This window comes from Myotis lucifugus, unplaced genomic scaffold (assembly GCF_000147115.1).
Source record: "Myotis lucifugus unplaced genomic scaffold, Myoluc2.0 scaffold_1, whole genome shotgun sequence".
NCBI lineage: Eukaryota > Metazoa > Chordata > Mammalia > Chiroptera > Vespertilionidae > Myotis > Myotis lucifugus.
Genome location: NW_005871049.1, coordinates 21,910,833 through 21,982,506, shown reverse-complemented (window position 1 = coordinate 21,982,506; position 71,674 = coordinate 21,910,833). Strand labels below are relative to the sequence as shown.

The 71,674-nt window shown below is 41.4% G+C and overlaps 3 protein-coding genes and 2 non-coding genes across 5 annotated transcripts in view; 4 read left to right on the top strand and 1 right to left on the bottom strand.

Annotated features, from left to right (window-relative positions):
- Window positions 1-3,518: 3,518 nt before the first annotated feature.
- FGB (fibrinogen beta chain) lies at window positions 3,519-11,240 on the bottom strand. Its single transcript, XM_006081810.3, has 9 exons — window positions 11,145-11,240; window positions 10,892-10,915; window positions 7,751-7,942; window positions 7,049-7,232; window positions 6,176-6,403; window positions 5,550-5,663; window positions 5,018-5,143; window positions 4,523-4,808; window positions 3,519-3,918 (listed from the first exon to the last, which is right to left on the bottom strand). Exons 1-9 carry the CDS (start codon window positions 11,205-11,207, stop codon window positions 3,690-3,692), a joined length of 1,446 nt encoding a protein of 481 aa, XP_006081872.1. The 5' UTR covers window positions 11,208-11,240; the 3' UTR covers window positions 3,519-3,689.
- A 9,596-nt stretch (window positions 11,241-20,836) lies between these two features.
- On the top strand, window positions 20,837-37,242 carry PLRG1 (pleiotropic regulator 1). The gene is made up of 15 exons (XM_006081809.3): window positions 20,837-20,966; window positions 22,687-22,793; window positions 24,203-24,345; window positions 25,044-25,097; window positions 26,164-26,257; window positions 26,466-26,532; window positions 28,776-28,877; window positions 29,818-29,910; window positions 32,310-32,459; window positions 32,936-33,037; window positions 33,559-33,661; window positions 34,592-34,700; window positions 35,650-35,789; window positions 36,278-36,471; window positions 37,030-37,242. The coding sequence occupies exons 1-15, from the start codon at window positions 20,958-20,960 to the stop codon at window positions 37,087-37,089; spliced, it is 1,527 nt and encodes a 508-aa protein (XP_006081871.1). The 5' UTR covers window positions 20,837-20,957; the 3' UTR covers window positions 37,090-37,242.
- On the top strand, window positions 32,520-32,599 carry LOC111826625. Its single transcript, XR_002829980.1, has one exon. It is a non-coding gene; the product is annotated as a small nucleolar RNA U2-19 (small nucleolar RNA).
- LOC111826624 lies at window positions 32,770-32,839 on the top strand. Its single transcript, XR_002829979.1, has one exon. It is a non-coding gene; the product is annotated as a small nucleolar RNA U2-30 (small nucleolar RNA).
- Window positions 37,243-65,296: 28,054 nt separating the features above from the next.
- DCHS2 (dachsous cadherin-related 2) overlaps window positions 65,297-71,674 on the top strand; it is a 178,489-nt gene continuing 172,111 nt past the window's right edge. The window contains exon 1 of the mRNA XM_014456108.2: window positions 65,297-67,309. Within this exon, the coding sequence (XP_014311594.1) occupies window positions 65,297-67,309 (2,013 nt within the window). The remainder of the gene's footprint in view (window positions 67,310-71,674) is intronic.

Genomic DNA, 71,674 nt, shown 5'->3' with positions numbered 1-71,674 from the left:
TTTGCCCTAGATGGTTTGGTTCAGTGGATAAAACATTGGCCTATGGACTGAAGGGTCCCGGTGCAATTCCAGTCAAGGGCAGATGCCTGGATTGCGGGCTTGATCCCCAGTAGGGGGCATGCAGGAGGCAGCAGATCAATGATTCTCATCATTGATGTTTTTAACTCTCTCTCCCCCTCCCTTCCTCTCTGAAATCAATAAAAATATATTTTTAGAATTTTTATGGCTTTACTTTAAGTTCTAGGAATTCTTTAAATCCTCTGCGAGTGTGTACAGGGGCTGAGGGACACTACCCTTTTATTGGGCTCTTGCCAACTGCCATCCAGGATTCAGTAGGCTTTTGCTACAGTTAGCCCTCATACAACAGGTCTACTTTCAATATTTTTCATATTGAATTTCTGTCTGAGCCTTTATTGGAAAACTAGAGGCCTAGTGCACAAAATTCGTGCACTGGGGGGTGTGGTTCCCTCAGCCCAGCCTGCCCCTCTCACAGTCCGGGAGCCCTCAGTGGATGTCCTACTGATGGCCACAGTCTGGCAGCAGAGGATTGGAGCAGGCTGGAGGACAACTTAAGCTCCCAGCCTCTCCTTTTTTCTTTTTTTTATTCTGGGATTTATTTACCTTCTATAGCTGTCACTGGAGCTGAGAGCCGGCTCTAGCTCTCGTGTGTGTGTGTGTGTGTGTGTGTGTGTGTTTGTGTGTGTGTGTGTGTGTGTGTGTGTTCCTACTGGGGGTCTTCCCCCAGCCACATTGGAGGCTCAGAGCAGGCACTGTGTGTGTGTGTGTGTGTGTGTGTGTGTGTGTGTGTGTCTGTTGGGGGCCTGCCCCCAGCCACACCATGGAGGCTTGGAGCAGGAGCCCCTCTGTGTTGATCTCTCAGGCTCCTGGCCTCCACTGCATGTTGTACTCTCCCTTGAGCTATGGCCAGGATGGGGGTGCTGCTTGCAAGCTGGGCTTTCCTGCTCCCGGATCGCCATGGCAACTGGGGAGCAGTCAAAGTTTGGGGCTGCCCGCAGGCCAGGCTTGCTTTCCTGCTCCTGGATCCTCATGGTGACCGGGGAGAAGGCACAGCTGGGCTTGCTTTCCTGCTCCCAGATCAGGCCCAGCTGGGGGCTGCCCTCAGACCAAGCTTGCTTTCCTGCTCCTGGATCAGGCACAACTGGGGGCTGCCTACAGGCCACACTTTTCTACTTACTGATGGCCAGATCACCACAGTGACCCAGGGCCCAGCGGCACTTTTCAGCTCTCCAATAGTCATAGGGTCCCAGCTGGGGGCTGGGCTTAGCAGTGTGGGGTTTAGGTGGCACAGGGGTCAGGGCTCGGGGCTCAGGTGGCACACAGGGGTCCTGGCTAGGGGCGGGGCTTATGCCCCGCTGCCCAGGGCTGCACATGGGGCCCGGATGGCAGCTCACGCTGTCCTGCCCTGCCTGTAGTATAGGATAGAGGCCTGGTACATGGGTAGGGGCCGGCTGGTTTGCCCTGAAAGTATCCCGGATCAGGGTGGGGGTCCTGCTTGGGTGCCTGGCCAGCCTGGATGACGGGCTGAAGGCTGTTTGCAGCTGGTCACACCCCCTTCAGGGTGGGGTTCCCCACTGGGGTGCCTGGCCAGTCTGGGAGAGGGCCTGAGAGCCGTTTTCAGGCTGGAGGGCAACTTAAGCTCCCAGCCTCTCCTTTTTTTCTCTTTTTTTATTCTGGGATTTATTTACCTTCTATAGCTGTCACTGGAGCTGAGAGCTGGCTCTAGCTCTGAGGGCTGAAAGCAGGTTTCTGGGTCTGTTTGGCTTCTATAATTGAAATTCTGTTGCCAACACAGCAGCTCTAAGCTCTGAGGCGGAAGCTGGCTGAAAGCAGGTCTCTGGAGCTTGTTTAGCTTCTATAATTGCAACATAGTTGCTTAGAGTGCAGCTCAGAGGCTGGCAGCTGCAGGCCGGGAACATTGGTTTCCTCCGTCACTGGAGCAAGCAAGCCTCCTGTTTGCTTCAGCTGCGTGGCTGCCGGCCGCCATCTTGGTTGGCAGTTAATTTGCATATCCTGCTGATTAGCCAACGGGAAGGGTATCGGGGTTATGGTCAAATTGCATGTTTCTCTTTTATTAGATAGGATGGGTTCTGTATATTTTAATAAGGGTTACCTGAGATTGTTTTCAAATCCAAATTTATGAAAATCAGCCTTTCTGAGAGACTGATGATTCTGGAATCACAGATGAGTAAGAGCTCATTACCAGTAGAGGAGGAAGGTATGTGCCACAGATAAATTGCAGTTAAAGTGAGGCTTGAAAACAAAGAGCAATTTGCCAGAGGAATTGGGGGAAAGACACTGTTATCAATGAGGGCATCATGTAAAAGGGCCTGACCTTTCCTGGAATGGTGAAAAATTCACTATGACAAGAATGTAGATGGATAGGGAAGGGGGTGGGGTGGGGGTGGAGGACAGTGCTGGGACTATTTTCACTCCCAGTTATGGAATTTGGACTTAAAATTTAGATAATAAGGAAATAACATTAAGCAGGAAAGTAACTTGGTCAGAATTTTTTGTTATTAAGACAATATATGTGGTAACTGAGTAATAGACAATTATAGCTAGGAGTAGAACAGAACTATGGCAGGGACGCCAGGTTAAAAGTTGAAGTTGGATTTGGTGAGGAATTAAGAGTGTGACAACATTTCCATGATTTAACAACCTTTGCTGAGATGTAACGGTCAAGAGGATGAACTTCAGGACCATAGGTTTCCATGAGAATCAATGGCAGTTATGCTAAGCTAAGGAAAAGAGGGCCTACGGTCATAGGGTTGCCAAGGACAGTTGGAGTAAAGTGATGGGAGAATTGAAGGGGAAAAAAAAGTTGAGTTCATACATTCATTTCTTATGGAGACATAGAAAAACCAAAAATCCACTTCTACTTTCGTTCTGGTGTAGCTATGTAAAAAACCAAAACCAAATTGAGGCCAGTAAGCCTAATTTCCCCTAATTAGGGACAATAATCAACTACTGCTTTCTACCTTACTATTTTCCCCCCAAAAGAAGCCAAATGGTGAAGGCTTGATCCTAATTGTCCTCTTGGGAACTCTGATCCCAAAGTCCAGTTAGCTGACAGAGTAGTGGTTTTCCATGGGACAGTGAGATTTTGAATCTTCAAATGTCCAGTGCCAGTTTATGAGCTATTTGAAATTGTGAATGCTTCTCTTCTCCTAAAAGTTCAAAGCCTAAGTCATTGACCATGTGGATTACAAAATAAGAAAACAGTACTTTATTGCAACAGGACTAGCTTAGTTAATAATTTTTTTTGAAAGTTTTCTGTGGCAGACCTTACATAAATAAACAGAGTTTTCCAAATGGACTTTTAAACATAAGCTTTTAGGTTGCCTCATAGTTTTTCTACAACAAGGATAGAAAATTCCTCTTCCTAACTTGAAACTTTTCATGATCAACTGGAACTGAAATTCTGAGCACCCACTATCCACAACTGTCCTTTTAGTTGCTTCTTGGTGAGCAATATAAATGAAGAGCACAAAAGAAAATGGTGTCCTAATTTTAATGCCACTTATCCCAAATACTTTTTTCCAAAAAGTCACACTCACAGCCTTTTGACAGTTTTAAAGGGATATAATGTATGAAATAACATTTCAATGACATAGTATACAAAAATGTTGTTACACACGGAAGAATAAAAATCTATGTTTTGGGGACTATTACTGTGGGAAAAAGGGCCTGATCTTCATAGACATCTTCTTCATTGAATACCAGGATCCCTTCCAGTTCATCCAGACTACTCCATCATCTGTGCCGTGTTTTGCCATGTCCCAACTGTACTGTCCACCCCAGTAGTATCTGCCATTTGGATTGGCTGCATGACATCTATTATACCACCATCCACCACCATCCTCTTTAGAGCACTGTTTCGCCGGATCTGCATTTACCCTGGAAAGAAATGTGTTTGGGGTTATTACAACTACAGAGTCGTCCAGTTAATTCCATCCAAAACACCCACAAAGGATGCTGTGTGCTGTGCCCCTTTCCTTTAGTTCTATAAATAAAGTCACCCCAATACACCAAAGACCTTCTCTGCCCTATGGCAAAAGAGAGAGAGAGAGAGAACTGGGCCTCTGTGACAAATTCATCTGCATTTGTTACTTTATACTGAAATGAGAGATTTCAGATCCCTTAATATTAGAGAACTCCGAAGAACAAAATGAGGGTTTCAATATACACATTCAAATATAGAGACATAAAAATGGGTTTAAATAGTCAGTATTCAGAAGGCACACGTGTTCTAACCCCAGCTCTATCTTTCATAGTTGTGTGACTTGGGATAAGTTACTTAATCTCTCTAAACTTCATTTGTCAAATGAGAATCAAACTGGCAACCGTATCAGGATGGTACAGAAAGAGCTTACTTCAGTGGCTGATACATGTGGTAACCACCCAAGCAATGAGAGTTATGAACATTAGCTATCATTAGTGATCCCAAGTAAAAAATATCAGTGGTAGCTTTTACAGCGGGAGGGAAGAACCCAACACGTACCAGCCATCATTGTCTCTGTCGTACGTGCTGAAGAACATGCTGTTGTGAATGGTCATGGTTTTGTTTTCTCCCACCAGTTGAGAAGCTCCATCCATGAGGGCATTGCCAGCTGTCCCCTTATATTTGTCCACTGAGATCTGATACTTCCTGGCTTCGTTCTGTACAGTGAATCCTCCGTAGCGCGCCTTTACCTTAGCTCCTTTCCAGTCCTCCATTTCAATCAGAAGTTCTGTGGGTCCCATGTTGGTAAGCTGGCTAATTTTATCATTGCCAAGCCAATACTCACCTAAAGGAAAAATAAAACAGAATCTCACCAAAAACACAACCTTTAGGAACTAAAAACTGCCTTTCTTCCCTTATCTTTCACACTCTTTTCATAAATTCTTCTTAACCTCCTAAAATGCCTAAACGCAGATTCCCAACACTGTGTTTTTATAAATGAAAGAAAAACTATTGTAAGTAGAATGATATTATTTTGTACTCTCAGTTTTTTACCTGGTAGGCCACAATATTTTTTCCCTTCGTCATTGGTTGCAATATTACCAAATCCTTCTTTATATGGATTCCATTTCCTGCCAAAGTCAACACTACCATCTTGACGATTCTGAATTACTGTCCACCCTTTGGGGCAAAGAAAGGAAGAAAACACAACACATATTAAACAGTAATAAATAATGCCACCTTGAGGGAAATGTCTGAATACTTTGGCTATTTAATTTATTTTATCCCCACTTATATTTACTGTATATATATATATATATATATATATATATATATATATATATATATATATATAATAAGGAAATAAATATAAGAAGAAAACTCTTAAAATCTTTAAAAACTACAAGTGCTTTATATTACTCCAAATTGTGAATCATAGATTTTTTTTATAACTTTTAAAATGTCAGATTGAATTCCAAATCAAATGGCCTAGTGTTGGTTATGCTAAAGCTAGGTTTTATTTGCTAGTATTTTGTGGTATCAAAATAATTACAGAATAATAGATCAATAACTACCCTATACTTACCTCCATTTTCAGTGCTCATGTCACAGTATACTCGATATGGTTTGATAGAAGTGTGAGGCTGAATGAGATACAGCTCAGATGTTTCACCTCCATTCCTGACAATTTCCTCACATTCTGCAACCATAAAGAAACATCATATTCAGGGAACTACAGCATAGTTACTTGGTCTTTAGTCACTAACTTTATAATTACAGAGGTTCCTGAGAAATATTTTATTTTAGACTTTTGAGAATGTATTATAGAAATTGAATCTTCCTTTTACTGAAAATCAAACTCAGTTTTGAGTTCTATCTTCTAAGGAGATGAAACAGCCCTTCTCTACCTTTTGTGTCCTGGGATATCTGCCAGATATAAACTGCCAGAACACCTGGGAGGAAGAAACTCCTGCATCTATTCACTGTTCTGCCATCTCTTCAAGCAAGGTTCATATACATGTGGAGCTAGTACCATCATGCACTACATCCAGCTCATCAAAAGCTTGCAAATACGTTAGGCTACATCAGACCACAGCATACTAGGGATGTGGATCTGTGGGGAAAATCCACTGGGCTTTTCTCAGTGTCCTTATTTTTAGAGAGTGTGAGTTCTTCTGGAACTCTCCAGAAATATGTTTATTAACCAGTTACCTTTTCCAGACACCACAGGAATATTGCAACTGACAGTGCAGGGGACGCGGCAGTATTCCATCTGAGCTGACACATCAGATTCTAATTTTTGTATTTTGCTTCTCAAGTTTTCCAGGATTGAACGGAGTACACGAAGGTTGGTCGGGATATTACTATTCATGGACTCATCTATAAATACTCGGCGTGTTTCCATCTCTGAGGTGTACTCCTGTATTACATTTTCATTTTCTGGAAAAATGAAATTATGTAGGAATGATTCACATTGTCTCCCGAGAAACTGAAAGTATTCAGGCATACAATTGTGGTTTGAGTTTTCTGAGAATAAATGAATGGACACTGAGTGACCATCAGGCAATGATGATGTGCAGTTGTACTTGGGGAAAATTATTTGGCTCATGGCATATGCAAATTAACAAATATTCTAGCTACTATCGCAGTAACTTAGCTCAGCTGTAAGCTAAAAATATGCTTAAAAATAAATACAATAGGTGGTTTATTTCTTTGGTGAGGAAACAGAGGAGAAAGTAGTATTTAGAACTTCAGACAGCAAATGTTAAATAAATAAATGCTAAATTTTTACTCTGTGAATATTGTTTTCTGAGCCACAAGTTTCTTATGGCTAAAAATGAGGATGCACAGAAAAATTTTTCATAGAAAGTCATCCTTGCTGAATGAAAATTGTGCTTGTCTGACAAGTTGCACATGAAGGTGACTAGGTGAGAACCTCAGGGTAATCAGACCCACACTGAAAGATGGTGTATACTGCTTCAGCTAATCCAGAAATGTTCATCTTCTCACAATCGTGCATTCCCATGGCAATCTAACAGTCCCAAACGTTCAACAGAATCGAACAGAAAACACAAGTATATATACCTTGTACTTGCCTCTGCTTCCTTTCCCATATCTCTCTGAGCACAGTCACAGAGTTAAAGGTGGAAGAAGAGGTGCTGGATATAGACTCCACATTGTTATTTAACTCATTTACTTGGTTTCTCACTGGTCTTTCTTGTCTTACCAAAGTTTCTTGCAACTGACATCCTGTAGGACACAACACTCCCTGCAAACAGTGAAAATATCAGGCATTATATGAAGAATTTGAGTTACAGATACTTGTGAAAATAGCACATAGTGAAAAGTCAATGATATCATTAGCCAATATAAAAACTTGTCATTTGATTTTTCTTAACATAAGACCAGAAATTCAAGAGTTGTCATCCTATTATGATGAAGATTAAAAATAGTCCTTACCACAAAATACATGTAAATATAAATGTAATAAATAACTGAAAATTTTCTCACCCAAACAAATGAAATGGGCAAAATTCAAAGTTAAAGGCAACACCCATGTGTCCTCATTTGTAATCTTGGGCCCAGACAAAAAAAACAAAAACAAAACAACAACAACAACAAAAACCCCTAGAAAGAAATCCTCAACCAAAGGCTCAATTTGTTTATGTTTTATATTTATTTCCAAAATAGACAAAATAACAACAGTGGCGACATGGACCAATGGAACATTAGGAAGCCAACATGAACATGGAGGCTTTTCATGCACAGAGAGCTCAGGGCACTCACCATGTCTGGGTCACCATGAAGACAGCCCCCAGCATCAGGGGGTCTTCTTTCCACTTGCCCTTGTGCGGCAGATGGTTTGGCCGGACGAGCACGATACCCACCTCCACTGATGGGAGGTTGGACAGGTCTCAGGCTGGGAGCCTCTTCTCTCCCGCGATCACGGGGTCGGTGACCACGGGCATCAACATCGCTCTGCAGAGAAACAGGGTGAAATAAAATGTAGAGTGTTATAGAAGATTTGAGATGTAACGATTCCAACATCCTCATTTTATAATTCAGGTTATCACACAACTGATGACTTGCTCAAGGTCCATCCGCTGCATTAGTTGGTAAATCAATAGGTGGCTTAGGTCTCTTCAGTAACAGCAGAAAGAAAAACTGTGCAAAAAGCTGTTGTATCTCAGGTAGTTTTTAAAAAGAGGCTGTAGAATAAAGCTGCATCATATTATGAATAGTAATTATCTTAGATCCATGATATCTATACATGGGAAGACACAAAATATTGAGAAATCAATATTTTCAGGAAGAATAAATGTTCTCAAGCTACTTGGATTACTAAATTCCTGTAATTATCATTAATCATTTCCCCAAGTTTAGTTTTTATGAATTGATGATTAATTTGGATAACCCCTATATAAAAATACCCAAAAGCAATATGGATTTATTCCTTATAAGTCAACCCTTGACTCCAATATGTTTGAAGAGGAAAAAGGCACTCTGAAGCCAGACTGCTTGGCTTGACCCTACTAACTCCTAGCTATAAGATCTTGGGCAAGTTCCTTTATTGGTGCCCATTTTCTTATCTGTAAAATAGGAATAATAGTAGTTAGATCTGTAAGATTTAAATGATTCATTGCATAGGATACCCTCAGAAGAAGACCTGGCATAAAGTAAGTATTCATTATTATTTTTATTGCAATCACACATAATAGGTGTTATAGTTTAAGTGGCTTGTCCACTACTAATCCCAATTTTCTTCCTATCTCCTATCAACAAAAGTATTTGGTAAGCCATTCTAATGAAATTTCTTACATGATTTCTTTATCAAACAACATGCCTTTTTTCATATTTAAAATGATTCTTAAGGTTTGTGCATTGTGATTAAAATTATTTGTTAACTTAAAAAATATTACATTAAAAGATAATGAAGTGGAAAGTATGCATTGCAATATAAAAAGGGTTGACTTGAATTAACTATATTATCATGCACTCTTGGTCAGTTATTGTACCCTTTCAGGCTTAATTACTAATTAGCAAAAGACTTGTAACAGAGACTAAGCTTTTTTGTTAGTTTGTGAGCCTGGAAGTCATTCACTGACTCTATTTGGAATTTTACTGTCATTTACTCATTAAGTTATTAAATTTAACATTTAGTTGGAGAGTGCTAGGCTTTCAATCCAGACAGGTTTCAATCCAGACAGGGGAATCCTGATTCCCCTGCTTAATTTCTGGACTTAAACTATAATATCTGTTATGTGTGATGGCAATAAAAATAATAATGTCGCCGAACCAGTTTGACTCAGTGGATAGAGCCTCGGCCTGCGGACTGAAGGGTCCCAGGTTCGATTCCGGTCAAGGGCATGTATCTTGGTTGTGGGCACATCCCCACTGAGGGGTGTGCAGGAGGCAGCTGATCGATCTCTCTCATCAATGTTTCTAACTGTCTATCCCTCTCCCTTCTTCACTGTAAAAAATCAATAAAATATATTTTTTTTTAAAAAAATAAATAAATAAAAATAATAATGTGTGAAGGTATGGGGAAATATACATATTGCATTTCAAAGATGTGGTCTCTTTGTCAGAGCTGGTCTGTTCTAACAGGAATTTTATAAAATGTAATTCATTTATATATTACAAATCAATTTATAACAGAAGGAAAAATACTTTCTTTTCATTTCATAGTGCTATTAGAGAGGTAGCATTGATGATCTAGCTTTATAGAGAAAAAGAAATAAAAATATTTTTAAAATTTATATGGGTGTTTAGGTTTATGAAGACCACTTATTGAAATAACTAACAGTAGAAAATCCATTTTGAAAACCTAAACTAGCCCTGACTGGTTTGGCTCAGTGGATAGGTCGGCCTGCGGACCAAAGGGTCCCGGATTCGATTCCAGTCAAGGGCATGTACCTTGCTTGCAGGCATATCCCCAGTGGGGGGTGTGCAGGAGGCAGCTGATCAATGTTCCACTCTCATTGATGTTTCTGACTCTCTATCCCTTTCCCTTCCTCGCTGTAAAAAATCAATAAAATATATTTTAAAAAAAATACCAGTATGGTGATGTAAAAAAAAAGAAAAGAAAAGAAAACCTAAACTAGTAACCTGTCTCTGTAGGGATCAGTTTGTGAGCAAGAAAGTCAAAATGCTTAGCCAAGTACTTTACAAATTCTTGACATTTTTCTTACGTAATGCAATTAACCAGACAAGAATATTTTTGTATGTACAGTTTGATAATTAGATCACAGTTTGAATATTATATCACCATGTGTTTATTAATAGACATCAATTCAACAAATGATTCAAAATTAATCATGTCGTTTAAACATCATTGTGTACTTTTCTTTCTAGTGTGACGATGCTGTTATATACGAGAAATTTGATCCATTTTGATATTAAAATTAAAATTCTTTAAGTATTCATTTGCCTAAATGCATTTCTGTATTTTTGATATCTTCAAACCTACAGGAATAAATCAGGGAAGATAGTACTTGAGGAAAACTGTTCTACAAATGAATAAATCGAACAAGGAAGCATGTGCAAATGTATAAATGAATAAATCTGGGCTATATGTTTCATAATCATTAATAATAACAATAAATGCTACCTATTATTTAAATTTTTAATTTGAAAAGAAAAATATTTCATTTTCTATCACTGCAAATGATGTATTATTCCACTTTTAGATTTGGTTTGTAATTTTCATTCACAAATAGCCAGCAATTTCAGGAGTTATATATGACCCTTCTCCACTAAAGAGAACCTACCTACCACAGCTATTTACTTTTAAAATACTGCTCTTTTGTTATTTTATAGTCTGCAAAATCTTCAGATTTTTGTTCTCATAATTTAGTAATGTGTTGCTAGAACTAAACAAAATTCATAGTACTTGAGATAACAACAAGTGAGAAAAACACATCTTACCTTAGTTATGGTGTCATCTTCTTCCTGAGAAAATGAAAGTGATAAACCAGAAAACAAGAAATTATTATTTCGTTTTTATATAAGAAATACTATGTAACATTCTTTAAATAAAATAGGTCCCTGAGATTGATAGTTCCATTTCATAACTAAAATAGACATTAATCTCATTCAAATATATATTCCATATGATTATGATTGTTATTTTACATTAATAATATTAGTAATAATATAATAATAAATTTTAAAAAGTCACCTCAGAGTTATAGTAGGACTGAACTACAAGAGCACATAATAGTAGCAGTAATAGATGTTTCATGATTTAAAATTTTTGGAAGTTCCAAGAAACCGTCCTTTGCTTGTGAACTTAACTGAGAGCTCTTCAATTTATATATACCTGAATCCTCTGTTGGGTATGACTTTAGAAATGGTTACCTTCCTTAGTTAATATTTAATTTTTTTGTACACTTGTTGGCTGAACCATTTTACCACTTAAGCAACATCTTCCCAGCAAGACTTATTTACTCGTCATTCAACTATTCTCTGTTGACCAAATTTAGAAATACCAAAGTTCTTCTTCAATTCATTTAATTGGACAATATGATGGGAAATAAGGACATTCCTAAAGGAGATGTGTATCACATTTCCTGTAAATTAATGTGTGAGGAAAAATATTTTTAATCCAAGCACAAACAACTAGACCTACTCACAAGGCATCCACTACCATTGTGAGCTCACTAAAGGTACAGCATAAATGCTTATGTTTTGAAGAAATCATGTAATTCGGTTTTAAAAGAAGCCATTAAAATCAATAATAATATTATATCACCATGTGTTTATTAATAGACATTAATCAGAACAACAAAATTACAATTCATACATATGCTCTGATAGATAAACATCAAAAAGAAATGTCTTGCCCGGTCAGCATTGCTCAGTCATTGAGCATCGACTTATGAACCAGGAGATCATGGCTCAATTCCGGTCAGGGCACATACCAACATTTCAGCCCAGGTTGGTGTGCAAAAGTGAAGTAACTGATCAATGTTCTGCTCTCTCTCTCATTTCCTCTCTCTCTAAAAAGCAATAAAAACATGTCCTTAGGTTAAGATAAAAAAAAAAAGTCTTGTCTTCTATTTTGCTCTGACCAAATTTCATATTTTGTCCTTTCTTAAGTTAAAATACTCAACAAATTCTAAACATTATTAAAATAATTAGTAGATTACAGATACCCCGGTCAAAATCATTATTACAGTGACTAGGTACATATTTGACATTTTAGTTATATTATATTATACTAGAGGCCTGGTGCCTGAAATTCATGCACTGCAGGGGGGTGGGGGTCCCTCAGCCTAGTCTGCACCCTCTAGCAGCCCAGGAGCCCTGGGGGGATGTCTGAATGACGGCTTAGTGGGCCTAAGCCATCAGTTGGACATCCTTAGCATTGCCACAGAGGTGGGAGAGGCTCCCACCACTGCCGCTGTGCTTGCCAGCATGAGCCCGGCTTCTGGCTGAGTGGTGCTCCCCTTGTGGGAGCACGCTGACCACCAGGGGACAGCTCTTGTATTGAGTGTCTGCCCCCTGGTGGTCAGCGTGCATCATAGTGACTGGTCATTCCACCATTCGGTCATTTGCATATTAGCCTTTTATTATGTAGGATATGCTGTAGATGAGGCCCCCTAGAACCATAGAAATGCCAAAAATTCACTGTTAACTCATTCTTGAATTGCCCCCACTTAAAATCAAATTGCCCCCCCCCCCCCACCGTGGTGCATGTGCTGCACCTTGGGAACCACTGGGCTTGACACTTTTCCTCTCTGAGCTTCATTTCTGAATACATTCGCATCTACCATGGGAATTGTAATCTCTTCTCCGCCTACCTCACTGGGTTGTCATGAGGAGGTTCTGAGCTAATAAACCTAGAAATGTTTCATCAAGTAAGTGATGTCTAAATGGGAAGGGATTGTTATTTTTAAGCCCATGGGTACCCTCGCAGGTAGCAGGTGCTGATTAGGGGAGGAAGGCATGATTGTTTCCTGGAACTGTTGCTATGGAAGCTTTGCAGAGGGTTCCACAGGCCTTGGAGGGGTGGGCTCTGGCCAGCATCCCTGTAGCGGTGGTCATCCCTGGAGGTGCTGGTGGGGGGCAGGGAGCTAGGAGGGGTGCTAGGGGGCCAGCAAGGCTGAAGGGGGAGTAACTGTCAAACCTTCCCGCTTGGCACCATTCTTTAAATTGTATGTGGCTGTTTTTCAGCTGTACCTGCTCAGGGCGGGGCTCCAATCTCCTGGAGCAGGGTGGGAGCCAGGGCCAGGGGCGGAGCCAGGAGGGCTAGGAGGGCAGGTTTAGCAGTGCCCCCTGCGAGGTTCAGCACACTTCTGCTATGGAGACAGCGCTGCTGCACAGGCCTGGCTCCACCCAGATCTGGAGTTGTAAGGAGGAGAGGCGTGCCCAGCCCCAGCGGAGGGTGGCCGGCAGCAGTGGGCCTCGCACCCCGGGTGCCTCAGGGGTGCCGACAGGTGGTTGCTGGTGTGCTATTGTTGTGGGCGCCCCTGGCAGGGATGGCAGCAGAAGAGATCGGGAGTCAGAGGTGTAGGCTGCAGCTACCCCCGAGGCTGACTCTTCTCCCCATCCAGTCAGCCCCCTGTCCCCCTGGGGGTGCAGGGGCTGTCCATCCCCCTGGGGGTGCGGGATTTGGGGTAAGGTGTCCGTGCAGGGGGATTGGAAGAGTTCACCGTGGCTGCTTCCTCTTCCTTCTTTGCAGTCTGGGCTCCTGTCAGGAGCTCTCCTCAGACCCCCTGGAACTTGGCTCCAGCCGCTCGCCACGTGCTGCGTGCGAATCAGTATGCAAATTGGTCGTTACGGGGACACCGTAAGGGCAATTAGCTTATTACCTCTTTATATGTATAGATTATAATAGGGGCCCAGTGCAAGAATTTGTGCACCTTGTGAAAGGAACTGTGGGTTATGAGTCTGTGCTGAGCACAGGGGCAGGTCTCGGCCCATCCTCCATGCCCCTGCTTGGCTCCTCCTGCCACGACCTCTGGTCTCCTCCCTGCCAGCAGCCCTGCTCCCACCACCGCCACTCCCACATGATGATGGTGCTGGCCCTGCTCGCATCCATTGATGGCGTGAAGCCACTGGGGCCAGCGCCAGCAGCAGATGTGAGTGGTGACTGCTGCCCCGATTGCCCCTCAGAAGCAGGGGGAGATGGAGAAGCCCTCAGGGGCAATTGGGGCCGGCAGCTGCCACTTGCACCTGCTGATGGTGCCAATCGATCAGGGCAGGAGCTGGGTGCCAGCAGCAGGTGTGAGTGCCGGGTAGGACCTCGACGCACGGGAGCAAAGAATTTTCAGTAGCCACCAGAGGCTCTCCTTGATGACAGCGACTGGTGCCCCGCCTTGATCTGGCACCCCCACTCACCTGCTCCACCATCCCGCTGTGGCAGATGCCCACCATGTTCCATGCACACCCGCTGGTGGTCAGCGCACATCATAGTGATCAGTTGTTCGGTTATTCTGCCATTCGGTCTATTTGCATATTAGGATATTATATATATATAGATAATGTTTTTTAAATTTTATATTATATTATGTTGTTTACAAAAATGTTAATTTAACACTAGTGAAGCTTTCATGCATCTATTTGAAATAGATGCAGAAACACTAATTGTGGCCCATTTCTTTTCATTATTTCCTACCCGCCCACCGCCGCTGGCTGGTAGCTCTCCGTTGCTCATAGCTCACTGCCCCACCCTCCTGTAGCTCTCCACCACTTGTAGATTGGTCGTGACATTACGGCATAACAGATAATTAGCATATTCCTCTCTTATTATATAGGACTAGAGGCCCAATGCACGATATTCTTGCAAGAGTAGGCCTTCCTTCCCCCGGCTGCCTGCACTGGCTTCCCTCTGGCACCTGGGACCCGGGCTTCCCTCACAGCCCCGGCTTCGTCCGGAAGGTCCTCGGAAGGATGTCTGATCTAATTAGCATATTACTCTTTTATTATTATAGATAAGCCACCAAATCCATCTCTCTCATCTTATTTGTTTGTTGCAATTAGGATTAACAACTCCTGCAAGAATCAATAGGGAAACCAAAATCAATAACACATATCCCAGTGAGTACACTGCTTTGTAGCATTTTCTGTAGGATGTTTTTGTACAGAACGTGAAACAGTCTTACTAAAATCTTTAAGTGATTTTATTAAAAAGATAGCAGGTTTGGACCGGGAGAGTATGTTTTAAACAATGCTTTGAAGTGGACTCTTGATAATGGTATGAGACCCACTAAATTTCTTTCTTCTCTTGGTAGCATAGGTTGCTTTCCCAAATTCCTTTGACTTGGATTTATAGAAACAAAGTATTATGTTTAAATTAAGTAAAATAATTTATTGGATTTTTTTATGTTTGTGTCCCATTTGTTATTTGTACTTTAACATTAGTTTAGTTTTAACTTTTCTTAGAAGAATATCCAATCTGACTAAAAAAGCAAATGTGTGTATTAATTAAAATTAGATGCAAGAATACTTTCTTTCAAAATGTAACTGAGGAAAAGTTTATGTTAATAATCTAGGCAGGGTTTTATTTTAATAACAGATTCTTGCTGATTTAAAAAAGACTATTACATATCAATTGTACCTCAATACAAATAAATAAAATAAAAAGACTCTGTAAAGAAGACTAAAACATACTTTTTCTTTTGAGGTGACATTATCCTATTATTACTTTATTTTCATGTATTTACATTTCATCAACTATCAATAAAACCATTATTTAATTTCCAGAAGTTTAGGTTTCTTCTAGCATCTTACAAAATCTTGTACAACATTAAAATGTAAACTCCTTTGCATTCCCACTTTTTTCTACTCTGACTGGTCTTCTTGCCATGACCAGTAGGAAGGTGGGAAGGAAGGGGATACATTGGTGAGCCAGACATTCAATAAAAAAATTGCAGAATGGGTGAGTGCACTAGGCTTCATTGAAACATGCCTCAGAGACCAAGTGCTGATCATCACTTATCTGATTTAATTCTTGGAACCACTACGGTTCATACAGATGATGAAATTGAGGTTAGGAGAAGTTAAGTAAACTACCCAAGGCAAACAGGTAGTAAGTACTAGAACCAGGACTTGACCCAGGTCTGTCTGTCCCTCCAGTCCATGCTCTGTGCCCATTACACCATATTGCCCAACAAATACAAACATTGTAAAGAATTTCCTGGTATCTTTTTGCTTTGGTGGTTGTTGTTGCTTTGGCTAGCTAGCCCATTGTCTTGGGACTACAGTGTCTCATACTGGCACACACATTCTTAGCCTTTATTTCCACTTACATTTTCACTTTTCCTATAAGGGTGTGGGTGTGGATATTCCTGTCTGTATGAGAGGCATGCCTGATGCAGTGATAATAACTATGAGTTTCTTTCATTCTAGTCCTTGTTAGATATTGTTTTCCTGTAGAGTTATTGACTGCTACACTAACAGACTAAACTGCCTAATATTATAAAGTACGTTACCATGTTTTCAAGGATAAGGAATATATTTGCAGAGAGTTTGCTTAACTAAAATACTTCATTTCTTTCAAATGTTGATGCCATTGGTGGAGGAGCAAGGGAGTACTATTTGTTCAGTTATGATTTCAGGTCAAGAGTGCAGTGTTCTTCATATTCGCTGATACTATTACATAAGTCAAGGGCAGTAAATCAGTGACAGAAAACATCTTTCATCCTGCCCAGCAGCCCTCTGGCGCAAAGGGCAGATTTGTGGGCACTGATTGTCAATGCACTTGCTCTTGATAGTTTTACAATTCATGTCAGGCCAAGTTTACAGAGCACAAGGCAATTTGTGTTCATCATATACAGCGCCAACTTTGTGGCCAGGTAGTGTGCTAGGGGCCAAGGATACTTTGATGACCAGGAGAGATTTGCGACCTATTTTCATGAAGTTTTATGTCTACATGGAGAAGGGCACCAAAGTTTTGGCACCCTACATCTGCATTTTGGGGTAGTGATTCTAAGCTGGTTATTAAAGAAAAAGAGACTAAAAAAACCCCCCAAAACCCACACCTTTAACCCTCCCCCTTTTCTTCCCAACAGATTCAGATGGAAAGGCCTGCTCCATGAAGGAAATCTTAGCTTTTTCACCTTTGCCTAAGTTGAATTAAATATGGTAGATAGAAAGGCACCAAGCAGAGACTGGTAGCTAGATCACCCTTGTCCCCCTGAAGCAAAAACTTGCCTGTCACGTGTGTCCTACTCTTCCTCAGTTATGTGTACATTGTCCATCTTCATTTTTGAAACCTAAAATCCCATTTTCCTTTTTCTCTCCTTTGTCCAAAATGACATATACACCCAATTTTGCCTCACTGTCCTTAGGAATTTTCATGCTTATGTATTAAAATTTATTTCTCCCTGGTAATCTGTCTCTGTTAATTGATTAGCCCAGCTAAAAGCATTTAGAAGGTGGGAGGAAAAGTATTCTTTTTTAGACCCCCACAAGGGGAAGACAGAAAATGAAAACTACTTATAAGATGCACAGCGCCTCAGATGGACAGATGAGGCTTTGAGAACAGTAACTTAGGGACATAACCTCCTTCAGAAGGAAAAGAGATATAAATGGAAAAGGCTTTAGGACTTGAAACATGTGGTTTGAATGACTGTATGGTTTATATCATACACCTGACACATGGAAGATATTTGATAAATATCTGTTGAACAAGATCTGAGTGTATGAATAAGTGAGGGAATAAAATAAAATGCTGTTTCTTTCTAAATAGGCATAGCTTTTGAGTAACTATACTAAATCACTGTTAGACTCTGTGTATTTTTCTTGTTGTATCCTGAGCTACAGTTTGGAAACCACTATTCAAGGGAAAATTAATACGAAAGAGTTGGAGGCCTGTTTGCACCAGAGCTTTGATGGGCAAGCCTGAGGCCAGTGTGGTGGTGACCATTGTAATTGGTTAGCCATCCACAATGGGAAAGCCGGGAAGGTGAGATGGGGTTAGCTAGTTCTGGCTCTTGTGGAAAGTCTCCCTCTATTGCCTTGGAAGATGCCACTTTGTCTTTCGTAAGGGAACCAATTGCTACAGAGCATGGCAATATGGGAAAAATGGGATATTTTCTTCTTCAACTCAATGCCAATCACAAGAACTAGAGAAAATGCAGAGATGCTCTCTTGCTTCTGTCACTTTGGGACTCAAGACCACAAAGGTGTAATGAGCACCTGTTGGAGTTCTGCCCCCTTCTCTTGGAATGACCCCTAAAATGCAGGCGTGGGGCTCCAGTGGTCCTGTTAATATTGTGATCCCTGACCTCTTACCCAATCATATTCACGGCAGCATTCTAGAGAGAAAGTCTACCAGCCCCAGCAGCAGAAATAACCCAAACTTCTAACCTTGATCATTTCATTCTTCTGTGAGACACCTGATGTCCTTCTAATAGTACCCATGCCCTGTTAGTTAGGTTGAGATGGCTTCTAAGGTTTGCTAAACTAATCCAAAGGGAAAATTAAGATCAAATTTTTAGGAATCAGATTGATTATTTTTTATAGTATAAATTGCACATTAGGAAAATAAGCTGTATTTTTCAAACAATAAATCATTAAAAGTTTTTATACTTTAGTATACAGTACCAGCAGTGAAACTGTAGAAAATAAAAACGTTTATTTTATTTTAGAGTGTTTTATTGATATTCATTAAAAAATTTTTCACTAATAATTATTTCTTGAATTAAATTAACAATATTTTCTGTAAAATGCTCTCAGGATTAGATTAATGGCATAATAGACATTTATTATTTTGAATCTTCCTATCCAATAATAAAGTATGCAATTTCATTAATTCAAATATTTTTAATGTCCCTTAAGTTTTTAAAATCTGCCTTGCACATTTTTCATTTAATGTTGTTATAAAATGGTTTTCCCCATTATATTTTTAACTACATATATGAAAGCTTGTGATTTCTGAATATTATTTTTGTACTCAGATACCTTAGTGAATTTTCTTATTGTTTCCAACAGTTTCTCCAGTTGATTCCCCCCTTTGTTTTCCCCCGGCATAAAATTATACCATTTGCAAAGACAAATAGCTTTGCATCATTATTTCCTGTTTTATACCACTTATTTCATCTTTCACCCAATTGCATGATTAGTACTTTCAGAAAAAAAGTAAGTGTGGATAATAATGGTGATAGTGGAAATTCTAGTTTTGTGGTTGGCTGATGAGAATGTTAATATTCATCTATAACTGGAAAAAAATTTCTTAAAATTTACTATGATTAGAAAGACAGATTGTCCAAGTATTCTTTTTCTGTTTCTGACCTGAGAAATTCCAAAAGAAATGAAAACTTGCATCATTCCTTCCTTTTGAATTAGTGAGGAATTATAAATCTAAAAAAATGTGAAGAAAGACATTGAACCAAACAACTCTAAGAATACTGTGCATAATTAGAGTAGTGTTTGATAAAGATTTTTTCATTGATTTTTAGAGAGAGAGAGACATCAATGTGAGAGCAAAACATCCATTGGCTGCCTCTGGCATGCCCCCTCCCTCAGAATCCAGCCCACAGTAGATGCCAGGGCAGAACCAACTTTTTGACACCTGACCTACTGAGCCACACCAACCAGGGTGGTTAAGATTTGTGATCAAGAAAGAAGAAATAATATTTATCATTTTTATGAGTATAAAAATGAGAAAAAGCTTCCTACAAAAAAACCCCAATAAAATCCCGTATAAAATTGGCAATGAAATCTACTCTTATGATTTCCTATCATTATTCAAAGACAAAGACCACACATATTTGGAAGAGAATAAAGAGATCTCAGTATTGGGTGAGTTTTTTTAAAAAGTAGCTTACCCAAGAAAGGAGGCCTTCCTTTAAAATTTGTATTATTGGTTTCACAGAAACAGACTTAATGTTTACATTTAAGTTACTATTCCGATCAGATTTAGGGAAAAATCCTCCTCCCCCTAGGAAGAGCAGCAGCGACCCCTACTGCTCAAATAAGACATCCTGGTGTCGGCGAGGACAGGGATTCTCAATCTGGTCCCAGATCCTTTAAAGAATCCAAAGAAACCTATAGATCCCCCCACCAGAAAAAAATTTAGGTTCTTATTAACACAAAATTTACATACAACAGAGGTAATTCATGGATCTCTGAGCTAGATAACAGGGTCACTGAGCTCTAAAACTTTCAAGTGTATAATTCTGTGAATTCAAGAGCTTTTCAAAATTTGGAGCACAGTAAGTCCAAATGACCAAAATCATTACAATGTTTTCATGAGTCTGGATTTATACATTTTTTTGAGGGGGGGGGGGGGGGGGAAGGGGGTTAACAAGCTAATAGACCTAATAGACTATTGTATTTCCAGATATATTAGAATCTGGCTTACATTTCTATAACTTTATTGCCATTTAAAATCATGTTCTATTGTGTAGCTATTACTGCCTTTATAATTATATGAAATCTAGCACAGTATGTATTTTAGAATTACGGCATTTCCTTGCAAGCCCTACCATCAGTGACCACTGTCAGAAAAAAGTGAGTTCTCGGCAAAACTCACACTCACATTCAGAGTGATTGCATTTTTCAAGTAGGACCTTAATGGGTTTAATGAATTAAAAACTAATGAATTTCTAAATGAGATCATCAGTTCACATTGCTATACTTTTGATAGATTTTGTCCTCCCTCTCAAAGTAGACGCCGTACGCCCTGGGGACAAGTTCAGTGGAGCCGATTAGGTTGAGCAAAAGGCAAGGCCAGTGAAACGTTCGTCCATTCAAGTTTGCAGGCGCGCAATCCCACCCGGTTTTTCTTCATTCCTGGAAACGCACGTGTTGCAGGAGCCCAGGCTGCGGAGACGCGGGACTCCGCCCCAGAGGAGGCCGGGAGGAGAAAGGCCCGCCCCCCGAGCCCGGCCGCCGGCGGCGGACCAGCGCGCGCGGTGCGGAGCTACGTCACATCCGGCGTCGGGGCCCCAGGTTCCGGAAGAGGCTGCACCGTGGTGGCGGCTGTGTCTGCCTTGATGTTTGGTGTCTTTGCTGCCGGAGCCACGGAATACACGGCAGCATCATGGTCGAGGTAGAGTGACCCTTGGGGGCTGCAGTGTTGGCTCTGGGGCTGCTTTTCGTTGGCGGCGGGCGCGGGGGATCGGGTGTGTTGCGACTCTAGGCGGGGTGGAGGCTGCGAGGGGGGCTGGTTTGGCCGAGGCCGGGTGTCCCAAGGTTTTCTGGAGGGAAAGAGGCTGGATGAAAGCACGGCTTGCAGGTTGCGTCCAAGCGGGAAGCCTGAGGTCATGCCTGCCGCCCTGAGTCGACCCTGGGGCCCCAGCGGGGGGCACTGTGTTCGGGGGCGGGCCTTCTGTCCACGTCCGACCGCTGGTATTCGGCGCCCGCAGGGTCGTGCCAGTGGTTCTGTGTCCGATGAGACTGGTGGTCTTCTCTGGTGCTGTTCGCTGTGGCTCTTACTCCAGCTGATTCCAGGAAAATCTGCCATTCTTGAAGGTGTGCATCTTCCCCTCGCTGGGACAGTCATGGTATTAGCAAAGCCTTGCCTCTGTTTTCTCAGAACTATTTCTTGACTTTTGTCTATATACCCACGGCCGTCACCTCAATTCACACCGACATCATCTTTCACCTGGACAGGTGAATTAGCCCTCCGCGGGTCTCCTTGTTTCCATTTTTGTTACAACTCCCCTTCTCCCCAACCGGCATGTTTTAAAATGTATGTTGGTCCTGCTTTTCTTGCTTAAAACCCTTTACTAGCCCTTTGTTATTAGATCGAAAATACAGACGGTTGCAATGTTCTTTAAAAAAAAAAATCCCCTGACCTGCACCTGGTCTATCCATCCTTGCATCCTTATCTGGCATCCCAACTCATCCTCTCATCAAATAAATGTAACTGTTCTGCAGCTCCTGGCATTATTTGCTTTACTGAACACCTTTGTTCATGGCATTTTTCTCTCTGCCCGGATTGTTTTTACCTTTTTTTCTGTGCAAGGCTAACTTTCTTTCTGCTTAAATGCCACTTCAGAGAGATCTTTCATCATATCCTAAGTTCTTGCTCCGTTTTCTCGGTCCCTTGCTTCTTTCCTTCATAGTACTTATTAAAATGCGGAGTTACTTTGCTTATTTTTGTCTTGAACATAGGGGCCAGACTGTCTTTTCATCATACTATTGTTAGCTCCTAGCAGGATACCTACCAGACATATTAATAGCTCAGTACATTTTTATTGAATAAACTAGATGCCTGGTGCACGACATTTCTGCACTGGGGGGTTGGAGGGTGGGTTGTCCCTCAGCCCGGCCTGCATTGAGCCCTTTCCCAGTCTGGGAGCCCTTGGGGGATGTCCGACTGACACAGAGGCAAGAGAGGCTCTCACCACTGCTGCTGCGCTTGCCAGCTGTCAGCCCGGCTTCTGGCCGAACCCGGGAGTGCACTGACCACCAGGGGACAGCTCCTGTGTTGAGCGTCTGCTGCTTGGTGGTCAGTGCACATCATAGCGGCCGTTGTTCCCCGCACCCTCCCACCTTCGGTCGATTTGCATATTAGCCTTTTATTATATAGGAGGATAGGATGACTAATCTTAAGCATCACTCACTTGGTCAACTTGGGGCTCTAGCCAAAGAGGAGCTTCACCTTTTCATCCGAACCTGACTGCCATGGCTTGCTATAAGTAGCTGTGGTGAGTGGGGCAAAGTTTCTTACATTTTTAAACATGTAATGACTAATTTTTTATTTTAATTTAGGTTTGATACGTGTAGTTTGTAGCTAGACATGTAATTCCACTTTTTCTTTCTAGGAGGTACAGAAGCATTCTGTGCATACCCTTGTGTTCAGGTCATTGAAGAGGACCCATGACATGTTTGTAGCCGATAATGGAAAACCTGTGCCTTTGGATGAAGAGAGGTAGGTATAGTTTCCTTCTTTATTGCTAGACTATTTAAATTTCTAATATTGGGGGACGAGAGCAGGGAGAGGGGAACCTTTAAAGTTTAGTGAGTGACACTAACAGACACAAGTGATCTATTCAATAACCAGTAGTGTTAGGGCATAATTTAAGCTGATTTGACTTTTTTTTTTTTTTGACTTATCTTGTACATTAATTAATTAATTGCATTTTACAAATACTCAGTAATTAGGTGAGTCCCTTTTATGTGTAATATTTTATAATTAGTCATTTTGAATGTGCTTCAGCTTCTCTCCCACTGCTCTCAGAGCCTTGCTGAGCTGAACTGTACCTGGCCAGTACTTCTACTCCCATCTTTTTCTTATTAGTATGATGAAGATTTTTGGTAGCATATTTTTAGTTCTACATGTCCTGCTCCAGTCTGGGATTTACATTATGTGCAATGTTCCTCACTTGCCATTTACCCTTCTTTTAAAATCTGCTTAATTACTCAAACAAGCATTTATATTTAATTTGTAAAGTGTACTGTTTTGTTTTTTAAAGAATAGTTTATTGGTTTTTTTCTCTAGAAAGAGAGGAAGGGAAAGGGGGGGAGAGAGAAAGAGAAATGCAAGCACCCATAACCTGGGCATGTGCCCTTGCCTGGGAATTAAACCGGCAGCCTCCTCATGCATTGGACGATGCCAGGGCTAAAGTGGACTATTTTTAAAAGTAATTTAGGTACAATTTAAAAATAATGTTTGAACTAAGTAAGTACTTTGATTAGTTTTAACCTTTTTGATATATCCAGTAAAGGTTACTAGAAAACTTTTACTATATTTTTATATTTAGGCATTTGAAGGAAAATATATTGACGTCCAGGGTTTTTTAAAGATACTTTAGTTTCTATATATTTTAAAATCAGATCCTTGATAACTCATGAATCATTGATTTACAAACTATAACAATATTTGGATTTGATAGATTCTGTGTGGTGGATTGTGAATAAAAGTGTGGAAATGAGCCCTGGCTGGTATGGCTCAGTTGGTTGAGCATCGTCCCATACACCAAAAGATTGCTGGTTCGATTCCTGGTCAGGGCACATGTCCAGGTTTTGGGTTCCATCCCAGGTCATGCTGCATACAGAAGACAACCAGTCGATGTTTTTCTCTCCCATCAGTGTCTCTCTCTCTCTCCATTTCTCTCTAAAAATTAATAATAGCATTTTTTAAAAAGGGGGAAATGAACTTGGAAATTTTGAGCTTTTAAAGTATAGTTTTACTTTAAAATCTTTATAGAAAATTCTTCTACATGATTAGGCAAACCTAATAAGCTATTTAAGTACTTGTTTCCTGGCTACCTATGAATGTGTTTATATTGGGGAATATATTTAAAAATACATTCTTATGCTTATAACTTTTTAAAATAGTCACAAACGAAAAATGGCAATCAAGCTACGGAATGAGTATGGTCCTGTGTTGCACATGCCTACTTTGAAAGAAAATTATAAAGAGAAGGGTCCTCAGAATGCATCAGATTCATATGGTCATAAACAATATCCTGCAAATCAAGGTGAGTATGGCATTGTCAGAAATGTAAGGACTTATATGTGAATTTTAAAAATAGATACATGAAATCTGTTATTAGTACCCCTCCTGGGAGGACTAATTAGAGCCAAACCCTCTTGAACACCTATACCTGTATTGATTTCCCCATTGGAGTAGTGAGTGAGGTTATTGGTTGGTAGGTGTTTTTCTGTAGGAAATGGGATAATGGTAGTATAATGATGGCAGAAATTCTTAGGATATGGAGAAGGTCATGATGGAGATAAAGAAAAAATTCTTAATATGTGGGTAGACTATCACTTTTTTCAGAAAGATGACATTAAGTACTGAAATTGTAATGAATTAAAGATAATCCAAGATCCTCCAGGGAAACCATTTGCTTAGAAGAAAAAACAGTGGATTATTACTTTATAGGATGATCGCTACACACCATTGCCCTATGGTAATTGCACAACTTTCTTGACATGTTAGCAAATGGTCAAGGAAATCACTATATATGTGATCTTTAGAAGTCAAAACAAAAATGATCAACTTACCTTATTTCTGAGGCTTGGGCTTAGTTGTGAAATTTTTAGAAATCTGGTTGATAGTTTAATATTTAATTTATTAAAAGAGATAATACTAGTACATAAGATAAATTTTGCCATTGATAAATCTCTTCCTATCCTCTTCCTATCTGTCTCTCTTTCTCCTTCTCTCTCTCAGGACAAGAAGTTGAATATTTGGTGACCGGTACACATCCCTATCCACCAGGACCTGGTAAGTGATCTGCATATTGAAAAAGTCTTACTGTCACATGTATTTCTGTGAATGAGTTAATAATATGATTCCCATAGCCTATAAAGTAGAAAATAAGCTCAATAGCCAGGCATCCAGGCATAGCTTTTTAGATGATAATGAACTAATACTTAGTATCACAAGCATTTATTTGGCAAACATACTTAGCCAGTTAACTGCCACGATATTTTGAATTTAATTTAAAAAGGTCCGCCGCTTGCGTCTATAGACGCTTATGGCGTACACTTAGTATCACAAACATTTATTTGGCAAACATACTTAGCCAGTTAACTGCCACGATATTTTGAATTTAATTTAAAAAGTTCCGCTGCTTGCGTCTATAGACACTTATGGCGTACACATGGTTAAGCATCTATATTTTTTTATTCACTGTGCTAGGAATTCAAAGACAATAAGACTGCTCCAGACTAAGACAAGCTTATTATTTGGAGGTTTAGGCAGACATAAATATCACTAAGCTTATAAAAATGATGCTAGAAGCATTAGTATAGAAGCAGCTATGATAGAAATGTTTCCTGGTGTGTGCGTATGGAGGAATTGGCACACAAATGGAGTGGCCAGTATAACAAGGTAGAAGATAAAAAATCTTAGTATATTTAGGGTCTAGTAATTTTAGAGTACAGAATTCACGATATTGAAAGTATAGGAGAATTACTGCTTGTTGTATGTTATACATTTACTCTTTAAAACATTCTGTTAGTATTTAGGGAACTGCTTAATTTTTATATCTGATGGTAATATCCCAAGATGATAGAAATTTAACTTTACTGTCTTAGACTTTGCTAATACCAAGCTGCTTGAGATTAAATTAAATTTGAGTTATATATTGTTAGGCAATATTTGTGGTAAAATGCTAGTGACAAAAGGCATACAAAACGTAATCAGTTTTTGAAATGTCATCACCTGGAGATAATCACCGTTACCTTTTTGGTATGGTTTCCTCCAGTGTTTTATTTTAAATGCATGTGAATAAAAACAAAGATAGCTACTAAAAGGTTTTTTGTGTGTGTTTTTTTAATTTTAACAGGGGTTGCTTTAACAGCAGATACTAAGATCCAAAGAATGCCAAGTGAATCAGCTGCACAGTCCTTAGCTGTAGCATTACCTTCTTCTCAGGCCAGGTATGAAATATGCTTCGCATTATAAGGATTTTGCAAGCACAGTTCACTGTTCACATTTTTTCCTCATTTTTAAATTTGTTTCTTTATAAGTGTGTATTACAGGACATTTTTCTTTATCGGTGCTTACAAAAATTTAACATATAAAACTCATTCTGTAAAACGTGATTGGAGGGATTAAGTACTTAGAGTCTGATGTTTTTTGCTTCAGGGCTGATGCAAATCGTGCTGCACCTGCTGGAGGCTCTGACCGCTCACAGCCTGCAGGGATGACTTTGGTAAGTTTCTGTGTCCGATCACACTGCAGGTGTCTACCTTTTGGAATATGTTGCCTGGTTTCCCTTTATTCTATTTAAATTTCCCCAAAATTTAATTTGCTAGTGAATTGACATATTTTTTAGAATTTAAAATTGTGTTAACTCTGTGTCTGTTTACACATTGTTTATGTTTATTTTGGTGAAGATATTGTGACCTTGCTCTTTATTATCCACTGCTTAAAATGTAAGAAATTTTATTCTGAGACTTGTATAAGTATGTTTTAGATATGAAAAGCCTTTTTAACACATTGCGTACCGCATAGAAATCTGTAAGACATATGCCAGGGACTGCACGTTTTTGGGCAAACTGCACGTTATTTAAATCATCATAACTACAGATCATAATGCACTTTAGGTGTTGTTTTTCAATAATTATAACATTTTTATTTACATAAACAATTAAACAATTAAAGTTCCTAGTGCTTTTTTAACGTATGATACTGCGTAAAACATTTTCCTCTATGAAGAGGGACCAAACAAAATTTACATAAGTATCTAGATTCGCTCCTTTTTCCATGGGCGGTACAAACTCTGCAGACTCTCGTAGGAAATTTTTTCTTTCCACTCTCTGGAATACACGTAGGTTCATGCTGCTTCATATCACCTGACAACCTTTTGGGTGGGTCTTTACGAGGTGCTCTCCTTGCACCCCCAGGGGAAGGGCTGGACAGATTTGTCTCTGGTTCCGGAGAGCCTTCATTATTGTCATCCGTTATCCAGTCTCTCGCCACCGATAGCAGAAACTGTTTATACTTCATTTTTGCTTGTGGATTGAGGACGTTGTACACTCTAAATCTAAATGAATTGAAAAGTCCACAGTTTATAAGGTACAGCACTGTGGACTGTGCAGCGCCAGCATGGCCAAGAGTGGGGGTGGTGGTGAAAGGATTAAGGAAAGACAGACAGAATAATAGCTGGGTCTCGGTGGGACTCTGCTCCCTGAAGAGGAGACAACGCCAGCGCCCACAAGCCATGTCTTTATTTTATAGCAGATGCCACGAGGCAAAGTAGGGGCGTGATCACGTTGTTTACAGTATTCTCGTGAGTCTCAACCTCACTCAACTACATGCACCTGAACTCTATCACAAGGCACGTGGGGCTATGTGTTCGGACCATAGGTTCAATCATAGCCATTGGCTATGATTGTGCTGGGAGGGCCCTGCCCTCCAGCTGGGACTTGCACGTGGCAGTGAGAGGACCCTGTCCTTTCATTAGTCCGAGGCTTGAACCTGGCCAAAACACTGTAACCGCGCCCCGCGAAACACGAGAACACTCGTGAGCGAGAAAATTCGTGGGCAGTCCTTAACAGATGGCGCGCGAAAACTCGTGACCGGTACGAAATGTGTTAAAATTAAACTCTCAGTTGATTTATACAGTTGAGTACTAAAAGTTTATAAGTAAATGGCAACTACTGTTATTGGTAGAAGTGGTTAGAGAAAGAATACCTGAAAATATGCTGTCACTTGAAATAAGTGTCAGCTTTACTTCTTCAGCATATTATGCACTTGGTTTGACTTTAGGAAGTGAATAGTTCTCCCACCACAGCCTGTTTTTAGTCTCCCTTCACAGGTCTCTGCTCAGGCTTTCTGCCTCCTTTGGAGGAAGTAATGTTAGCTTTTTGAGGCTAGGAACTTTATGGGCTTAAGTATTTTTCAATAAATGGATACTGTAACAGTAGATGGTATATTAGCTAGAATGCCTTTTAAAAATAGTATTGAAATATTTGGGGGGAAGATAGAAGGACCTATCAATGACTCCATTGCAATATTAAATCAATGATGTTAAAATATGACAATGAAGGGCAATGGCATTAATCCACTATGGTCACTTTAAAAATGAGGCACATAGGTTACATAATTTTTACCGAAGGTCAAGAAGCTATTAATTGGTAGAGCTGGGTTTTGAGCTTATGCACAGTGATATATGCTCTTCAATGTTCTGCCTCTCCGATTTTTAAATTGCTTTTTTAAATTAACATAATAAAATACAGTTTTTATTAGAAATCTTAGGCTCATTTTCTAGTTATGCAAACATGTTTAGCTGCCCTTTCTCTTCATGGGGTAGAGGGAGCTGCTTTCAAAAATTCCCTCTTTGAATTTCCATTTCTGAGAAAACTTCATAAATCCCCTCTTTGCATTTCTATTTTTGATAACATGAAAACTCAAGTGTGATATCTTTAATAATGTAATCTGTTCCACACGTAGGCTGTTATGGAGGGTGGCAATGCCAAGAACTCTGCACTCATGGCAAAGAAGGCCCCGACAATGCCAAAACCCCAGTGGCACCCGCCATGGAAACTCTACAGGGTGAGTGAATCTGTATATTATTCCACTACATGAAACGTGATCACTACTTTCCACTTCACAAGAGCTACGAATAGAATAAGGAGGAAAAGGAGTGAAAATGGGAACTGGTAAAGAGGTTGGGTGGGGGAAGGGACTTAGGCACTATCTAAAATATCTTGGAAAGCAGACTTGTATTTTGTATAAAATATTGATAGAAAGCTACTAAATGTGGAGAGCAGGCGAAATAAATGTAGTAATGTGCTTGAGGTATTTAATATGGAGCTCAAGGGGAAAAATAGTATTTAAGTACATTTCTTTGGCTCTACTGATTATCTTTTAAATTATAGTAAATTAAAATGATTTAAAATGTACCAGATCTAAAGTAAAATGTATGTAGTAGGGAAATTGCACAGCTACTTATAATTTAAATATGTTATATTTTACTTTTCAGAATATCATACAGTAAAATAGATTTTCTTTTGGTCTAATAAATTTAATAGCTGTATAGATTTGGGTAGCCACTACCACAATCAAGATATAGAAGTTCCATTTTTTATATCCATACCCTTCCCCAACCCTGGCAACCATTTGTTTTCCATCACTGTGTCTTTTCAACTGCGTCACATAAATGGAATCATTCAGTGTGTTCCTTTTGGGACTTTCTTCACTCAGCTTAATGCCTTTGAGATTCATCCAAGTTGTTGCAAGTATTAATACATTCCTTTCTATTGCTGAGTAGTATTCCATTGTATAGACATACCACAGTTTGTGCATTCATTCATGGATTGAAGGTAATTTAATACTTGTATCATTCAAAACTCTGTCAAATAATCTTATATTCTTATCATTGGAAGATGTTGGAGGTCAATTTAAATTTGAACGAACTTTAACTTACATGTAATGATACGAAATTGAATAACCTTTAACTTATGTGTCTACGCATTCTACATTCTGCATACAGGTGATCAGTGGGCATCTTGGCTGGGTTCGATGTATTGCTGTGGAACCTGGAAATCAGTGGTTTGTTACTGGATCTGCTGACAGAACTATAAAGGTAATAAGGAGGGAATTGCTTTGTATTTTCCATGTACATTTAATCTGTTTTAAGTTATTTCCTGAGGAAATTGCTCTTGTAGTTCCTTTGACTTCTTAGACCTGAGTATGAAGTAAAACTTACTGTCTATACCAGTTAAAAGTTCCATGTGTTTGAAAAGTGGTATTTAAACAACAGTTTTTTCCAAACAGAATATGCTGACTACCTACCACAAATTCCTTGATATTTAAGTTTTTTCCTCTCTGGTTATAAAATTAAAGCATGGTCATCTATAAAAAATGTGGAAAGTAGAGAGAAATATAAAAGAACATAGACCCATATATAATCCTACCACTGTGAAGTATTTGAATGAATTTCTCTTTCGTTTTTATTTCTGTGCATATGTATCAGTGCATTTTCTTCTGAGTTTTTTCCTTCGTGTATATATATGTGTATCTTTTAAAAATCATGCTTGGTAATGTAATTTTCAACCTTACTTTTTGCACTTAACATTATATCAAAGGCATATTTCTGTGAAAAAGCTAACATCTTTTTAAATGGTTCCATGGAAGTACATCACTTATATATCCTATAATCTATTTTCTTTCAATTTTTTATATTTATTGATTTCAGGAAGAGAGAAAAAAAACAGAGATTTGTTGTTTCACTTATTTATGCATTCACTGATTGATTTTTCTATGTGTCCTGACTGGGGATCAAACCCGCAACCTTAGCATATCGGATGAGCTGCCCAGCCATGGCCAGCCTTTTCTATTTTTAAATTACTTTATTTTCAATTCTCGGAAATGGAATTAATGGGTCAAACATTTGTTTAAGTTGGCACCCAAAGCACAAATTATTTTCTAAAATGGTTCATTGATACTTACAGTGTATGAGAGGATTCTTTTCAGCTTATTGATTGTTTATGTTTAAAATTTCTATTCATATGATAAGCAGAAATGGTTATCCAATCTTTCAAAAATTGTTCATATAGAATTTTTAGTGAGGAACAATTTTTTCATACCTTATAAAACTACTTTTAGGGTTTTTAAAATTTTTTTTTATTGACTTGTAATTGACATATAATATTAGGTTAATTTTAGGTGTACAACATAATGATTTGCCATTTGTTTTATTGTGATATGATCACCAAAAAGTCCAGTTAATATCTGTCGTGGTACATAACTACAAGTTTTTTTTTCTTGTGATGAGAACTTTTAAGATGTACTCTCAGCAGCTTTCAAGTATGCAGTCTAGTATTATTAGCTGCAGTCAACATGCATACATAATGACATCCCCATAACTTACTAATTTGTAATTGGAACTTTGTACCCTTTGACTCCCTTCATCCATTTTATCCATCCTTCACCCTGGCTTCTGGCACCTCCAGTCTGTTCTCTGTATCTATGAGCTTAGTTTTTCAGGTTTTTGTTTCTGTTTTAAATTCTGCATATAAGTGAGATCATGTTCTATTTGTCTTTCTTTAACTTAATTTGTTTAGCATAATGCCCTTAAGGACAATTCATGTTGTCCCAGGTGGCAAGATTTTGTTTTTTAATGGCTCAATAATATTCCATTGTACGTATATATGCCACATTCTCTTTATGCATGTATCAGTTAATGAACACTTAGTTTAGTTTCCTTACGGGTTTTTTGTTTTATTTTTAATCCTTACCTGGGGACATGCTTAGGGGGAGAGAGAGAAACATCAATGGCACATCCATAGGTTGCCCTTAGTGAACCTGCCAACCGGGATTGAACCCAAAACCCAGGTCTGTGCCCTGATCAGGAATGGAACCTGGAAATTTTCGGTGCACAGGACATTGCTCAACCAACTGAGCTACTGCAGCCAGACTCCATAGGATTTTTTTTAAGTTGTTGCCATCCTTGGCTAATTTAGTACTATAACATTTGTACTTTTGTTAACAATGATATCCTTTCTTTGTTAAGAATTTTAACTTTTTTTAAAAAATATTTTATTGATTTTTTTACAGAGAGGAAGGGAGAGGGATAGAGAGTTAGAAACATGATGAGAGAGAAACATCAATCAGCTGCCTTTTGCACACCCCCAACTGGGGATGTGCCCGCAACCAAGGTACATGCCCTTGACCGGAATCGAACCTGGGACCTTTCAGATCGCAGGCCGATGCTCTATCCACTGAGCCAAACCGGTTAGGGCAAGAATTTTAACTTTTTGTCATCTGTTACAAATATTTTCCCAGTTTGAGCTTGCTTTTTAATTCTGATTTCCCCCCTGCTTTTCTTTTTTTTTGAGGGGGAGGGGTTTTGGCAAATTAAAAAAACATTTTTATATGTTCATAACTTTCACATTTTGGAGACTTAATTTTAATATCAGAATCATAAAATTTTTGTTTTGGGATAACCAACAAGGAGAAAAATGAAATATTCTTTGATTGCAGATCTGGGACTTGGCTAGTGGCAAATTAAAACTGTCATTAACTGGGCACATTAGTACAGTTCGTGGTGTGATAGTAAGTGCGAGGAGCCCATACCTGTTTTCCTGTGGAGAAGACAAACAGGTCAAATGCTGGGATCTTGAATATAATAAGGTAAGCTTGGATATAAGTTTTGAAAACAATGATTCTCTGAGATCTGCTCCTATTGAAGTGGATCAGTGATGAAAATAGCCAAATCTGAGCATCAGAAGACCTTCCAGTCCTCCTGATGCATGATCTCTCTAGTTCTGAGAAGCAAAAGTATAAAGTAATTTAACACAATAAGTGTGTGTGTGTGTGTGTGTGTGTGTGTGTGTGTGTGTGTGTGTTAAGGTGACAGTGGATAACTGAGGACTTGGTGCTGGATGAATGAGATTGGGGTGGGGAGGTAGGGACATACGTGTTTGAAAGGCTGATCAGTTCTGAGCAATGATGAAAAGGTTTGACTACTGACCTTTGTAATTATGAAGGTTTCTACACTTGACCTGAGCTCAGACTTGAATTGAAGAAACAAATAAAACTCCACACATTATGAGCCACAGGTTTTCTTTCTAATTATAGAAATTTTAACTTTCCTGCTATATTTGTAGGTTATAAGGCACTATCATGGACATCTGAGTGCAGTGTATGGTTTGGATTTGCACCCAACAATTGATGTGCTGGTAACCTGTAGTCGTGATTCAACTGCACGGGTAAATGGAATAGAGCTTGGTGTTTATCTTTATATACATTGCATCTTATACATATTTGGTATTAGAGTCATATATTGTTTGGTAAAGAATTAAATATTGTTACTTTGACTCACCAATAACCAAGTCCCTCTGTTCCTGGCTTGTTTTTACCCTTTCATCTTCCGTCTGTGGCCTCACCAAGTTTATTGGAAATGCCCTGCCTCTGAAATGTGACACTCTCACATCCGTTCTGCCATCGCGGGTTTCATTTAATAGTTCCATTATACCTATACCTTCACTTCCAGTCTCCTACTCTTTTAGGCCCCCCTCCACCCCCCAACCCATCAGCTGTCTCCTATCTGTAACCCCCAGCCAGCTTTGAAATTATTCTCTCTCATTTAAGGCTTTCTTTATATTCAGGCACTGTTGCGTATTAAATTCCCAACCTTGAGTTCATTCAGTTACCTGCCTGAGCTATGAATACCTATTCTCTTTGACAGTATGTCTATTGTGTGTATGTGTTGGTTTTTTTTTTTTTATAGATTTGGGATGTGAGAACTAAAGCCAGTGTACATACATTATCTGGACATACAAATGCAGTTGCTACAGTGAGGTGTCAAGCTGCAGAACCACAAATTATTACTGGTAAAATTCATACTTTCAAGTTTACCATGTATTCATATCAATACATTATTGTACATGTATTTTTCATACTTGCTGTGACTCTCGCTTTGTATTGCATATACCATGTTGCTGTGTGCATTTGAAATTTATTGTAGTAATATTTTATTCTGTTATGTCAGACTTTTTACATATCATAGACTATGTCATACACAGTCTTATGTAATGTCTGATAGCATCAGAATTACTGGTATAGAAAATTAAAATTAGAAGATAAAATACCGTGACGTCAGTAATCTTTAGAACAGGTTTGAGTCTTGTTTTAATTAAAAGAAGGTTAATAACAATGGATCTTTACTCTAAGACTAGAAAATAATTCTGTGATGTGTTTTATTAACTAAAATACCATTTGAATTTTTTCCTCCCCTTCCATTAGGGGATAACATCATGTATTTGTTTTATCTGTTATTGGCATTTGTTCAAGCTGTTCAGTTGACAGTGCATCAAGCATGTATTACATTCTTGTTGTTAATCCTCACCCAAGCATAATTTTCCATTGATTTTATGAGAGTGGAAGGGCGGGAGGAAGGAATAGAGAAAGAGAGGGAGAGAGAGAGAGAAACATTGATGTGAGAGAGACACATTGATTGGTTGACTCCCACATGTGCCTAACAGGGGCTGGGGTAGAACCTGCCCTTGACTGGGAATCTAACCTGTGATCCTTCTGTGCACCAGCCAGTACGCTATCCATTGAGTCCTGTGGGCCAGGTCTACATTTTTTTAAGAATTAAATTTAAAACCAACCTAAAATTTTGGAAGTACAAAGCAACTAGCCAAGAGTTTATATGACTTTCATTTAGTATATATGTGTCTATGAGAGAACACTTCATATTTTATTATAGTTTTGCATTCTTTTTCCTGATCTGTGTTTTGGGGATATGCGTTTTCTTATAGGAAGCCATGACACTACAATACGATTATGGGATTTGGTGGCTGGAAAAACAAGAGTCACATTAACAAATCACAAAAAATCAGTGAGAGCTGTGGTGTTACATCCAAGACAGTAAGTATGTCTTCCTAATTATTTTCTCCTTCCTTCAGTTTTTGGTATAGTACAGGAATACCAACTTTAGTACTACTTTGTAGTCATTTAGACACTCATTTACAGGCCTTTTCCCTGTGTGGTATTTTGCTTCATGCCCTATATGAGATGAGATTTTCTACATGGTAAATAATGTCAAATGAAACAATATGAATAAGTCATATTTAAAAACTGGATGTCAAAATAGAAGCTAAGAGTAGCTAGATTTAATGTTTTGGACATAGGTGTTGTTTATTGTACACTGAGATATACATAGAATAGTTGAGTTCTTAAGGGGGAAGTTAATATACATAGGAAAAAAAGGTAGGAACTATGAACATTATAGTCAGGGTATCCAAAGAGTTCCAAAGAGGTGGAGCATAATATCCCAAGCTATTGTTTGTTATATCACATCACCCTGACATTTTTCTGGCCATTTTCATGTATTTTCTCTTTTTCTTCTCCCTTTTTGTCCTCCCCCCCCTTCCCTCTCTTCTACTTTTTTCCTTTTCCTGTCTTCTTTACTCCATTTCTTTCTCTCTCTCTCTCTCTCTTCCTCTTTCCCTCTGTTTCTTTCCTTGAGTTGTCCTCTTATCCCCCTGCCCCTCCAAAATAGTTGCACAACCCCTCGCCCTTTATGTGAATTTAGGGTTTTTCACATTTATTGCTCTAGCTCAGTACAGGTCATTGGGGAAATGAGAGGAGAATAAAACATTAATCTAGGTCTCAAAACACATTTAAAATACTTTGAAAATCTGATTTAACTTGGAGTAAATGTCTTGATATTTTTACCTCTTGGTATGACAATAATATTTGGCTAACACTACATAGATCACTGAATACACATGCTAAATACAACCATAATAAGCATCTTTAAATCTACCATTCTTTTACTTGGTTTACTTTGTTGCTGTTTTTAATCTTATTTCAGTTACACATTTGCATCTGGTTCTCCAGATAACATAAAACAGTGGAAATTCCCTGATGGAAGTTTTATTCAAAATCTTTCTGGTCATAATGCTATTATTAACACATTGACAGTAAATTCTGATGGAGTGCTCGTATCTGGAGGTAAAAAGATTTTTATGATAAACTTGCTTTAGTCTGTCATTGTTTGTTTTAGTGAATGAGGAAATATTTGTAAAATTTTAAGCCCTCACACCTAAATATTATAGCAGATCTTGCCTAATGTATATTTGAATGTTTATATGTGTGTTCATGCATATTCATAATACATGTAGCATATTTCATAGTTCAGCCTTCTCTGAGTTTCCACATGATAAATCTAAGTTTGGGATTTATGCTGGGAATCACCTAAAGTTTGGTTGCACATTCTGGAATTGGATGTCACTTTGTGGTGCTTTTTGAGGTCTGTAATAAATTCTGAGTTAAGCACAAATGAAAGTGGACAAACCAATATTAAGAGAAGCTTGAGTGCCTGTGTCGTATATATCTTTATAATTATAGTTATTGCCATTGTGCTCGGCTAATGGTTCGTGCTTAATGCTTGCCAAGCTGAATTGTTGAAGGGATACCCAATTTAGCTATTTCCCTTTAAGCTGACAATGGAACCATGCATCTTTGGGATTGGAGAACTGGCTACAATTTCCAGAGAGTTCATGCAGCTGTGCAGCCTGGGTCTTTGGACAGTGAATCAGGAATATTTGCTTGTGCTTTTGATCAGTCTGAAAGTCGGTTACTAACGGCTGAAGCTGATAAAACCATTAAAGTGTACAGAGAGGATGATACAGCGGTAAGTTCTCAGTTTCACATACATATTAAAGTAATTCACCTGTACCAATTTTGCAAGTATATGCTCATTTTAAAGTTACTGAAATTATCAGAAGGGAAAAGAATCTTTATAATGTTAAAGTATTTATCATCTTGAGTAGTGTCAGCTCATAACTTTCTATATTGGTCTTATTGATGCCAATGAATCCATACATTGTCTTCATTTTATTCCAACTTTTCTTATTAGTTACCGGGCAAATGTTGCAATAAGAACAACAGCAAATAGATTGCTATGCAAATGAATTCTAGAATCATCAGCTTTGGTGTTACTAGAATATCTACATAGCAATTTTATTTGAGATGAAAGGACATAAACTGCATTTGTAGTGAATCTACTCATTCTTTATTAGATTCAGATAATCCCAAAAGTTTGTCAACTGTTCCTGAAATTGTTAAATAACTTAAATATATAATGCCAAGTAATATAATGTAGAACAGGTACCTTATTTTTGTTAAGAAGGAAGTTACTAAATATGAAGAAAACTAATACTTTATTTTCTTATTACTTTCCTATTTTTAGACAGAAGAAACTCATCCAGTCAGCTGGAAACCAGAAATTATCAAGAGAAAGAGATTTTAATGTGACCTTGTCTTCATGGCGTTTTGTTTTTTGTTTTTTGTTTTTTATTTGCTTGGTGGATAGCCACTCATTTTGTGCTCTGGCTAGCAGAAACTCACATGTTCAAATCATTGCTGCTTCATATTTTACAATAAAATGTACTGTCTTCCCCTCCCCGTGTTTTTATTTCTAAAATAAACAATTTGAGGTCCTAGGAAGATGCAGATAGCAAGCATATGCTGGTTTGTTGACTACAACTATTGTATAACTATTCTAAAGATAGAATATTTTGTCAATTTTATTAAAAGAGTTTTTTTTTTTAATTTACCAAATTGCCTGCTATAATAGGACTTGTTTTGAGGGAAGCAGTTGGTGGGTTTTTTTGTGTGTTTTTTTTAAATTCTTTAAACACTGATATTTTGGGATTAAAGAATTTGAAGTTTTAATTTAAATTAGGGATGTTGATTCCACAGGCAGTTTTGGTCCTACACTGATTGACAGGTGCAGCATGCCTGCTGGCAAGTTACTTAACTTTTCTGATTTGTTTCCAAACTGGTAAGTGTGGGCTAATAGTACCAACCCCACAGAGTGGTGCCTGTTAAAGAGCAAAGTGGTCATAACAGAACCTGGCAAATAGTAAGCACTATATAAGTATTAACTGTTATTTCCCTGGATACATTGACTTCTATCCTTAGTTGCTGCTGCTTGTAAGACTTTTATAATTGCCTAAAAAATGTTACTTCACTCTCACTTCTATCTGGAGTTGGTAAATTATTTCTACGCTCTAGGGCAGTGATGGCGAGCTTATGACACCTCTGACACGCGAACTCATTTTTTTGGTTGATTTTTCTTTGTTAAATGGCATTTAACTATATAAAATAAATATCAAAAATATAAATCTTTGTTTTACTATGGTTGCAAATATCAAAACATTTCTATATGTGACACGGCACCAGAGTTAAGTTAGGGTTTTTCAAAATGCTGACACGCCGAGCTCAAAAGGTTTGCCATCACTGCTCTAGGGCATTGATCTCTCCCAAGGTCATTGGCAAAGCAGGTTTTTTTGTTTTCCCGCCCTTGACCTGAATCGAACCCATGACCCTACAGTCCACAGGCCACGATCTAAGCACTGAACAACCGAATAGGGCAGCCGTGGGCAAACTATGGCCCGCGGGCCGGATACGGCCCGTTTGAAATGAATAAAACTAAAAAAAAAAAAGAAAAAAAAGACCGTACCCTTTTATGTAATGATGTTTACTTTGAATTTATATTAGTTCACACAAACACTCCATCCATGCTTTTGTTCCGGCCCTCCGGTCCAGTTTAAGAACCCATTGTGGCCCTCGAGTCAAAAAGTTTGCCCACCCCTGGGCTAGGGTGAGACTTCTTTTCTTTAAAGGTTTGCTTCTTTCCATGTACTTTGCTGCAGCCTTTTCATGACTGTGTACCCTTGAGTCCAGGAGTCATGTTCCTACTTTCTTTTCCAAAATGTGTCATCTTTTTTCCCAGCCTGCCTGCCTTCTAATGAAACTGGATATAAATATTCCTGTAGAAGAGCTTATTCTTTTTAGCATGTTTTTATTGATGATTTTTTTTTTTTTAATAGAGGACGAGCAAGAGAGAGAGACATCATTTGGCTGCCTCCTGCACACCGCCTCCTGGGAATGGAGCCCGAAACCCAGGCACATTCTCTGACTGGGGACCCAACTGGCAGCCTTTGGATGCATAGAATGACACCCAACCAACTGAGTCACACTGGCCAGGGCAGTGTTTGTTTTTTTGGTGTTTTTTTTACTAGTTAACAGAAACTCAAAAAGTGAAATGCTTAAAGCATCTGTGCTACTTTCAGAGAAAAAAAAAAGACATTTAGGGTGACACCTGGCAAATAATAGGTCCACTATAAATATGAACTCTCTTCCTTGCTTCCCGCAGTAACAGGCCCTGCACTACCTGGAAGGAATTTTGAATTGTCCATTTGCCTTTGAGTTTTATTTCTTCTTTTCAGATTCTGAACTTTGACAAGCTTACTTTTAAAATAAGTCATATAAGAGAGTATAATTATTTTTTAAAAACTTGATGTTTTTTTTCCCTTACAGGTCATTCATTCACCTGTTTTGTCACTTAGATAAAACCCAAGAGAACACCCGTTCTGATTTTCAAAATCATTTTGAAATAATGGGAACCCTGCCGAACCCTTTCGAATTAAAAGCTTACCTTGATAGATTTTGAGGGTATCCTAGCAACCACTCCATAGTGAAATTTATCAATTTCTCTCAGAGTTTGCACTCAATCCATGAAAGGGACACTTCAGTTTTAGCTTCTTAGAACCATTCTTTTTTCCCTCCATTGTTCCAAGAATTGGATCTTCTTAGATATCTTCACTCTTGAGATTTATTTTAATGACCATTTAAACCATATTTGATGTTATCCTGCTGAGGTTTGCTTCTTTAGTGGAATTGGATTCTACCAGATGACAGGTAGATAGGTAGATAGATGGATGATAGAGATAATTTAAATTGTATAAGCAACCTAAAGATGAAAAAATAGAATATATGTTTGTGTTTTCTTGGTTTTATTTCTGTATATGCAAAATACAAGACAAAACCTTTCTTGAACCTAAGGATATATTGACAAAAGCTGAACCTTGGAAAGCACACTCAGACTTGATAATCTTGGATTTCCTGGATGCTATAAATGGGAGAAGATTTATTTGGCTGTGTTTTCAGATAGCAGTTGTTTTCAAATTTATGATGTTTTTTAAAAAGGATTCTGAATGCAAATTAAAATAGAAATTTCTACCAGGTGTGTAGACAAGTCAAACATAAAAGAGCAGGAACTGAGCACACATTCTGCAAGCAGCATTCAGAATTGAACAGGCTATTAAAATTAAAGAGCGTTAACAATGCAGCTGTGAATAGCCAGGGAATAATGCCTGCAGAGAAAGATAATATGCCTGAGCGAGACTTACCCTCATCCTTTTGCTATCTTGAAACGCAGTATGAAATTATAATATGCATTGGTCTATGTGGATTTAGAATCCATGTATTGTTTTACTTGGAAGTCATTTGGTGTTGCCTAGGTTATGTGGATGTGTCTATGAGAACATAGATATATACCAGCAGAGACTTACTTTAATTAGCTTTATGATAATTTAGTTATAGGGAGAGAATTTCCATGATCTAGCAGGCTTACTAATAATGCTCCCTTAATGTGTTCTGATGAATTAAGCATTTAGAAGTCAGTATATACAACTAGAGGCCCAGTGCACGGGATTCACGCACTAGTGGGGGGTTTGGCCTATGGGGATCAGCCCACTCCACCGCCGGCTCATCCCAGTCAGCCAAGCGGCAGACCTGCCCTCTGAGCGGCTGCTCCCTGGTCTGGCATCTTCCATGGAGCCGGAGCACTCGCCTCTCCAGGGGACCCAGTCAGGACTGGGCCCAGGGACAATAGCACTGAGAGGCGGCAGAGTAGGCCTCAGTCCTGAGTTGGCCACAAATCCGCCTCCCAGCCTCTGGGGTCAGCTCTGTGAGCCCAGGGCGGTGCTGCGCGGACTGCAGGTGTCCAGAGGAGGAGGAGCCTGGGGCAAGGAGGTAACGATCGCAGCTCGGGTTCTGAGCCCATCAGCCCGAGGTTTGCAGTGGGAGCAGTGGCTCATGCTGGTCAGCTGAGCAGTGCTCCCACTGTTGTAGTGCACTGACCACCAGGGGGCAGCTCCTGCATTGAGCGTCTCCCCCTGGTGGTCATTGTGCGTCATAGCAACTGGTTGATCAGTTGTTCTGGTCGTTCCACCGTTCAGTCACTGGGCTTTTATTATATAAGATGAGAGTCCTCTGGCAAAATGCCCATTAACAGAGATGGAATTTATTGCAAATGCTTTTTCTTTTAAAATATTCCCATATTCACTAATATGGAAATATTGTTGATTTCACCATACTAAGTATACTTTATGAAATTTATTTCTGTATTGTCTGAATTATTAAACATTTTATTGTTTGAGTTATTTTTTAGAGGTATGTTAGCATTACCATAGCTTTTTGCTTTTATTTTTTCATCCATTTTTTAACTTGATAGGTTTAAAGATTATTATTTCCTAAACTTTTGATGTTTAGCTCATTGAATCCTGCTTTATTTGTTTTCTGTTACCTTTGGTTTTCTGGAGGGAACTGAGTATATTGTTGATCATTTTAAAAAGGAAGCCTGGGCACATGGTGGCAGGAAATCCCACACTTGGAGGTAGAAAATGTGGTAACCCATCCACTTCCCTGTATGGCCTTCTTCTTTGTCCTCTTTCATCCACAACTCCCTCAGTGTCTATTCTCCAAATTCTCCTAGCCAGGGTGATTTAAGAATCCTGTAGAGCAGTGGTTCTCAACCTTCCTAATGCCACGACCCTTTAATACAGTTCCTCATGTTGTGGTGACCCCCAATTTCATTGTTACAAATTGAACATAATTAAAGCATAGTGATTAATCACAAAAACAATATGTAAGTATATATGTGTTTTCCGATGGTCTTAGGTGACCCCTGTGAAAGGGTCGTTTGACCCCCAAGGGGGTCATGACCCACAGGTTGAAGGCTTTTCAAGGCAAAACTATCTTATTGTTCAAAAAGCCCATTCAAATTCCTATCGCCTTAGGCCACCTCCAGTTTACAACTCACAGCACTGCAACTATTTACTGAATAGCTATGGTATGCTGAGTTTGTGCCATATATTTCCTGTAAAATGGCTATTTGGAACTCAGGAACACTTTCCCCCAAACATTGCCATCTTTGTATCTGGTATCCTAGGTCAGTCAGTAAAAGCCCAGGGAACCTGGACCAGCTTAACCACTGTTTAACTCTTCTCCTCCCTTCTTTTAAACAAACAAACAAAAAAAAGCCCTGGCTCCTGGCACTCTGAATTTCTGTATATATTTACAACACTCTCAAGAAATCAAATTCTTACACAGGTTCGTTTTAAGCCACTCTTTGCAGATTTAATTGAGATAACTACAGGGAGACATAGAGGTGCAAAATCTGCCTCAGAAGCCTCCTCTAGGGGCAGACAGGTGGAGGATGGGGCAGAATTCCCACATGAGGGACTGAGGCAAAGATGGACACAAGAACTTGCTGAGGGAAAATTTCAGAAATCTGTTGGTCACTCTGATGGGAGAACAGATGTAGAGACCAATGCTTTTAGTATGCATTTTATTTTTAAATTTATGAGCATCTTCCTAAAATGGCCTATGTGGGAGATCACCAAAAGATTCCAGAGAACAGAGGATGATGAATAGAATTAATTAATGATTAATATTACTAATGGGTTTTACTCTGAGTCTTGATGACCTCAACCAGTTTTTCCTTCATGTCCTAAATTTCTCCAACTCCAAGCCAAGGGGATGGTAGGCACCCAGCCACTGGACGGTAAACTGAGTACTGAAAGCCATGAAAAATAGCCTAGAGATGTTGCAAAGCCCTCAATTCAATGACAAGAGCACTAAACTACATTAAAAATAATTCTGTGTTGTCTTGAATGCTGGTGCTTAAGTGAGGGCAACTCTAATTAGAGGAGGATGAAGAGATTCCAAATCTCTTGTGGCTACTTTGAGAGCTTAAAAGGCTGGTGGCAAAGGTTCCTTTTGAACCCTTTTCTTTTTAGTGCTTCTATGGACCCTTGTCCCTTTCCCCTGCCCAAGACTTTGAGTTTGGCTCATAAATGTAACAAAAGAAAGATTCCCGAAATAAACTGGCAGAAAGTGGAAAGAGGAAGAAAAAGAAGGGGATCAAAAGATACTGAGGGGGGATGCCTGGCTGGTGTGGCTCAGTGGTTAAGAATTGACCTATGAACCAGGAGGTCACCATTGGATTCCTGGTCCTCAGTGTGGGGCGTGTAGGAGGCAGCCAATCAGTGATTCTCTCTCAACAATGTTTCCATCTCCCTCTCCCTTCCTCTCTGAAATAAATAAAAAAGTATTTTTTAAAAAGTTATTGAGGGGGGAAATTTCTCAGAGCAGAACTGAGAGTAAGGGAGAGGCAGAGGGAGAGGAGACATGTGAGCAAGGGAGAGAAGAGAGTAAGGAGGAAAGAGAAAGAGCAAAATGGGGAGGTGAGGGGTCGGGGGAGAGAGAGACATGAGCTGGGCCTGCATGTTTTTTGTGTGGTTTTCTTTTTTTGTTTGGCAATTTATGAGAATGCATTTTATTGTATTTTTAAATTTTTCTAATTTATTTTTCTCTTTTTAATTGAATTTATTGGGAAGACTGGTTCACAAACCATACAGGTTTCAAGTGTACAACTTAACAAAACACCATCTTCACACTGTATCATGCACCCATTGCCCCAAGCAAAGTCTCTTTTTTTCTTTCTGTCCCCATCCCCCCTCACACCCCCCCCCCTTTCACCTACTTCCACCTACCTCCCACTCCCCTTTTCCCTTTGGCAACCACACTGTTAAGGTGAAGGGATGGGGGGGGGGGCGGTGGTTTAAAGCTCACTTGGTAGTTCCAATGCACAGCCAGGGTTGAGAACCTCCTGATAGGTCTGAAAACACAGGGGCAGCATGCAAGCGACTACTTGTGTTTGCAGAATGCGGAATGCTGTTCGTAACCTAGGTGTCACCCTTAGGAACACTTCCGCATCTAAATACTTGATTTGTACTAGTTCCTTTGAGGAAGAGACCCTGGAGGTGGTCTCCAGTGCTATCACCTTCTAAGGAGTTGGACTTTTCAGAAGCCATAGAAAAATATGACATTAAATATAATGACCAAATAGCTTCTTTCAACCACATCACATGTCATTCTAAATGTTCTTATTCCCTCTTTTTAATTCTAGGGCTTTTATCATTAGAACTCTTCTGCTGCTCAGAGACACAAAAAGGGAAGGAAGCTCCTTAGCTTTTGACTGTCAATTAACATTGTCAAAGTTCTGAAACAATATAGAATTCTGTAATTGGTCAATACAAAAAAATTACAGAAACTGGATTTTTTAAAGCAGGAGTGGGGGAGACAAGAAATTTGAGGGAAATTTGATTCTTACCAGCTAAGTTATCATCATTAGTATTTAACTAGAGGCCCGGTACATGAAATTTGTGCACTTGGGGGGTCCCTCAGCCTGGCCTGTGCACTCTCACAGTCTGGGAGCCCTCGGGGGATGTCCCTGCAGGGAGTGGGCTTAAGCCAGCAGTGGGACATCCTTAGCGCTGCAGCGGAGGTGGGAGAGGCTCCCGCCACCGCCACTGCGCTTGCCGGCGCTTGCCAGCTGTGAGCCGGCTTCTGATTGAGCAGCGCTCCCCCTGCAGGAGTGCACTGACCACCAGGAGACAGCTCCTGCATTGAGTGTCTGCCCCCTGGTGGTCAGTGATTGTCATAGCGACCAGTCATTCTGCTGTTCAGTTGATTTGCATATTAACCTTTTATTATCTAGGATAGCTATTTTCAATGAGCACCTATTATGTGTCAGACCTGGGATTAGGTGAAATATATAGGGAATCTCATGTCATTCACAGGACTCCCTTTTCAAGGTTCAAATGTTGTCTTCAGTGATTACAAAAGTCAGCCTAAACATTTAAGAGTTTTGTGCACATTCCCTGAGAAATCACTGTGGTGCAACAGAATCCTTGTCTGAAAGTTAGAAACCTGTGAGAACATATTCACTTCTCCAAGGTATGGTTTCTTCCTTTCTTGAATTATATCTTCAGACTGCTTGATTGCTATAAATTTATGAAAATCATGGTAAGAAGACATAGTGGATAGAACTGAACTGTGAGTGCATTGCTAATGTTTTTGATGGATGATGCCTTGTACTTTCCACAATCAATGTTGTTATTTTTTATTCCCACTCACAGCTCCCCTGTGAGGTAAGAAGGATAAATATCCCCTCAGCATCCTGAGAACAAGGCTGGGAATGTTATTCTTCCTTAAGAAATACCACAGAAGGAGCAGTCAGTTTTTTGTTTTTTCTTGCAGTGCGAGGCTGTGGGAAAAGTAAATGAAAGGTTCTATGATTGCTAAAACAAATACACAAAGAAATGTAAAAGCGTGACTTTTTCACTATGCATTGCAAACATTTTACAAATTGTCATTTTACTAAAGAAGAAAATCATCTTGAATGGTTTCCCTCTAAAATACTCTACTTGAAAAGGCAATTCAGTCTCCTAGCAACCAACACTTCTCCAAATGAGAAAAATGTCTGGAGGAAGGGAGAAACTACAATTACACATAATGAATAGAGCAGAATTCTCATGGGCCTGGAAGAGAATCAGAAAGGGCATCTGAGCCCATTTCCATTCTCCCAGAGTGTCCGTTTCTGGGATCCTCAGAGGCTCTGAACAGGGTCACCAGCAAGGTCAAATGTAGTGGCCTACCTTCTGCCTGTGCTTGGTACCAGGGCCTCTTCCTTTCGTACCCTCTTTCTGAAGGAGCAGCATTTTTATAAGCAAGGTCTGGAAATCCTTATGGATTGCATTAAAAATTTAATTTTAAATTTGAATGAGTTTACATGAAATGAAGTTAAAAGTCAGTTCCTCATTCACACAAGTCCCATTTCTAGTACTCACCAGCCTTGTGTGGTGATGGCTACCATATTGCCCAGTGCAGACTTGGACCACTGCCACCATCGCAGGAGTTCTGTGCTGCTGCATTGCACCACTCTGGGTGCCTGCAGAGCAGATTCAGATGGAGACACTTCAGTTAGAAAGGTGATGGCTGGATGCAGAACCTTGCTATTGCCTCCCTGGGTTTTACCTCCAACTTTTGATTTTTCTCACTATTTCCACATTAGATATGCATTTTTCCTATTGTCCTCTTCAATGGGAACAGTAATTTTCATAACTGGCGCATTATGTTATGAATGTGACTGAGGGTCACAGAGGGGAAATCCATGAGAGGACAAGCACTTCTTTGCAATCATGCAATTGATGTTTTCTACAGGTTTAAAAGTTTATAGCAGCAAAAGGAAATGGAGGTCACAAATCACAAAATTCTCCATCAAGATAACTCAGCGGGGGTGGGGTGGGGTTGTCTGAGAGCCTCAGGAGTGGTTATTTTCGGTTCCTATTTTTGGATCCTGCTATTGGCTAGCCTGTGAGGTGATGCTGAACCATGCTTGGGAATGAACATGGATTTCCAGACAGATCGGGATTTCCTCCTGGATTTCTTCTTTGCTTTCTTTCTTCTACACTGACTTGATCAGCTCCTTCAGTGCCCCATCTAATATAACAACTTAGAGCCTTGGAGGAGAAGAGGAAGCAGAAAGAGAGTGCAGTGACCCTGTACTTTGAATCCATCTGCCCTGACACCCCAGGGCCCTGGAGCTCAGCACTAGTGAGTGCAGTGTCTGCATAGACCACGGCCAGCACAGATTCCCCAGCTGGAGCCTCGACTCCTACGTGGCTATCAGGGCCCAGCAGATCCAGTACGTGCCGGTCCAAAATGGACGCTCTCCTTCTTGACCAACTCTTCATTTTCGGAAGGAGGGGCTTCCCCGAATGCCACTGAATCCACAGGTCACAAGTTAAAGAGAGTTCTCACGATAAAGTTTTCCATTTTAACTCCAGAGCTTTCATCATTAAGATCACATTTATAAAAATGTGTCCTCTGTCACCAAAACACACTTCCAGGTTGATATTTTCTTTTCTAATACAGGATTGAAAATTGGTTCTTCAAAAAATCTTTTCACTCCCATACAGTTCTCTGGAAGACTTTCGATTTGAGAAAGTCTAAGTCAGCCTGAGAAGTGGTGTAGTAGAAGGAGAAGTAAGAATTCCTGGAAACTGAATTAGTATTATAAAGTGTGGGGTATTGAGGATGGACAGATGCAAGGGCTTTGTGAGCTGATGTGCCCATGAGATACTGTGCATCAGTGATTGGACAGCAATGCCAGCAGGAGGGAATTTTCTGACATGCTCAGCAAATAATACAGCATCCACATTTCTGCCACAGGGAATCAATTTTAAATTAGAATCTAAGCAAGAACGGATCCATACACTAGGGGAGGCTTAAGACACTCTTCTTTCTACATGGCTGCAACATGCAGAGGGGAGACCATGCAGAGAAAAAACAGATGCCTAGACCTGGTTGAGAGACTAAAAGCTGTAGGTTCCTGATCCTGTTTCCATAAAAACAAGTGCTGGCAGCCAGCAATGCAGAGCAAAGGAAAGGAGCACACACCACTTCCTGGAAATCAGTTACTTAACAGTAACAAAAGGAGAGGAATTGGAGATAGTCTTTAAGATTCAGTTTGGTTAACATTTTTACACAAGTCAACTTCGTCCTCAAGCCCCTATTTCTGCCTACTCCAGGAAAAAAATAATCTTGCAGCTCAGCACAACTCAATCACTTCTGGTATGAAATATAGTCAGGTCAGGATTTAAACAGATTCAAGTTGAATTTTTCTGGGCCCGCCCCCTTTATACACACACCTAGAAGCTTGTACACACTTCCTTCCCATGTTGGAGCTCTGAGACACAACTATTCTTGTCTCCTGTGGCTCATGTTATCACAGGGTCCTCCGCGAAGCTGTCTTCTAGACCTCAGACAGGAATTGGGGCAGGGGCCTGCTGTGCTTTTGGGCCTAAATGTTTGGGGTTTCAATACCGCCTCTTTCTGGTAGTAAGATGATGATAAGGAACATGGTGGGGTGGGGCACCGACTGGCCATTGTGTTGGTGTCTAAACACCTTTGTTCTCTCCCATCTCCATCCTTCTCCTCCAGTCCCAGAGGGTTGTCCTCTCTTCTCTGTGCACTATGGTGTGTTCCTTCTCTTACTGTCATTTACAGCGTGAACCCAATACCTATGTCCTCCGCTGTCTGGGCTTTTGGAGATACAGATCCTTGTGTCTCTTAACGAAGCCAGACTCTGGTAAACAAATGCTTTGCTTTCCAGTTTGTTATTTCTGTAACAGGTTTACAAAAATTAATTTAGCACTTTAATTAATGTTAAATGATTAATTGTTCTTACCCACCCTTCTCCTGGAAACAATGAATGGCATTGATTCATTGGGTAAAAAGCCCTGGGCAACTAGAAGCTCTGAGGAATCAATGGGAATGAAGAAAATACTTCGATTGTTAGGTGCTTCGCTGACCTCCCAGACCTAGGCCACCTTCACCTCTGGCTTTATAGTGGGCTACTTGTTTATTTCCTCTGATCGTTTATTTTGGCTTTCAACTTTGCCAGGCAAAAAAATATTTGTTTTTGGCCAGGGCTCAGCAGTCATAAAAATCTCAATTTCATAGAACCCAAATTGGGGGAGTTTTATTAATAAAGGAACTTCCCAGAATTCCTGGGCCAGCCAGCATTGCATTGTGTGTACAAGCAAGTCAAACTCAGCTCAATGGAACTGATGTGAGAGGGGCAGGGCGGGGTGAGCAGGAAAGAAGGACCTAGACTCCTTCTGGCGTCTGCCACTGGCCTGGGCACAGTCCTCACTGTGGCTGGAGTTGGCCCCTTTGCCTTCAAAACTTTTTTTTTTTTTGAGAGAAACATTTGGTTGCCTCCCGCAAGCACCCTGACTGGGGATTGGACCCACAACCAGGGTATGTGCTCTGACCGGGAATCAAACCCACCAACTTTTGGTGGATGTAACAACACCCCAACCAACTGAGCCACACCAGCCAGGGCAAATTTTTATTTTTTTTAGTAGGAGAGTATTATGCTAAGTGAAATAAGCCAGTCAAAGAAAGATAAGTATCACATGATCTCACTCATATGTGGAATCTAATTAACAAAATAAACTGATGAACAAAATAGATCCAGAGATGTAGAAGCATCTAACAGACTGTGGAACCTCAGAGGAAGGGTGGGGGAGGGGGAGGGGAGGGGAGGGCAGAGATTAACTGGGGAACTTAAATGTGTATATGCATAGCCCATGGACACAGACAATAGTGTGGTGAAGGCTTGGGAGGAGGGGGTCAGTGGGAAAATAAAAACAACAACAAAAAAAACCAAAGGGGACATCTGTAATACAATAAAGGTAAATTTAAAAAATAAATAAAAGAATGATAAAGATCCTTGAAGGAGAGTAAGGAGAATCGAGTGTCAGAGACAATGTTAAATTGTTTCAAGCACTTAAATTAATGGAGTTACTGACAGGATCAGTGCCATGATTTCATTTTACAAATCCTTCTCTTTTCTGGCTTATTGCTGAGTGTGAATTCTGTTCATGGAACCTGCTTCATCTCTCAACAACTCAAAAGCCAGAAAACATCTCGGATCAATAATTTTTAAATTCACATCTTTGGCTAATCTGGCCTACCTGCTCCATTTTCATACTTTATCATAATCACGGTGGACAGAGAGGGAGGCAGCTTAAAAAAGAAGTGGAAAGAGAGCAACTAAGCCAAGTAGTCATGCCGGGGTTTGCTGTCTGCTTGGTCAGCCGATCGGTTCCGTGACGAATTCACTTAGACTTACTTTTCAATATTGATTTATTTATGGGGCGTGAACTGGTAATTAGTTATTGACTCTGTGAAAAACAAATTATTTGTGAAGCGTTTATTCTATAATGGCCCATAATACAAATGAGCCTCAGAATGACCAATGACTTTTCAAAACAGTTTAGTTTATTTCTATGTTCCAAAAATCCCCCAGTGGCTACCACACTGCTTATGAGAAATCCAGTTCTACTAGTAAGTCATTTGAAAGCAATCATTGGGAGAACAGACTTAAAAAAGAAGTTAGAATAGAGGGTGAAATATTAACTGAGAAAGAGTCAAAGAAAGGAAAAAGAAGAGTTTGACAAAGGTGGGGTTTTGTGTTTGCTTCAAAGCAGCACCAAAAAGAATTTGAGACTTTCTGAGTTTCCCTTCTGCTCTATGCCCACTTATGCCGACTTAGTCTTTGAACAGTTCCTCTCAACCTGTTTTTGGTGTGTCACTGGGCAGGTCACTTCCCCTCTCTGCCCCTCCATCACGGACTCATTTATTTCTAATGATTGCTGGAGCTAGGTCAGGTATTTTCACGTATTATTCTTTCTACTTTTGTATAGGTTTAAAATGTTCCATAATAACAAGTAAAGAAAAGAAATAAATGGATTGGAACCAAATCACGGAAGTTTTTCTAGCTCTAACTTTTTTTTTTCTTTTTTTGCTATTTGGAGTGATAGAAGTCTCAGCCAGTGTGTACTCTGAACATTTAGCTTATATATGACTGGTTCTGAGTTTATAACACTGATATTTTTTTAATTACAAAAGTAATGTGAGATAATTAAAGTAATATGGTTAATTATGGGCCTCCACTTCCTCCTTCCCTAAATTCCCACTGTTCCTACAGTAATAACGATATCTCTCCGCCTTGTTTACTGTGGTCCTATGAACACTTATAGACATATATAAACTTTGGTGTTTTTGCTTTATTTATTTATTTTTTTACAAAATTTGGGCTATTTATTACTTAATTAAGGTAGGGTTGAAAAAAATAATAAAATTAGTTAAATCCATGTCTATTTACTAGGGGATGTCCTTGATATATTAGGTAATTAAGTGAGAAATAAGTAGCCCAAATTTTGTAAAGAAAATAAAACAAAAATACCAAAGTGTATATATGTTTGTATGACCACAGAAAAAGGGGTGGAGTGATACTGTTATTACGGGTTCTTAGGTAATCAAGGTTATATGGTATGCCAATATTTCAGGATGGACTTGAAATTTCGAAACACGGTGACTGTTGTGACTGTTATAAAAAATATTAGAACACATTTGAGGTTGTCAGCATATTTGCTGTCCACTTATTCATTTATTCTTTCAATACGTAGTTCTTTAGGACTTTTCACATTTATATTGCAGATAAAGTCAATACATTGCTGCCCTTACAGAGCTGACAGCTGTGGTCTGAAACTCATGTTAGTTTCTTAAAATAAAAGACTTTAAAAAGTTTTCCAAACCAGTAAATGAACCTGCAAATGGCTCTTATATAAATGTGTCCTTCAATCTCCTTAGGTTATCTGGTTTAGGGAAATCAATAGAACTACAAAAGAGAGTCACTAAAAGTAGAGACATAATTTAGCGTTTCTGGCGGTGATCAAATGCTATTCATTTTAAGACCTGGGAAAGGGACATGGTGAGAGAATTTTCTAGACCTTAGCGCTTCTTGTTTATAAAAATTTTATAAAGGGAGGATCACTTTGCTTTCCACCTTCTTCTGTGATCACAAGATGGCAGTGTTTCTGAGCTTTGCTGAGACAGCAATTTGACTTAAAATGGCACTGGGCAGATGCTGTAGGGAAGTCAGAATAACTGATGTGGAAGAACTTTAGCGTGTGAAAAAAAAAGTCGCCAGCAAAGAAAAACCAACGGACTGTTCAGGAGTTTGCATTTCTTGAGGAGTGAGTGTGTGCCTGGGTCCTGGAAGGTAAGGATGGCAATATATTATAGGTTGACAGTGGAAATGAGGGAGCATGTTTAGATTCTAAAGGCAGGCTAGGTAGTTAAGAAGCCATCCCAAAGGTTTCAACAAGACCTAATCGTCTCGATTAAAGCAATGTCAGAGATGCAGAAGAGATTTGAACTGTAACTAAAAGTATAGTCAGTAGGACCCAGTGATTGTTTTGAAGTTCTAAGTGAGGTGACTAATCACATTATTATAACTGAATGGATTCTGTCAGAGAGATAGAAAATAAGTTTAGGGGAGAAAATGGTTTATCGGAGTCAAGAGGCCTATCAAATATCATTTGGAGAAGATTAGGCATCAGCTGAGAATTAGAAATTAGCATTTGAGGGGGAAAGACTGTGTAATCTTAAAAGTCACAGTTCAGGGTCACTTAGGGTCTAGAAAGCCAAAGCTATGGGGGTGGGCATGTGTTATCAGTAGTGGGAGACAGTTTAGCCCCCTAATAATAATCTCCTTGGTCATAACAATATTCTCTTGATGGCAACTAACATATTTTCTGAATCTCATGTAAGCTATGAATATTTGCATTTTACAGTTGCTTTCCTATAAACTGTGTATAAGGGAATCTTAAAATTTCTTATGGTAGCAATTTGGGAACATGTAATCCAAGCAAAAGAGATGTGTTCGCCATAAAGAGACAGTTATAAGGCAAGTTGTCTAGTCCCACCCCACCTTTATGTAACTCCCCCCACCCGCCCCCCCCCCCCCGGGCCCCAAATTAAAGACCATTCCTGGACAAGAAAATGAGAGGAGAAGAAAGCCAGGGGAAGTGGTTGTTAACCTTGCCTGTGCACCAAAATACCTGTGGCTCTTAGACAAAAACATACACATGCTTGGGGCCTGTCCAAGGCAATTTCCATGCAGCAGATCTGGGAAAAGAAAACCAGGAAAGAAACGTTTTGTGTAAGCCAAAGGAGACACATTTAAAGGAGGGCCTGGTGAGCCTTGTCTAAAGCAGCAGAGGTCAAATAAGATACATACTTGGCAGTGCCTTAGATGTGGCTGCTGGAAACACATTGAAGCCCTGAGGAGCATTGCCATGGGGGGGGGAGGCGTGTCATTAACAGAAGGGAATGGGGGAGGCGTTCTTATGACTTAAGGAATAAGATTTGTCGATTTAAAGTTTTGTTGAACACCTGTGAGCACCCAACTGAGGTCGAAATGTACAGATTTGAAATGGTGTCAACCTGCATTAATTCATAAGTCCATTCTCTACTGTTGTGGGCACTGATGACAGAGCAGTAAATAACATACACCAGGATCTTGCATTTCAGAGGAAAGGCAGACAATGACCATAATTAAAGGTGTTCATTTCAGAAAGGGCTAAGTGCTACAGAAAGAAACAAACAGCAGTGATGTGATACGGAGTGAGGAGGCGACCTATGAGGCCAGGCAGTCAGCATCTCCAAGAAGACCAAAGAAAAGGAAAAAGGCCTTAGGATTAATCCAAAAAGATATGAGCAGTGGGGAGGCCATGAAGGGGGTTGGGGCCTCAGAAGGATCAAGGCCCAGGGATGTTCAGGTTGTTGCTGAGGGATGGTTGAAGCAATGAACTGCCTTGGCTAGGTTGGATCTGAGTGACAGTGAAGCTGTCCCAAGTTTCACAGGCTTTTCGGCGTACTTTATTGTAGCATTATCTATCTCGAAATGTAACTCATTTTTCAGTTATCTGCTTTCCCTAGATTGTGAGTTCTTCTGTGGAAGGGATTTTATCTTACAAGTTTATTCCTTGAATTCCTGACGCATAATATACTTAATAGGTCTGGATAGTTTCTTTCTGGAATGCCGGCAGGAAGAATTTGGCTCTCACGCCCCCTCGTGGTAGTTCAATAATAGCCCTATAACCTGCTTGTGTGGGGATCCCCAAAAGACCAGCAACTGGTAGAAAATTCCTCAAAAATAACAAAACAGAAGCCAGTGACTTAGACTGCTCTTCGTTATGTTGGTAAGATTGCTGGGAGAAACCAAAAGGCAATCAGGAATGGATTTAGTATTTTTAGAAGTCTTTGGCAAGAAGTGAGGAAAAAAAAGTTTTATGCACATTTGAAGAAAAAGAGGTTTAGATCATTTAACAGGCATTTATTCATACAATAACATCGAAGACAGTTATGTATTTTTCCACCCTGAGACACTATTGTTACTGTTTCATGCCTCTGCCTGCAAGCTCAGCCCACCATGGGAAGCTCACTTAGATGCTACATCTTGGGAGCAGCTTTGTAGTTTGATAGCTGAGCTTACTGGAATTAATACAGATTTCAGACTTTTAAAAAATACTATTATTCATTTTAAGTCTCTTTAGATTTCAAAAATTACTCCTCATAAATTATAAAAAAAAGCTGTCTCTAAAGTAAAAAAGATAACATTTAGCTACTTTTTGTATTTGTCTTTAAATGAGATGTCTTTCACTTCCATCAATTAAGCAGTCCAAAGGTTGAGTGTATAACACTTTCTAGATCTTATGAGTCCAAATCATGGCTCTGGAAGGTTCTAGAACCTTTCAGTCTGAATTGGAGATGGAAGTTCCCCTCTGACAACGTGGACCAGAGGGCCGGAACAAAAGCATGGATGGAGTGTTTGTGTGAACTAATATAAATTCAAAGTAAACATCATTACATAAAAGGGTACGGTCTTTTTTTTTTTTGGTTTTATTCATTTCAAATGGGCCGGATCCGGCCCCAGGGCCGTAGTTTGCCCACGGCTGTTCTAGAACCTTTCAGTCTGCATTGGAGATGGAAGTTCCCCTCTGATGTGTCCAGCTGCTCATAATTTCTCTCAGCCTCATAAATCAGCACCCTGTTTCCCTTCAGGGCTGCTCAATCCAAATTGTAGATATTAGAACTTCCCTTCAAAATCCTTATTTGAAATTCTGAATGCACTTCTCCTAATAAGCCACATATTAAATGGAGTAGTATTTGATTGAACCAGACTAAGTTCTGGTCCCGGACAGATTGGACAGGTGACTTTTTTCTGGATCTAAAACTAACATTTTCCTGTTGTATTGCTCCCTTCCATTATCTATTTGCATAGGCAAAGCTTTCTTGGTATCTTCTCAGCTGCTTTCTTATACCCAACATATGCTTTCCAGCATCCTTCATTTTGTTTTCTTATCCCTTTTTATAAAAGAGACCACGTCTTTTCAGCCCAAACAAAAAACCCCCACAACTTTTCAGCAGAATTTGATGGGACTTAAAAAACAAAGTCACGAAGTATTTTTGCTCTGTAGTCAAAAGCTTCCAGAAGAGTATGTTTCATATTGTGAAGCCTGGACTGTGACCTGCCTCAGTTCCAAGTGATGCTTCTCCTTTTCTGTCATCTTTAATTTTTTACAATCAAAGTAGCTGGAGACACTCATTTACATTATCGTTTATTGACTTGCTGCATTGGGGGGCAAGAGCAAAGTCATCTTGATATACGGCAATTTAAACTAATTGCTCTTCTTACCGTGCAAGGGAAATTAGCTGGCCTGGTGAATCAGCCTATTGAGGCAATAAGTCTCCATATGTCAGCTCACTGCTCTCTGCACCACCTGCTGGAGTCCCCTTCAGGGACGCAAACGGATGAGATCACTGCAGCAAGCGATAGATCTTGGGCAAGTTAAGGGGTCGGTTTTGCTTGGTAGTGAGGAGAGCGTCTTTGGAAAAGGGGAAATTGGAATCTGTCGCCGCTCTGCGAACTGATGAGTGATTGCTATTGTTTTGCATCTCAGCTGGGTAGAACAGTTTATTAACTATTCCTCAGCCCTGAATGTTTAGTGTCATTTTTATTTTATAGGCAAGAATCTGAGAAGTGTGTTGTGAAGCATAATCGTTGAAGTCAAAGTGAAGGCGAGCAGATTTCTCTGAGTTTAGGATGTTAACATCACCTATGTGGAGCCAGTGTAGCGATGAGGAGAGAAGGTGATTTTCAAGGTGATATGGGCTAAGATCATAAATCAAAATGCTCTGGAGAGTGACTCACAATGCCTTGTCCCCACAGAGTGACTGTGGTTCCCCAAATTCCTGAACTCAAAATTCACAAATGCCAATGTGTCCCATTCCCCTCCCACCCCCTTGCAAATGTGACAATACTTCCAGTAATTCCTGATTTTGGTTAGGAATAACCAAAATCATTAAAGAACAAAATATGTCAAAATTAACTTAGAAAAAAACATTTATTTATTATTTAAACAAATTCACTGGAGGGAAGTTTCCAAGTTGTCCATCCTTGCTTACTCTATTGAAAAAGGAACTTTGGATAAAATAATGTTCCTCTTGAGAAAAAAACAAAAAACTACAAAATGATAAACTTGGGAAAGACCTTAAAGGTAACCAGTTCCAAACTATTATTTCATTTAAAATTACTAGGTGATAATGAAAAAACTCGTTATAGTCATTTGGAAGAAAGTTCTGTAGTGATAAAGAGTACCACTAAAATCTGTGCTTTTAAGCTGCAGGTCATGACCACTTAGTGAAAAATAATAATAAAATGAAATAATAAAAATTAGGAAACATTTGAGTGCATTTCACATTGTAAGGATAAGTAGGGTATCATAAAACTATTGTTCTAGTTACATTGTGTGTGTGTGTGTGTGTGTGTGTGTAGTGGCTTATGATATAAAATGTATTTCTTAGAGTCGGTCAGGAAAGTTTGAAAACCACTGCATTTAGAATGGGTATGAGGAGGGGAAAAGAAACAGATTCTCTCTGTGTGCATTAGCAGGTTTCCTATCTCTTGGGCCAGTGACCCCACCATTGAGTTGATTTCATGGCCCATTATATAACACTTAGACTGTTTGCACAGTCAGGATTTATTTCTCTCCACAATATAACCAGAACCCCATTTTCTGGCTGTTGGGCCGAGCGCTTTGCTTTAAAAGTAAACGTCGTGGTCTTAACCCCTTTCTCAAAGATCAGTTGTCGTCCTTAGATAAACTGTGGCTACCTCTCAGCTGTACCCCAAATGCACGTCTAGTTAAGATTTTAACACTTGTGATTGTGTTTTCTGTGCACAGTATGTTTTAATCTTTTAAATGGCTTTTCTTTGCAGATATGTTTCTAAAACATTTTATAAAAGGACAAAACTTATGGAGAGTGTTTAAATCAAAGGAAAATAAACACCCAGTGTGACATTGTAAGAAACAAATTCCCTGCAATGAATATGCTCAAATTGCCAGCTGGAACTAATCCCTTGAGATACTGTTGGCTGGAAGCAAGACCAATGCCATGATCACTTCCACCTTCTTTGTAAAGAGCATTTCGATGTTTGAGAGATAACAAGCACTGGAAACATTGCTACTTATCATGGAGGAGGCAGGAAAGAGGGCAAACTGTCCTTGACACTGTGGAGGGACGTATTAGTTTCTTTCTTTTTTAAAATTTTTTAAATATATATTTTATTGATTTTTCACAGAGAGGAAGAGAGAAGGATAGAGAGTTAGAAATATCAATGAGAGAGAAACATTGATAAGCTGCCTCCTGCACACCCCCTACTGGGGATGTGCCCGCAACCAAGGTACATGCCCTTGACTGGAATCGAACCTGGGACCCTTCAGTCCGCTGGCCGATGCTCTATCCACTGAGCCAAACCAGTTAGGGCCGTATTAGTTTCTTATTGCTGCTGTAACAAATTCACAAAAATCAAGGTGCTGTCAGGGCTCTGTTCCACCTGGGTGCCAAGGCGAATCCATTTCCTCGTCTGTTCCAGCTTTTAAAGGTTGCCTGAATTCTTCCTCTCATGGTTCTTTCACAATGACCTCAGCTTCCATCTCCTGCTCTGACTCTGACCCTTCTTTCATTTACAAAGACTTTTGTGATGACATTGCACCCACCTGGACAGTCTCAAGATCCTTAACTTAACCAAATCGGACAAGTCCTTTTTGTCATTTATGGTAACACATTCACAGGTTTGGGGGCTTAGGATGTGGAGATCTTTGGAGGAGCATCATTTTATCTGTCACAGGGGACTATGAGGATGCATGTCTAGGAGCAAATAATTCACAAATTCATTGTTTTGCTGCTGCTGACATGCTTACAGAGGAGGGACGGGAATCATATCCTGTGGGCCTCTACAAAGTTCAAGGATTGGCAGCTGTGTGCCTCTCTGCGGCCTTGGATGGCTCTGCATTTTTCCTCTTCGGCCACGCTGCACACTTGCTCAAAAATGAACAATTGCCTCTCTGATGGATGGTGGTTGCTTCCCAACATTTAACATCGCCCTGTGTCTTTGGGTCTTTAAAGCGTCTCCTCTATAGTGCATTTTTCTATGGCTGTCATTTTTAAGCTTGCCTGTTTTGCCTGGATTGGAGACCAAAGCTTCAAAAAAGAAAAGAACAGTGAACAAAGCCCACAGGTGAAGCAGGGGGCTGGGGATCAAAACACATCCCCTTGCAGGCCTTCCAAGGGGATGTTGAAGATAAAGCACACAGCAAAAACTCAGAAGCTGGATTTATAAAGAAAGTGTCAGAAATAAAAGCCCATGAAAGCAGAGGAAAGAAACAACAGTGACAACACAAAAAACCCCTTATTTACAGACACAGGAAGTAGTAAATACTCTGGAGTTCAGTGTAATGGTGAAAACACTGTGTGCAGTGATCAGAACGGATGTTATTGACCATGGGACTTAGGCTTGCTTTCCAGAAAGACTATGGTTTATTCATTGAATGCATCTTGCCAGGCCAAGAGCTTCTGGAATTTCATCGTCTGTTTTTCTCTCTCTGTTCACACTATACAAATAGTTATGGGAAATAAGGAATTGGCAATCAACAGAGGAAAGTTGAGGAGCACCTGAGTTCAGGAAGCAGTTTCTACCACGGCCTCTCCAGGGATGGCAATCTCGTTTTCTGGGGAAGTCACGGGGTCGAGGAGACTCTGCTAAAACCTTAGTATTCTAGCCCTAGCTGGTTTGGCTCAGTGAATAGAGCATCGGCCTGCGGACTGAAGGGTCCCAGGTTCGATTCCGGTCAAAGGCATGTACCTTGGTTGCGGGCACATCCCCAGTAGGGGGTGTGCAGGAGGCAGCTGATCGATGTTTCTCTCTCATCGATGTTTCTAACTCTCTATCTCTCTCCCTTCCTCTCTGCAAAAAATCAATAAAATATATTTAAAAACAAAACAAAACAAAAAAAACCCTTAGTATTCTAGAGCCCTCCAACTCCAATTTGTGATTTCTCAAAGCACAGGTTCTCTCCTCAGGATTAGCTCAGACTGCAATCGCAAAACGTCTTTAAAAATATTAAGCACTTATCCACTCCTTCTAAATGATAGTAGCTATAAGAAACCTCTGCATGCCTTCAAGTGGGTAAATCACTCATTATTGAATTTGTGCAAATACTAGTATCTGCCTGATTTTCAGATTAGTTTCAGGGCCAGTCATGGTATTTGAATTATAAATTGCTGAATAAAATATTTGGAAAATGTATTAGATGCAAAAGAAGTTTAAGTCAAAAAATAGAAACATGTGGAAAATATGAATTTTAAGATAGAAATAATGTTGTTTTTCCCCCCCTCAATTCACGTATGCTCAGAAAGACCTGGAACATTCCTATTATGATTATGCTACTGTGTTATTGATCATACTAAAGAAAAACAAGGTTGACATTCAATCTTGCATTTCTCTGTACATGTACACACTGCTAACTCTGAAGAATCAGGGCAAAACACTCAGATCCTATGTGATCCAGGAAACTTAATCAAGGAGCAGCCCTGCCATGTCCACATGTGTTCCATGAGAAAAACAACTGTGATACTGACACGGCCAAGAATCTGTGGCAGACGTTTTCTTCCCAAGTGTCTGTGTATTAAAGGAGTTTCTCACAGATCGTATTTGTACCCAGAACATCCCCATCCGTGTGTGCAAATCATGAATTGTGCTCGGATCCAGCAGGATCCATTTATTTCCAAAAGAGCTGTGTCTTGATCAAATAGGATTCATGTGTGCCTGTCGTAGTGCGGAGACACTTCTGGCCGGATGTGGTTCTTTTCCCCGACGGCCTTGATTCAATGGGATCCAGGCATTTTCCAACTGAACAGCTGTGGCTTGGGGAGAATCCAGGTGTTTTTCTCACTGAATATTTGTGGGATTGGCAGGGTCCTGGGCATTTCCTTTGCTTTCTCTTGCCTGGAATTATTATAACATATATTATCTGTATGTATTTCAGTGAACTTTGCTTTGTCCCAGGAAACAGATCAGCTTCCTTTACTTCACACAAAGAGCAATTACACCTAGAAAAATATGGGCAGAATTAAGTGCTACTTATCTTTTTCTTCACTAGCTATATCCTTCACGCTGGCTTATACAAATATGTGAATATTCTAAAAACCCCTCTGAGTGAAAGCAAGTGTTTTATCTTTGCACACTGAATAATTATCTACTCCGAAGGCATTTCTTTACTGGAATTGGGGGTGTCACACCTGTTCTGACATCCACTTGTTAGGAACCTGTTGGGCTTGGCTTTGGTTTCTGACTGAAGAAGTAAGCCTCCCTGGGTTTGGCAGTGTATAGACGCTGCTAGAAAATGGTGTGTGGTTTTGGTTTCCACATCTTAAACAATCAATAGGGAAATTGGAAAGAGTTCAGAGAAGAGAAACAAAATGATTAAAGGGTTGGGGAAATAAGGAGCTGGGATTATTTCATCTAAAGAAAGGCTTTTGGGGAAAAACAAGATGGTATGTGTGCATGTGTGCACAAAAGAAAGACAAGCCAAATCTTAAAGGTTATGTGTTTGAGCAGGTTTGATTGGCCTTTGTCGGCCATCTGGAGTTGTGGAGGGAGTTGGGAGAAGCTAGTCTGCTTTACCACTTATTGGTAAGGAGAATAAGCAATTTAGGAGAGAGAAGGGGATTTGGGGGAAATTTAGGCAGAAATTACTTTAGCTAGGGCTTCTGTCTCAGACCTATTTAAAGGATTATCTTCAAATGTGGGGGAACTTTAGTATCTGTAACTCTTACATTCCAGCTTTTACAGGATTTGAAAAATATGATTCCATACAGCATATCTAAATTTACTTAATGATAAGCTATTATACTTGTCTCCAACCATATGATAAAATGTCAGCGTAAAGTTTTTCCCCATCTTCCCAGAGAACCAGAGAAAATAATTACAGTTGATCCTTGAACACATGGGAGTTAGGGGGTCCAACTCCCACACAGTTGAAAATCCCTGTATAACTTTTGATTCCCCCAAAACTTAGCTACAGTGGTCCCCTGGTATCTGTGGGGAATTATTTCCTGTGGCCATTTTCCTGAGCCATTCACCATTCACACAAAGATGCTGTCCAAATTTCTTTTTTTCCGTTGTTCTCCTGGGTCCTTCCAAAACTGTTACTCTTTCACTGTTTGATTTCAGTGAGAATTCAGAAGCCAAACAATCTGCTTTAAGCAGAAAATCACAGAGACGATAAATGGCCAATGAAGAGCTCAAAAGGCCACGGACACTGGAGCAGGGCTACCTGGGCTTAGATTCTAACACTTACACCTGTGTTGTGACTTTGGTCACGTTACTTGCAATGTTCTTGAACCTCAGTTTCACTTGTAAGATGGAGATAATAATTATTTTCCTCAAAGGTTGATTCGAGATGCTTCGAACACTGCTTTGAGCGCTTAGTAACTTTTTAGACGATTTACGTTAATTATTACAAAGCTAAGAACTGTCTACCGTCTAGGAGAAAATGTTTTGACAATGGACTTCCTGTTCTACTTCAACTGTGTCATTCTGGGTGCAGATCTGCTCTGGGCCTTTTTGCCCATGATAGGGTCTGTTCATGACACTGGCAATTTTACATTTTCCCTCTCCACACCTTAATAGGGGGGCTAAAAAGTCAGAGTTTGATATTACTGAGAATCCCAAAACACTTCACCCCAAATATTTCATCACACAGAGAGCAAAAGAAAAAATATTAACTGAATGACTTCTATGTGCTAGTTCACATACACTGTCTCATTTAAGGCTCATAACATTCTCGTAGATTAGATATTATAACCCCATTTTACAGAAGAGGAAACTGAGGCTTAACAAGGTTGAAATAACCTGCTCAAAATTATAGAACAGAACCGGAATTGCTCACTTCAAAGCTCAATTCTTGCCAGTGTCTCTCTGACACTTTTCTCAAGGGTCAGACCTCACCTATTTCTTGCAGGCTGATGGCTCCTGTGCTATCTAAAACTATTTCCTTTTTGCATATTTGAGAATGCTCTTATTTCATTTACTCAACTAAATTGAATTTTCTACGTTAGAATGCTGCTCAGGACACTCAATGAGGGGTATAGTATTGAGAAATGGGCAGCAGAGCTTAGAAACTAATGGAAAAATCGATGCTGGAAGTTCCTGATTTTTCTTTTGTTTCTAAACTAAACCACTGTTTACAAAGAATGTGTCATTGAAAGATGCAGAAACAATTAGCTGCTTTTCCTTTATTTTTAGACTCACGTAAATATTCGATAATAGTACAATTTGCAAAGTACACTGAGGAAGTTCAAAAATAAGTCCATAAAGCCCCCAGAGAATGGTTAAAATGAGTAAATTGTGAAGATACAATTCATCACAGTAAAGGCTCTCATGGCGAATTAATTCTGAGCTATGGCTTCAAACTCCTCCTTTAGCAGACTTATCCTTCATCTACCCGTCAGTTCACTCAACCATTCATCCAGTCATCCAACACATATTTAGTGAATAGAAACCCATTTGTATTACATGCTGTTGTAGGTGCTAGGATAAAATAGTGCCAGTGGTTCTCAACCTTCTGGCCCTTTAAGTACAGTTCCTCATGTTGTGACCCAACCATAAAATTATTTTCGTTGCTACTTCATAACTGTAATGTTGTTACTGTTATGAATCGTAATGTAAATATCTGATATGCAGGATGGTCTTAGGTGACCCCTGTGAAAGGGTTGTTTGACCGCCAAAGGGGTCGCGACCCACAGGTTGAAAATTGCTGGCTTAGAGTGTGTAAAGAAGGTTAAGGTCACGATAATTGAATAAACAAATGAATAAAATAAGATAATTGAAGGTACTGATAGGTGCTGAGAATGAAATGTATATAAAGATACAGAGTTTATGGTGCAGAAGCTACTTGAGCTAAGGTGGTCAACGAAGGTCTCTAAGCATTTGAGTTGAGAACTAAAAGAGAAAGAGCCAAATATTCACAAAACAGAAGACATAACTCCCAGGCACAGAAAGCTTAGAACAATTCAAACTTAGGCTGTCTTAGTCCATTCAAGCTGCTGTAACAAAGTACCACAGACTGGGTGGCTTATACACAACAAACATTTATTTTTCATAGCCCTGGAGGTTGGAAACCGGAGATCAGGGTGCCAGCAAGGTCAAGTTCTGGTGAGGGCTTCTTCCTAGTTGCCACTGCCTGCAACTTTTGCATCTCACAGGGTGGAGAGCAGGGAGCAGCAAGCTCTCTCATAGCTTTTATAAGGGCACTAATCCCAGGACCTCCTCTGATCCTAATCACCTCCCAAAGGCCCCACCTCATCATACCATCACATTAGGGGATAAATTTCAACATAAGAATTCTTGGGAGACACAAACATTCAATCCATAACAGGTACCAAGATCAGAGAGAAGGCAGTGTAGCTGGGTCAGGAGTGGATGAAGTCAGAAAGGTGGGTAGGGCCATGCTAGCGTGAGTCTTGTACTATTAAAAGGAATCTGAATTATAATCTAAGTATAATGGAAATATATTGGCAAGTTCATTTTTATTTATTCATTTTTAAAATATATTTTTATTGATTTCAATGAGGAAGGGAGAGGGAAAGAGAGATAGAAACATCAATGGTGAGAGAGAATCATTGATCAGCTGGCTGTCCGCTGCATGCCTCCTACTGGGGATCAAGCCAGAAACCTGGACATGTGACCCGATTGGGAATCCAACCATGACTTCCTGGATCATAGGTCTAAGCTCAACCACTGGGCCACACCAGGCTGGCAATACATTGCCAAATTTAAACACATCAATCCAAATGCTTGGCTGAGAATTACTTACAAAGGGGCAAGAATGGAGGCAGGGGGACTAGTTAGGGTGAGCCTGAAGAGGCTGAGGCGAAAGAAGACTAGATTCCTAATAAATCTCCTTCATGGTAAGGAGACTTTCCTGGTGAAAGAAAGCTGAATTTATTTTAATAACGTCTCCATTTACATGTGACATTATCTGCTATAAAATTGTTTAATATGATGAAGTGAGGGGTGGAGATGAATGATGTGGGTGTAGATTGGCAATAATATATAACTCCACGATGTATTAAAAAGGCATCTTATTGTTGCTTCAAGGAACCACTACACAGGGCTTTTAGTCCTCCCCAAAGGAGAGCCACAGTATCTAGAAAATTAATTCTCCCTCCAGTCTAGATGCAAAACTGCAGAAGCCATTTGCGAAAATGTGGCCCGCCATTCCTCAGGGGGCACAGAGCCCTTCTGCCGGCATTCTTTATTAGAGGCCATTGACCCATTTCTACCAATTATTATGGACAATTTATAGAAACTTGCGACGATGGCCATTTATTGGCATTTTTTCTGGGGCTCAGCCACAAACGACTTTGAAACTGGTATGGATAGTGGCTCTGCTTCCCGACTTCTTTGCTCAGAGGCGACTGGAGCGCTGGGAGGTGGCGGGCCCTCAGCCATCCTGTCTTTCAGCTCATAAATCAGCATCTGAAGTGTCATGATGGCGCTGAATATACAAAATGTGTTCGCCAGCCCAACCCATCGTCGTCATTCCTGGGGGCAGAGGGGAGTGGCAAGACGCTGTCGTGTCCCCGAGCAGTAACGCGGCATAGTAAAGCGTGGTTTACACCACGTGTGCCACAGATTTCTCAGGGTCTCTCGAAGGTTTTTTCAAGTTCCACCTTCCCTCCTTTACAGTTATCCTGGCCCCAGCTGTGCAGCGGCTCTTGACTCCATCTGTCCTTCCGCTGGGGACGAGTCTGTCTCCCCTGCCAAATGGAGAACACAAGTTTGGCTCCCCAAAGTGATTCTAACCCCCGCCCTCCCTGCTCAGTCTGAGCCAAGCGTCTGGCCTGCGGAAGGGGCCTGACAGTCCAGGGGATGGAGAGGGAGGGCACGGAGCGGCTGCCTCCCCCACCATCGGCACTTGGTACGCAGAGCCTGGGCAGATGCCCGCCTGCGCAGCCCCCGCCCGTCTGGCGCCCCAAATCTCCGGGTCCTTTCTCCTTTGCTCCCCTCTCCTCCGTCCCTGGCCCAGCTGCTAACGCGCCCTGCAGCAGCGGGGATTCGCAGGTCGGAATTTGCCCTCGCGTGCGCCGCGTCACACGCCGGGGAGGAGACCAGAGGGGAGGCGCCCGAGGCGGAATCGCCGAGGGCGCCCGGCGGTCCTCCGCGCCCCAGGACGCGGTGGGGAGCAGCCGCTCCCCTGCAGCCCACTGCGCTGCTGCCGGAGCCGCCGCTCCCTCCTTTATTTCCTCCCTTCCTCGCTCCGGCTTGGCGCCCCCACTCGGCCTCCCTGCCCTTACTCCACCCCCTTCTCCTGCCCGACCCCTCCTCTCTCTGTGTGTGCGCGCAATAGATAATTTCATCCTTTTTGGCAAAAGAAACATGCACCTGACTTTACCAGGGGGAAACGAGCGGCCAAGCAGAAGGAACAGGAGAGGCGGGGGAAAAGGTGAGATTCCTTTAAGGAAATCCCGGGGCCGAAGAGGTGGCCGCAGCGCCAGTGGCATCCAGCGCGCCCCCTCTGCGTGAGCTGCGAGCGGAGGACCTTCTCACCAGTTGCAGATGTAATCTCGGCAACTCCTGGGTCTGTCGGTTTGCTTGACAAACAAAGTCTTTTCTTCGTTGGCTCAGACCCTGAAGAGGCTCCTGGATTTTGCTGTCATCCCCCCACCAGCTGGCTGTTCCCCGGGAGCCTTCCCCAGGAGCTGGCGGAGCGATGAGCCCGTCTGCGCGGAGGATGGGCGAAGGGCGTCAGCGGCGCGGGGCTCCTGCCCGGAGGAGAGGGTCGCCCGGCCGGCGGCCAGGAGGCGGCGGGGGCGCCGGGGCGCAGCGCTTCCTGCTCGGGCTCTTCGTGCACGCGTGGATGTGGGCGGCCTCGGGCTCGTCTGCCCAGGTGTTCAACCTCAGCCTTTCCGTGGACGAGGGACTGCCTCCGGACACTCTAGTCGGCGACATTCGCGCCGGGCTGCCGGCTGCGCAGCAACAGGAGGTGGGCGGCTTCTTTCTGTCGGAGGATTCGGACGACTCCCCGCTGCTGGACGACTTCCACGTGCATCCGGACACGGGCATCATCCGTACGGCCAGGAGCCTGGACCGCGAGCGGCGGGACCACTACAGCTTCGTGGCCGCCACCCTACTGGGCGCCGTGGTGCAGGTGGAGATCCACGTCAACGATGTCAACGACCACTCGCCCCGCTTTCCCCGGGACTCGCTGCGGCTTGACGTCTCCGAGCTCAGCCCTCCAGGCACGGCTTTCCGCCTGCCAGGTGCCCATGACCCCGACGCGGGGCGGTTTAGCACCCAGGGCTACACTCTGGTGCAACCGCCCGACCTCTCCGAGGACCCCGCAGGACCCTTCTTCCAGTTGCGCTATGGGATCCCCGGGTCATCACCGTCGCCGCTGTCCTCGTCGCCCCTGGAGCCCCTAGACCTGGTGCTGCTGCGGCGCTTGGACCGAGAGGCGGCGGCTGCACACGAGCTGCAGATCGAGGCGTGGGACGGCGGCCGCCCTCGGCGCACGGGCCGCCTGCGCGTGGAGCTGCGCGTGCTGGATGAGAACGACAACCCCCCTGTCTTTGAGCAGGACGAGTACCGCGCCGCTGTGCGCGAGGATGCTCGGCCGGGCGCCGAGGTCTGTCGCGTGCGTGCCACGGACCGGGACCTGGGGCCCAACGGCCACGTGCGCTACAGCATCCGCTCCCGGCAGGCCCCCGGGGCGGGTGGCGGCGGCGGGCCATCGGGGGACGCCGCCTACTTCGCGGTGGACCAGCTGAGCGGCGTGGTGCGAGTGCAAAGGCCGCTGGATCGCGAGGCTCAGGCCTGGCACCAGCTGGTGGTCGAGGCCCGCGATGGAGGTGCCGAGCCCGAGGTAGCCACGGTGCGGGTGTCCATAGCCGTGCTGGACGTGAATGACAACCGGCCAGCCATCCACCTGCTGTTCCTCACCGAGGGGGGCGCAGCGCGAGTCTCTGAAGGTGCCCGGCCTGGCGACTACGTGGCTCGAGTGTCGGTGTCCGACGCGGATGGTGACCCGGAGAAGGAAGAGGAGGCGGCTGGGGGACCGGATCTGAGCCTTGGGGACAGGACCATCTCTCTGACCTTGGAGGGCGCCGAGGGGGCCTTCACGCTGAGGCCTGGCGGCTCGCCAGGGGTGTTTTTCCTTTGCGTCGAGGGACCCCTGGACAGGGAAAGCCGAGACCTGTATGATCTGCGACTGGTGGCCACAGATGCGGGGTCTCCGCCGCTGAGCACGGAGGAGACGCTGCTGCTCCGGATCGCCGACCTCAATGACCAGCCGCCCCTCTTCAGCCAAGAGCATTACCAGGCCTCCGTATCCGAGGCCGCGGCCCCTGGCACCGCCATCCTGTGGGTGAGCGCCTCCGACGCGGACGAGGCTGGCACCGGCCACGCCAAACTGCGTTATGAGCTGGTCCACCTCCCTGAGCGCTGCAGCCCAGAGGCTCAGCGGTCCAGGGCGGAGTGCGCACCATCCTTCACCATAGACCCCGAAACCGGCCTGATCAGCACTATCCGGAGTCTGGACCGGGAAGTCCAGGAGGCTGTAGAGCTGCGAGTGGTGGCCCAAGACCTGGGAGAGCCCCCGCTGTCTGCCACCTGCCTGGTGAGCATCACCGTGAATGATGTGAATGACAACGAGCCCATCTTCTGGAGGCAGGTGTACAACGCCACCCTGGTGGAGCACGCCCAGGTTGGACACTGCTTTCTGCAGGTGAGTGCCTCGGGCCTGTGGGTCAGAGGAGAAGGGATGGAGCGGCTGTGAGGCTGTCCAGGGAAGGAGAATTGTGATGGGGTGGTCCTACCCCAGGTTGATATCAGGGAACACGGGCTCTAGTTCCTCCTCTACAGTGAGATGCATGGGTGGCCACCTAACCGCTCCGCCAGGGGCTTGGACTGAATGAATGATCTCTAGGGTCCTTTCTGTTTCACATGATACTTGGATCTTGCTTTTGCTTGTGGAACCCCGGCTTCCTGAATGCCAGATATGTTTACCCAAATGGGCAGGAACCACCCATTCTCAAACAGTAGGTGCGTGTGGCAATGTCTCATAGTTTTGAGCATCATATGGGGCATCCTAGGGAAGTAAAGTGGCCCTCACAAATTAGGTTTTATTTTATTTTATTTTTCGGTTGACCCTCACCCAAAGATCAATGCCAGCCAGGGCACAATTAGTTTTTCAAACAAATACATGCCTTTAAACGCTGAAACTGTTTTTGAGTAACCCTTTCCAGAGACTTCCCACACTTTGTCCTACCTTCTTTAGAAGCCTGAAGAGGCTAGTTAAGGACATCGAGTGTGGGGGAGCACGGGACTTGGTTGGAATGTCTGTAAGGAGGATTCTCCGAAAGGTCGGGGGCCTCTGAGGGGACCTAGCCGAAGGCGGTAGCCCCTACCTTGACTTTTCCAAAGAAGTCTGATCCCCTGGGGTGTTTTACTAGAATCTCCATGTTTAGTCTTTAAAGATCTGACCTTATAGAAGCATATACTTTCTCAAGGATGCTTAACCTGCTAATTGTATCTAGAGCTTAATTTTAGTTCAATCTGTTATGACAATAAAAGCTAAAGGAGGCAGGCGAACAAGGCTACTTGGTTTCGATAGCCAAGTAGCGCCTTAGCCCTCTCTTTCATAGAAACGTGTATTGGAGCAATCTGTTCATCCGTCGCTCAGGGTCTGTGGGTCAGTCCCGGCAATCAAGCCATTTTTAACTGTTGTGGGCCAAGCTCCTCCAGTGATGCCTTTCAGGACTGTGAAGAGTAGTGAGGCTCACATCAACCTTTATAAGACAGGGCTCTTGTCCTGGCCATGGTTGCTCAGTGGTTAGAATGTCAGCCTGTGCCCCATAGGGTCCTGGATTTGATTCTTGGTCAAGGGCACTTATCTGGGTTGCAGGTTTGATCCCAGCCCTCTCATCGGAGCAAGTGCAGGAGGCAACCAATCGATGTCTCTCTCACATCTCTCTCTCTCCTTTTCTTCCTTCCTCCTCCCCTCCCTTCTAGTCTCTCTAAAAAGTCAATGGGAAAAATATTTTAGGGTGAGGATTAACAACAAAAAGGTGGGGCTCTCTAACCTTCTTTTTGGGGGTGTTGCCTTTTGGGGTTCTGATCCCTCCTTCACTCTTAGGATGTTGTGATATGTCCCCTTCTAGCACCACACCACTTATTGATTCCAATTTCCTATTTCTTGTCTGATGTGAAATAACAAGCCAGATTGCCAAGACTAGTTTATTTACTCCAAGAAAACTTGAGTAAATAAACAGAGCCGGAGAGGCTAACTAGTGAGCGAAGCTCTGAAGCTGTAGTTCACTCTCAGGCTCGGTTGTTTTAAGACCTCAAAGGCGTATTTCCTGGTTGAGGGGAAGAAGGGGCCGCCCTTTGGCTTTTATAAGTTACTAGAGGCCCAGTGCACGAAATTCATGGGGGGGGGGGTCACTCAGCCTGGCCTGCACTCTCTCGAAATCCGGGACCTTTCAGGGGATGTCTGACTTCTGGTTTAGGCCTGATCCTGTGGACATCCCTCTCACAATCTGGGAACGCGTCCTCCTAACTGCTCGCCTGCCTGCCTGATCACCCTTAACCGCTTGCCTGCCTGCCTGATTTTGCCCCTAAAACTCAAGCTTCTTCTTTCTTTATTTTTAATATTATATTTCTTCTTTATTTTTTATTTTAAAATTCAAGCTTCTTGAGAACATGAGGCACTTAACATTATTCCATATTCCTTACAGAGAGCTAAGCATGGTAAACACAGCAAATACTTAATATTTATAGGCTTCTATACAAACACCTTCCAACCAGGAATGTTTTAATAGGCAGTCTCCAAAAACTTGAACTGGAAAACCTCTAAGTAGAGTGCTCAGATTTCAGGCATCAGGTGCTATTAGCAGGATTTCTATACCAATTAAACTCTAATTCTGAGCTCTCAACAGTTTGGACAAACTGCCCTTCACTGTCTCCAAAGTTTCTTATTCGTCACTATCCCATTTTCCTCCACTTCAAACCAAGGTAACAAACGAAACCTTTAATTCTGATCTTCCTCGCCTCAAGGGAACAGCAAACCTCAATTCAAATAATTTCCCGCCAGAAGTCACATCCAGATACTGCCAGACTGAGGACTATAGGGCTGACTATGTACATGTGCAGTAACAGGCTCACGTTCTAGCTGCAGGCGCTCAGGCGTCCTCCACAATCCCACAATCCTCTGGTCGCACACTTGTGGTTTTTCTAGCTCCTCCTTAAGTGGTGTTTCCTTTAGTCGCCTTGCAACATCCAGGGCCTCTAGTGGGAGAGGATTTTTCTGTTCTTTGAGGTTGATAGCTGTTTACTATTTGGAATCAGTGAAGTTTCGGGAGTCCTGCCGCTGCCATGAACATGTTGGTCCCAAGCGCACTCATGAAACAACCACCCATTCAGTCCACGGCTGGTTCGCAATGAGAAAGGTACTGTGCTGAGCCCTTTTCCAATTGGATCTTCCTCTTCCTTCCCCAGCACACTCCAAACCTGCTCTGGGCCGACCACCCCAACCCCCGCAGACCCTTAAGACCTTCCCATTTCTTTGACTTTTCCCCATCAAACTCGCTCCCATTGCCTAGGGACACCCCTAACTGCTCCCTGGGGGGCAGGGCCAGCCTTGGCGAGGGGCCTGGTGTTCTGGTCTCTGGTGTTCTGGTCCTTTCAGCATTCAGGTAGCTAGCTTTATATATATATATATAGTTGTCTCCAATCACTTTTAGATAAGCGAGATGCTACTATATTCTAAATATGAGCTTTCATGACCGCTTCTAATTTTTTTTTTAATCCTTTGGATGATAATAACCTCCATCCTTTGCTCTGGCACAACTGGCAACTCTTTGAAAAGCAATGAATGCTTGCTGCTGCTGAAATGGACAAATCCACAAGTGTCAGTGAGTGACATAATGGAACATTATTCATCACTCAAGCAGGGTCTAATATGGTGCAGGTTTGCTGGTCCTTCTTCATCCAAGATAGGGCCAGGCCCGGGAGTGACTTAAATCAGGTTCACCAACGTCCCATTGTTCAGAGTTTAGCCACATGGCCTCAGGTGTGCTGCAAAGGAAGCTGAGAAATGGAGGGGAGCACATGGATGCCAGGGTATGCTGTTAGTTTTTGCCACGGATTTCTAAAAGTAAAGTCATAATAGGTGAGAGGTTGGACTAGAATTCTTCCATCTGGAAGACCTTAAGGATCTTGATATAAAACAGCACGACTTGGCTCCATTTGAAGGAAAATAAGTAGGGTGGGTTAATTGTGATTCCTTTGACTAGCACTTGTCTTTAGAGCTATTTCTAAAACTGTGAGGTGATTCTGCCATGAGGTGTGAGTTTATCCCATTGTTACGACTCGGTTCGTGGCAGATCCATTATGGTGAGCTGAACTTGGCTCAAGTGTAGGACTGCATCTCTAACTGCAAAAAACCTTTTCAAGGTCCCAGGTATTGCTGTAGGTACTATTAAATTGTGCTGATGAGACATGCCAGTGACCCAGCCCCACCAGATTGCAGAAACCCTCCTGTTTATGAGGCTCTCAGGTGGCCCCTCCACAGCAGCGATGTGAACTTTCTGTGTTCCATAAGCCCTCTCGCTGACTCTGTCCCCTAACTTCTGGATAAGTCTCAATGGAGTGTCTTCCATATACTTTTTTTTTTTCTTTAAAAAAAGTTTATATTAATTATATTAGTTTGAGGTATACAATATAGTGATTCAATATTATATTTAGTAACTGGAGGCCCGATGCACGAAGATTTGTGCAAGAATGGGCCTTCCTTCCCCTGGCTGCTGGCACTGCCTTTGCTCTGGCCCAGAGGCCCAGAGCGGCTGGGGTGGCGGGGAAGGCCTGCATCCCGCCCTGCCCCTGGCCACTGGGAGCCTGCGTATGCAAATTAACCCACCATCTTTGTTGGGTTAATTTGCATACTCACTCCTGATTGGCTGGTGGGTGTTGCGAAGGTACAGTCAATTTGCATCTCTCTTTTATTAGTGTAGATCATCTGTCACCATGCAAACTTAACTCAATATTATTCACTATATCTCCCTTTACCTTTTTCACCCATCCCCTATTTCTC

Excerpts from the sequence above, each read along its gene's own strand:
- PLRG1 (XM_006081809.3), top strand. Across the intron at positions 22,794-24,202 it reads GTGCCTTTGGATGAAGAGAG|TCACAAACGAAAAATGGCAA; the intron begins GTAGGTATAGTT and ends TTTTTAAAATAG. Across the intron at positions 28,878-29,817 it reads CGCCATGGAAACTCTACAGG|GTGATCAGTGGGCATCTTGG; the intron begins GTGAGTGAATCT and ends TTCTGCATACAG.
- FGB (XM_006081810.3), bottom strand. The coding sequence starts at position 11,207 with ATGAAACATCTATTACTGCTACTATTATGTGCTCTTGTAGTTCAGTCC. Across the intron at positions 6,404-7,048 it reads GAAGCAGAGGCAAGTACAAG|AAAATGAAAATGTAATACAG; the intron begins GTATATATACTT and ends TCATTTTTCCAG. Across the intron at positions 5,664-6,175 it reads TCCTGTGGTGTCTGGAAAAG|AATGTGAGGAAATTGTCAGG; the intron begins GTAACTGGTTAA and ends TTATGGTTGCAG.